The sequence below is a fragment of the Acomys russatus genome, chromosome 8, assembly GCF_903995435.1.
Source record: "Acomys russatus chromosome 8, mAcoRus1.1, whole genome shotgun sequence".
NCBI classification, from domain to species: domain Eukaryota; kingdom Metazoa; phylum Chordata; class Mammalia; order Rodentia; family Muridae; genus Acomys; species Acomys russatus.
In genome coordinates this window covers 2,947,471-3,017,642 of record NC_067144.1, presented here as the reverse complement: position 1 = coordinate 3,017,642, position 70,172 = coordinate 2,947,471, and the positions used below count along the sequence as shown (strand labels likewise).

Below are 70,172 nucleotides of genomic sequence, written 5' to 3'. Positions count from 1 at the left end.
ATGTTTGACATATGAATCTGGGCAGACAGCAGAGTGCAGACACGAGAAAGAAATTACCCCACCCGAACACTAGTGCACACTTGTTACCCCACCCAACCACTAGTGCACACTTGTTACCCCACCCAACCACTAGTGCACACTTGTTACCCCACCCGAACACTAGTGCACACTTGTTACCCCACCCGAACAGGACACTCCAACCACTAGTGCACACTTGTTACCCCACCCGAACACTAGTGCACACTTGTTACCCCACCCGAACACTAGTGCACACTTGTTTACCCACCCAACCACTAGTGCAGACTTGTTACCCCACCCAACCACTAGTGCACACTTGTTACCCCATCCTGAACACTAGTACAGACTTGTTACCCCGTCCGGAACACTAGTGCAGACTTGTTACCCCACCCAACCACTAGTGCACACTTGTTACCCCATCCTGAACACTAGTACAGACTTGTTACCCCGTCCGGAACACTAGTGCAGACTTGTTACCCCACCCAAACACTAGTGCAGACTTTTTACTCCATCCCGAACACTAGTACACACTTGTTACCACACCCGAACACTAGTGTAGACTTGTTACTCCATCCCGAACACTAGTGCACACTTGTGTTCTCATCTTTATCCCTTTCCTGGCACAGCATGGCACACCCATTTCTACGGTGTTACTGTTGTCTAGGTCAATGGTTCTCAACCTTCCTAATGCTGCAATCCTTTAATAGAGTTCCTTGTGTTGTGGTGGCCCCCAGCCATGACATGCTTTGTTTGTTTGTTTTAAGATTTATTTATTACCTACACATTGTTCTGCAGTGGTGTGCATGTGTACCTGCATGCCAGAAGAGGGTACCAGATTTCATTAAGATGGCCGTGAGCCACCATGTGGTTGCTGGGAATTGAACTCAGGACCTCTGGAAGAGCAGACAGTGCTCTTAACCTTTGAGCCATCTCTCTAGCCCCTCTATAAAGTTATTTTTATTGCTACCTAATAACTGTAATTTTGCTTCTATAATGTAAAGATCTGTGTTTTCCGATGGTCTCAGCTGACCCTTGTGAAAGGGGTAGCGACCCACAGGTTAAGAACTGTGATCTTCGAAAAACCAAAAAAAAAAAAAAAAGACTGTTGATATAAGCTATCAGCAGTCACCTAAGGACAGGTTGAGTTTATGGGTGCATGTTCCTAGAAATATCACACCATTTGCATAAGGGATCTAGACTTCCTTGAGTGTCCTGGAAGCAGGCCTGGGGTGCTGAGGGAGGGGCAGCTGTGTGCAGGCCTGGGGTGCTGAGGGAGGGGCAGCTGTGTGCAGGCCTGGGGTCCTAAGGGAGGGGCAGCTGTGTGCAGGCCTGGGGTCCTGAGGGAGGGGCAGCTGTGTGCAGGCCTGGGGTCCTAAGGGAGGGGCAGCTGTGTGCAGGCCTGGGGTGCTGAGGGAGGGGCAGCTGTGTGCAGGCCTGGGGTGCTGAGGGAGGGGCAGCTGTGTGCAGGCCTGGGGTGCTGAGGGAGGGGCAGCTGTGTGCAGGCCTGGGGTGCTGAGGGAGGAGCAGCTGTGTGCAGGCCTGGGGTGCTGAGGAAGGAGCAGCTGTGTACAGGCCTGGGGTGCTGAGGGAGGGGCAGCTGTGTGCAGGCCTGGGGTCCTGAGGGAGGGGCAGCTGTGTGCAGGCCTGGGGTCCTGAGGGAGGGGCAGCTGTGTGCAGGCCTGGGGTCCTGAGGGAGGGGCAGCTGTGTGCAGGCCTGGGGTGCTGAGGGAGGGGCAGCTGTGTGCAGGTAGTGGGTTTTTTTTTTTTTCGAGACAGGGTTTCTCTGTGTAGCCTTGGCCATCCTGGACTCACTTTGTAGACCGGACTGGCCTTGAAACTCACAGCGATCCGCCTGCCTCTGCCTTCCCACTGCTGGGATTAAAGGCGTGCGCCATCACGCCCGGCTTGGTAGTGGGTTTTTAACCATATGCTTTGGTGCTGACTGTGCACTTGGTGACCTCTGCCATTCTGTCAGCCCCCCACCCCCACCCCAGTGTTGCCACAACATCTTCCTGACCTGAACCCCTTTTCTTCTTGGCCAGTTGCAGTAACCATCTGTTTTTACCGTAATGGCGAGGACTGCCATCTTCCAAGCTGTGTCTTCACACACACACACACATACACACACACACACACATTGCTGCAAGCTTCCTCTTCTCACACATTGGCAGACCTTCCACCAGCCACCTGCCTCTCCCCATGTGCCAGGTCCCACCTTCTCTCCCCTTCTTCCTGCCACTGCTGGCGGCTGAGGCTTCCAGTCAGGGGCTGCTTTGGCCTAGCCAGCCAAGGCCTCCTTACCTGGTTCCTGCCGGCCAGCTCTGCAGCAGTCCCTGCGTGTACAGAGCCATCTTTAATGTTCACCTTTATAGTTATAGTGCTCTCTGTGTGTGGAAAGGCGGCCTTCCCTAGGCCCCTCCGTCTCTGGCGCCTCGTCACCAGCACTCACTGCCCTGCTTTTGCACCTCACATCCTCACTTCCTGTCTTGCCAGTGTGCCTCAGCATGGCCCCCACCTCCTGCTCACCTGCCTCCAGCTGCCTGCTGCTACCCTTCAGGAGCCAGTTCTGAACGTCCCCTCCTCTCTGCAGCTGAGAACCCTACACTGTCCTGGGAGCTGGTGGAAAAAAATAGGCAGAGAAATTAAGTTTCTCAACGGCACCGAGTCCACCCCACGGGCACAGGAGAAAACCCTTGGTGGAGGGCTTGTAGAGATAGGCAGATACAACTCATCAAATCCAACTGCCTGGCCTCCTCCAAGAGAATATGCAATTTTTGTTTGATTGGGTTTTGTTTGTTTGTTTGTTTGTTTGTTTTTTATTTTATTTTATTTTATTTTTCTTTCAGAAAAAGGTCTCTCTACATAGCCCTGACTGTCCTGGAGCTCACTAGTAGACCAGGCTGAACTCACAGAGACCTTCTTGCCTCTGCCTCCTGAGTAGTGGAGTCAAAGGCGCCACCATGCTAGGCCTGCTTCCTGGATCTTTTTGAGAAACATCATTACATCTGAAACTAAATTCCTACAGAGGAAGGAGAGAAAGGCCCAAGTCAGAGGAAACATAGTGGAATTGCCTCTGGGCAGTCAGATATAAATGTCAGTGGTGAGAGAGGAAAATGAGATTGGTGCAGCCCCCCACAGGGAAGCCCACAGACAGTGTCCCAGGAGGCTTGCTGAACTGCCCCCATGCCCGGCAGGGATCCCGGCTTTCGACTTGGGTTTACATGAGCACAGTCTGTGGGTGGGTGGCAAGTAGCTCCTAACCCCCAGACCTCCTACCTGTGCCCTGTCTCAACCCTCCAGACTGATTTGAACCCAGGTTGAGTCTTCCTTTGGGAGACTCCCTTTGGCCACTCTGCTTTTATGCCTTTGGGCTTCCAGGTGCCTTTGTTTTTTTCTACTTAATTTTCTGGTTCACCTGCGTCCTCAGGTCCGCAACCCAGTCTGAGTTCCAGGGCCATGCGTATGGCCACCCACGGAACCAGTTACAAAATTGGGCTGACCGGGACTTTGATTCTGAAGCATGGGAGCCAGCATGGGTAGTGCCCGGTTCTGGGAGCTGCAGCATAACGCTATGTTTGGGACCAAGGCTGTGCCGTGGAAACCAGTTCCTATTGCCAACAAGGAGAGCCATGGCAGACACAGTGGGTCTGAGGAGACCTTCCCCCTGGGGTACCCCTTCTCTGAGCAAGGCACTCTTGCAGAAGACCATACCTGTCAGACACAGCCAGTCCGTAGAGGGTCTGACTCAGACCCACCAAAGGGCGCACTTACCGTCAGGAGAGCTCAGACGATCTGCACTGGAGGAGCACAGACAGCCCGGGGTGGGCATGTCTGCGAGCAGCCAGTGTGGGAAGGCATTTCTGCCAAGCTTGACCCTGGCGCTGCACTTACTGGGGCACAGGCACGAAAAGGCCTTCAAATGCCACCACGAGTGAGGCAAAGCATTCCCCTGGAGCGCCAACCTCTGGGAGCATCAGCTCTGCCACAGCAGGAGAAGCCCTTTTTCTGCCGTGAGTGTGCCAAGGGGTTCAGCTGCCACTCATCGGGCAACGTGCACCACCGCACCCACACCCACGTGGGCGGTGTGGCCCTTACAAGTGCTGCGCCTGCCAGAAGGCCTTCAGCGGCAGCTCAGCTCGCTGCTCAGCATGCACCGCAGAGAGCACCCCAGGGAGAGAGGCCATACATGAGCCGTGAGTGTGGCAAGGCCTTCAACCAGGGCCCACGCCTCATCCGCCACCTCGGGATCCACACAAGTGCAGGTACGGCTAAGCCTTCGCCTGCCGCTCTTCGCTCACGGGGTACGAGGAGATCCACAGCGGTCACAAGCCATTCAAGTGCGAGTTATGCATCCATCAGCCGCGCCTCAGGCTTGCCCTCCACCAGAGGACGCACACCAGAGAGAAGCCATTCAAGTGCCCCGATGGCACCAAGGCCTTCAGCTGCCACTCGTACCTCGTGGTGCACCAGTGCGTCCACCCCGGCGAGAAGCCCTACAAATGCCACCAGTGCAGCAAACACCAACCACCAGAAGAGAGGGCTTTCAGGAGCAGCGAAGAGTGAGGAGGCTTTCAGCTGGAGCTCACACCTGGCGCATGAGAGGCTGCACTGCAAGGAGAAACCTTTCACCATCCAGTTCAATAGGCGCCTGCTGAGCGTGTACTACAGGCCTAGCAGCCTGCTGAGTGCAGGGGATTCCGAGGCGACAGACATGGGCTCCATAAACATCTTGGGTATAGCAAAGCTCCAGCCGCTAGAAACTGTACCCTGTGGAACAAGCCCATCAATCAACAAACAAGTCACTGGCTACTTCCTCAATTCCCCAAGCAAAGCGTCATCAACTCTCTAGGCTCTCAGAACCAGATAGGTGTCCCTCCATGTGAAAAAGCTTGGCCTGGCCTTAAAGTGGTCTCACATGCTTGAAGTCATCCCACCGTCATGCTCTCCTTTATGGGGGCCGGAGGTCACTAACAAGGGGGTTTCCTGCAGCCCAGGCTGGGCTGTGGAGCTGAGAAAGCTCCTGAAGTTCCTGTTCAGACCGCTTGTCCCAACTTTCACACACTGAGGTTGCAGGCACACGTGGACCACCACACCTGGGTTACTCAGTGTCGGGGATTGAATCTGGGACTTCATGTACACTAGGCAACACTGTATCAGCTGAGTCCCTCTCCCAGCCTACAAGAGAAGTTGGTTTGGTGGTTTGTTTTCTTTTGTTGGTTTTTTTTCCGAGACAGGGTTTCTCTGTGTAGTCCCTGGCTGCCCTGGATTCACTTTGTAGACCAGGCTGACCTCAAATTCACAGAAATCCGCCTACCTCTGCCTCCCAGGTGCTGGGATTAAAGGCGTGGGCTACCACGCCCTGCTTGGTTTTGTTTGTTTGTTTTTTGGGGGGGGTTGTTTTGTTTTGGGTTTTTTTGTTTTTGTTTTTCTTTTCTTTCTTTTTTGAGACAGAGACTCTAGGGAGCACTGGCTATGCTGGAATTCACTTTGTGGACCAGCCTGCCTCTGCACGCTGACAGCTGGGGTTAAAAGGAGGGCTGCTACCACACTCAGCTAATAAATGCTTTTCTGAAAAGGTGGGTGGAGAGGCAGTGTACTGGAGGTGTAGCTCAATGGTCGAGCAAGCCAGGGAAGGCAGCCAGGCTGCAAACTCTCGTGTAGTGAGGACAACTCCAGCTTCTGCCTCCCGACTCCTGGGTCACAGGTGTGCATGGGGCTCAGCTGGAGAATAAAAAAAAAAAAAACAAAGGAAAGCGAGGCTTACCTCAGCAGGAGAGGACTTGTCTGTCTAGCACTCACTGATTCAGGCCCCAACACTACAGACAAGTTTGAATAGCTCTAGTTTGATAAATTTGCCTCTTATACTTTGATATGCTCCTTTCTGCTGTACATCATTCGAAAGTTCCCTGTGAACTTTTAAATTACTTTAAATAAGTATATTTTAGCCTTGATTCATGTTACAGCAGTACATTTTCCTGAACTCTGTGTGTGCATGTGTACACACATGCCATCTGTGGAGGACGGAGGCTGACCTTGGGTGCCTTTTTCTAATGATGTCCACCACTTCTTTCTTTATTTTATTTTATTTTATTTTTTTTAAGGTTTATTTATTTATTTATTATGTAGACAATGTTCTGCCTGCATGTACACCTACCCGCCAGAAGAGGGCATCAGATCTCACAGATGGTTGTGAGCCACCATGTGGTTGCTGGGAATTGAACTCTGGGCCTTTGGAAGAGCAGCCAGTGCTCTTAACCACTGAGCCATCTCTCCAGCCCCCTGATTTCCACCATTTCTTAATTTTTTTCATTTTATTTTATTTTATTTTATTTTATTTTATTTTATTTATTTATTTTTACTTATCAGTTGGAGAGGCTGCTCTTCAGAGGACACAGCCCTCACCCCAGAAGCATATGTGCACACAAATAGCATTTAAATAAAAAATTCTAAAATGTTTGCACAGGGACAGGATGTGCTCTGTTGTGCACATGGAGGTCAGAGGACAGCTCTGTGTGTGTGTGTGTGTGTGTGTGTGTTGTTGTTGTTGTTGTTTTTTGAGATGGGTTGCTCTGTGTAGCCCTAGCTGCCCTGGAACTGGCTTTGAACTCAGAGATCCGCCTGCCTCTGCCTCCCAAGTGCTGGGACTAAAGGCATGTGCCACCACCTCCCGGATGGGCACTTTCTTTTAAAACAAAATAAGGGCTGTAGAGATGGGGTGGGGGGTGGGGGGTGGAAGAGGGAGGGTTAGTGTTTCTTGCCATGTGACTATGAAGGCCTGCGCCTGCATTTTCAGAACCCGTGTCAGAGCCACGTGCAGTGAACCGGTGCACCGCCAGCACTGAACAGGGCAGGGACAAGAAGACCCGTGAGCATGCTGGCCAGTCAATCTAGCTGAACTGCTGAGACCCTGATGGTTTTTTTCCCAATTCATTTTTGTCTTACATGTATATGTCTGCATGTATGTTGGTGCACCACCTGCTTGCCTGGTACTCATAAAGGCCAAAAAAGTAAATCAGATCCCCTAGCACTTGAGTTACAGGTGCTTGTAAGCTGCTATGTGGGTGCTGGGAATTAAACCCTGATCCTCCAGAAGAGCAACCGGCACTCTTCCTCCTGAGCCATCTCTCCAGCCCCAGAGACCTGACTTGAAACACAAAGTAGGAGCCGAGCAAGGTGGCACACACCTGTAATCCCAGCACTCGGGAGGCAGAAGGTGGTGGATTCTCTGTGACTGAAGCCAGCCTGGTCTACAAAACTAGTCCAAGACAGCCAAGGCTACCCTTGAGAAACTCTGTCTCAAAAAAACCAAACAACAACAACAAAAACCCAACCAAGCAAACAAAAAGCAAAACTAGAGACAGATGTGGTGGTACACACCTTTTGTATCAGCACTGGGGAGGCAGAGCCAGCTGGGTCTCTGTGAGTTCCAGCACTCCTTATCCCAGGGCTAGGGAAGAGACAGAAGGACCCCCCAGGGCTAATTTGGGAAGCTCAGGTGTCTTTCCTCAGGAGCCATTCATTTTTCACCAGGACCTGGGGCTGGATGATGAGACTGCGGGGGGGGGGGGGGGGTGGGGGGGTGGGCAGGGGGGGTTGGTAACTCCCAGGGCTCTCTGCCTGTCCCCTACCATGTCACTGCTCGAAGCTCAAGCATCCCTGTCACAAGCATGCTTCTTATGTGAGCACTGCGTGAAGCGCAGGCCCCTCACGCTTGTGCAGCGAGCACTTTACCTCAGCCTGTTTCCCTAGCTCCCAAAGCTGGGAGTGTGAGCAGAGGAACTCAGACAGAGCCAGAGAGCTTCTACTGCTTGGTTCCTACCCATTTCTAACTTCCTGCTTTAATGTGAGTCCTGGTCCCAGTTCACGAGAGTAGGAATTTGGAAACCCACTTGATGAAGCCAAAAATGATCCCAAGTCCAGTTTTGATGCTGAGAGGAGCTCTGGAAAAGTCCAGGTCACTGTCAGCAGCCCAGGTTCCCAGTTGAAAGTTTTCTCAATTTCAGAAACGAAAGCCTTGAAGAGCCAGGAGTTGTGTGCATGCAGGCAGATTTCTGTGGGTTTGAGGCCAAAAAAACAAATCAAACAAAACACAGAAAGAAAACCTTGAGGGATGGGGGAAGCCACAAGGTGGAGGTGTTCCCCTCACAAACCTGACCAGTTCACTCCACAATGGAAGGAAAGCGCTGGCTCCCCGAAGCTGTCCTCTGACCACAGCACATGACGGCATCTTGTGCTTGCACTGAGATGGGCATGCACACCACACTCACACAATAGTTATTTTTTCACAATAATTATTTTTAAGTTTAAAAATATAGGCCTAAGCCGGGCATGATGGTGCATGCCTTTAATCCCAGTACACGGGAGGCAGAGGCAGGTGGATCGCTGTGAGTTCGAGGCCAGTCTGGTCTATAAAGCAAGTCTAGGACAGCCAAGGCTACATAGATAAACCCTGTCTTGAAAAACAAAAACAAAAACAAAACAAAAATAATAATAAAAGAAATACAATTAGGTGTGTGTGTGTGTGTGTGTGTGTGTGTGTGTGTGTATGCACCTAGTGGAAGGTCTGCGAGTCTGGGAGGTGTCCTGGAAGGGGGCAGTGAGACCCTCACACAGGCTCACCCTCTCTTGCTCCTCTTCCCTGTGCCTTCCCATCCTTACCACTGGAATCCCACCAGACCAGCCTAGCCTCATGTTATAGCGTTCTTCTCCCAACTGGATATGCCGACTTCAGTGAAAAGCCTGAGCCTGGACACCCACCCCTCCCCCACCTCAGTGCCCTCTTCTGGCAGTACAAACAGCTGGCTATTTTTCTACTGGGACTGTCAAACACTCAATTCGGCTCCAGATGTTGCGGCAGTTGACCACTAGATGGCACCAGGAACCTATTTCTACCTTGCCAACAATAGACTTCAAAGTGTTTAAAGAGATCCCGTGTGTTCAGTCCTAAAATAACAAGGGAATCATGCCACACAAGTGACAGCAGTGTGACTGAAATGCCAAATGCTATGCCTCTAGAATGAATGCTTTAAACACTTATGTGGTTTGTTGTTGCTTTTAAAAAATTTTTATTTCATGTGCCACTGGTGTTTTGCCTACATGTATGGCTGTATGAAGGCATCAGATCCCCTAGCACTGGAGTTACAGACAGTTGTGAACTGCTTTGTGGGTGCTGGGGATTGAACCTGGGTCCTCTGGATGAATAGCCAGTGTTCTTAACCACAAGCCATCTCTAACCACTTTATTTGGGGTGTTGTTTCTTTGTTTTTGTTGTTTTGGGGGGTTGTTTGTTTGGTTTTGGTTTTTTGAGACAGGGTTTCTCTGTGTAGCCTTGGATGTCCTGAACTCTATTTGTAGACCAGGCTGGCCTATAAGTCACAGTGATCCACCTGCCTCTGCCTCCCAGAGAGCTGGGATTAAAGGTGTGCGCCACCACACCCCACCTGCTTCTTCTTCTTCTTCTTCTTCTTCTTCTTCTTCTTCTTCTTCTTCTTCTTCTTCTTCTTCTTCCTTCTAGGGTGTACATAAAATCAGTAATAAGAAGCCACTATAAACCAGACGTACTGGTGCACATCTTTAATCCCAGGAGGCAGAGGCATGTGTAGCTCTGTGAGTTCGAGGCCAGCCTGGAACTCTACACAGAGTTCCAGGACAACCAGGGCTACATAATAAGGCCCTGTCCCCCCGCAAAAAAAAAGTTGGGGGAGAGCCGGGTGTTGTGGCACACGCCTTTAATCCCAGCACTCGGGAGGCAGAGGCAGGCGGATTGCTGTGAGTTCGAGGCCAGCTGGTCTACAAGTGAGTCCAGGATGGCCAAGGCTACACTGAGAAACCCTGTCTCGAAAAACCAAAAAAAAAAAAAAAAAAAAGTTGGGGGAGGGGGACTACGGAGAGATGAGTCAACAATTAAGAGCTCTGGTTGCTCCTGCTGAGGATCTGAGGTTGGTGAACATGGTAGCTGCCATGTTCATCATCCTCTTCTAGGTTCCACAGGCACCAGGCACACACACTCACACACACAAAATGAGAACTGTAAAGCCACTGGAGATGTCAGGAGCATAGCTTAGTCGGTAGAGTGCTTGCCTGGCATGAACGAAGTCCTGGGTTCGATCCCTGGCACTGCATACATCAGGGTATCAGAGGTTCAAGTCATCCTCAGCTACAAAGCTAGTTCAAGGCCAGCCTGGGATATGTGCAACACTGTCTGAAAAAGAAGCCACTGTGGTATCCCCCATGTTGCTGTGTCTGGGATCACGGTGTCCGTTGGTCCTTCTGCACCCTTCCCAGTGACCACACAATTAGACTGAGGTTGACGTGACGACTGCGGAGAAGGTCCGTCATTCAGCCGAAGTCTTTGCAAACATAAGGAAACCTTATCCGCATCAGCTTTTTTTTCCTCCCCTCCATCTTGTTTTTGTTGCTGTTGATTGTTTTGACTGTTTTGGGTGGTGCTGGGGATTGAATCAAAACACTGTGCATGCTCCACCCCCGCTTTTCTGGATTACAGAACTCAGATAACTTCCAATACTGCCTCGTCACATCTGGGTGCGTTTCAGGGTATGCACTCCTCCAGGCTTTGTGGGGTGGCATGTGACCATGCTGCGGTGTCCGTCCTCCTGTGTGTCTGCATGATATCAGGCCATGCTGTGTGTGTGTGTGTGTGTGTGTGTGTGAGTGTGGGTGTGTGTGATTTGACTTCTTGGTGTCCAGTTGGCTTTGGTAGACTGTGTGCATGTTACAGGTTTTGTCCCTGTGTCTGGTGTGTGTGTGTGCCCTCGGTGAGGGCTCGAGATGGTGGCAGAAGTTTTTGTCAGATGCTAGTAGTGTGTATGTTGCAAGTTTGGATGTACTCTCCCGAGTGTCCTGGGTGTGGTGAGGTGCTGGGTATGTGTCGGCATGTGTCAAGGACAATGGTATGTGTTACAGAAAGTGTGTTTGCTGAGTGTAACGCATGTTTGTGTTGTGCTCTGTGTAAGGTAGTAATGGGTATGGGATCCATCCTTGCCTCTTTTTGTCATCATATCATGAACTGTGTGTATGCATGCTTCAAGGAATTCAGTTTCCATGTAGCTGGTAACCCATGTGATTTACATGATAATATTCAATTCTTTCACCATGCCTGAAGTGTGTGTTTTGCAGGATGTCTTGTGTTCCTATGTCTTCCGGATTTACTGTGTGTCTCCTGCCCTTTGTTTGTGTGTTTTGAGGGCTGACAGTCCTCTCTGCACTACTGTGGATTGGCTAGGCATGTGTGGCAGGGTATGTGTCCCTTGGTGTGCCTGTGCAGTGCTGCCTCATGCCTGTGCAGTGCTGCTGTGTGCCTGTGCAGTGCTTCTGTGTGCCTGTGCAGTGCTGCAGTGTGCCTGGGCAGTGCCGCAGCGTGCCTGTGCAGTGCTGCAGTGTGCCTGGGCAGTGCCGCAGCATGCCTGTGCAGCACTGCAGTGTGCCTGTGCAGTGCTGCTGTGTGCCTGTGCAGTGCTGCGGTGCCGTGCAGTGCTTGCAGTGTGTGGCAGTGCCGCAGCTGTGCCCTGTGCAGTGCCGCAGCGTGCCTGTGCAGTGCTGCAGTGTGCCTGGGCAGTGCCGCAGCATGCCTGTGCAGCACTGCAGCGTGCCTGTGCAGTGCCGCAGTGTGCCTGTGCAGTGCTGCAGTGTGCCTGTGCAGTGCTGCAGTGTGCCTGTGCAGCACTGCCGCAGCGTGCCTGTGCAGTGCTGCAGTGTGCCTGTGCAGTGCTGCAGTGTGCCTGTGCAGTGCTGCTGTGTGCCTGTATTGGACATGATGGTGCATTTCTATCTAGTGGGTGGTATTGTCTAGTTGCTGCTGTGTGTCCCAGGGAATTCTGGAGCCTTGATCAGCATGTGTCTCTACTTCTTTTTCGATGCAGTTACATGTAGAGTGCATGCTGCTGTGTGTTCTGTGTTTCTGGGCCACTCTATTTTGTCATACATATGTGTGTGTTGCATTGAGTGTGTTGGTATTTCTGTGCATCTAGTGGCAAAGTTATGTGTGCCACAAGACAAGCAACTGCTGGTGTGTGTGCATGTGTGTCCTGTCTGGCACAGCCTGGCCTCTCTGAGTGATATGTGCTACATCCTGCTGGCAACCAGACGGAGCCCAGGCCCCTCTCCAGCCCCCACATTCCTTTGTGCTCTGTGCTACAAAAAAATATTTGCGTTTTCCACGACTCATAATTTTTCCTCCTCAATCACTACCAGATGTGAGCTCTGTGGTCCCCGTCTCCATGGCAACAGAGGTTCCAGCAGTTGTGGTTCCCTTTTGTGGCGCCTGCCCTGGGAGCTGGCACTACTGCAAGCCCAGAGGGGGTGGGGAATTCTGGGTGGTGGAAGACATTTAAGGGGAAATCTCCTGGGGGGACAGGCGGCAGGACTGGCTGGTGGAAAGTGCTGGTCTGCGCTCTGGGAGGGACTTACCAAGAGGCTTCTGCAGGTCAGCCTTCTCGGACAGTGGGAGAAGAGGCCCCAGGCCAGCCAGCACTGAGACATTCTCAGGCTAAGCATACCAGGCCAGACTAGGGAAACAGAGAGCTAGAGTAAGGAATTGAGTGAGGGGCCATCGTGGCAGGTTGGCTTGGTTGGGGCACAGATTGGGCTAGAGTGGGGCCTAACAATGCTCCACACTATACTGACTTCCTGCTGGTGGCCTCTGCCCCTTTCTGGGTGACATTGAGCCTGACTTCAGCCCCAGTAGCTAGTATGAGTTGCTGCCTCAATGGACCAGAGGCCAATCAAAGCACAAGACCACAGCAGGAAGGTGCCTGCTGGCCAAAGGGAAGCATCTGGCAGAGACATCAGGATGCCAACCACATGTTGCCCAGCCAGGCCGACCTGAGGCACTGTGTCCATTAGTTGCTCTGGACACCGTCTCCACACCAGTGGCTGAATCCCTGTGCGGGGCCAAAGCTGACCTCAAAGTAGCACCTGGCCAGAGAACAAGGGCCCTGCCAAAGAGGGGCCTTGAGTTGCCAGTGTTGGAGATACAGGAAGCAAGGATGATGTTGGCAGAGCCAAATTTTGAGCTGGGCACCAAGAGATAGGAGAAAATGCTGGAGAGTCGACTCTGCAGCTAAGAACATTAAAAGCAAACGAACAAACTCTTGCAGAGGACCCACACTGGATTCCCAGCGTCCACATGACTTCATACTTGGAAAGCTGGGCCAGAAGTTCGATGTCACACTGGCTTGCAATATGAGGCCCTGTCTCACAACAACAACAACAACAACAACAAAGATGGTAGAGACAAGAAGAGAGTCTGCTAGAGGCAGGAGGGGGCAGGGGGAGGGAGGGTAGGAGGAACCAAAACAGATGGCTTTCAGAAACCAAGAAGGTCAGTAGGAACCATGGGGGAGCACAGGTCCAAGGCTCAGAAGGGCCAGGTGCTAGGGTGAGGTGGGATGGGGACAGACAAATGGCTCCAGAGAAGGCCAAGCCGGCTGTCTTCCCTCTATTTCCCCTCTCACAGCATGTGGAGATGAGGCCTTGTCACTGAGGACAAGGCACCCCTTGGGGCAGACAGCAGGCTCTGTGCAGTGACAGGCTGCTTGGTGAAAGCGTAGCTGGCTGGAGGCTGAGTCCAACTGCCCAATGTCCCTTGTCCTCACCTCTGTCTGACCAGAAACATTTCTGGCCTGTGGAGTCCCCTAGCCCAGATCCACCTTTCTTCCCAAGTGACCGCTCAAGACTGGTGGATTTAATACACTTCACAGTGTTCCGGGAGATCAACACCGAGACTCCAAGGTTCCGTTTAGCTGGAAGAGTCTAGAAGATGTTACATACAGGTTCCTTAAGAAGGGCATGCGTGCCCCCCACAACCTCAGGCAGGAAGTAATCAGAGCACAGGATGTGGGGAGAAGCATTTTATTAAGAAAGCTTTGGCCTGGCCCTGCTAGGAGGAGCCCATCCTGGAGGCCCCAGATGACACGGAAGCAGCCCTGCCTGGGGCCTATAAATACATCTAAGGCCACCAGAGTTGCCCCTGAGGTTCCCACAATTGTGGGGGTGATGGGAAGCCATCAATACCAGCTTGACAGCTGAAGGACGGGGGGTCTGGTGTCAGTGGGAAGGGACAAGCCAAGATGGGCTGAGACCCCTGAGGAGCAGAGACCAGCTCTCCTCCTCAGGCTCAGGTCAACCAGATACCCAGGCGCCCAGTCAATGGAAGCAACCTCTGACTATCTTCAAGAAGAAAACCATACAGCCATAGGCACCAGGCCTTGGCAAATGAGAGGCAGCCAAGAGGCAGAAGCGCTGCTGGCGTCAGCCAATGACGAGATAGCCCAGCCAAGCACGCTTTTGGCCAGTAAAAAGTCTATAGGTTCTCTAAGCCATGGCCTGAGACGCAGATTACTAGAAAAGCTCCACATCACTGCTAATGGGAGCAAGTAGGCAGCTAAAGTGTCATGTCAGGCCTGAGATCCGACCAAGCCGCGGCTGGGGCAGGGGCCAATGAAATGCCTTCGCTGCGGCCGCGCGGGGAAACGACGGCGAGCAACGCGGTGGCTCCCGGGGCCGCGAGCCTAGGAAGCTGCGGGCGCCGCGCCCGACCTGCTCGGCTCCCCCGCCGCCTCCCTGCTCTTCTTACGAGGAGGTTTCTGGATGGGGGTCTTCTTCCGAGGGGTGTCGGGCGCAGGCGCGCTGGCCGCCGCCTTCTCGAGCGCCGTGGCCTCGGATGCCTCGGATGCGCGGGCCGTCGAGGCCGGGAGCACGGAGCGCTTGGCCTTTTGCGGCGGCGGCGGCTTCTCGCGCGGCCCCTGCGGCCCGTCGGTGCGGCCCAGGCTGCGAGTCTTGTCGCGCAGCTCAGCTGCCAGCATAGAAGCGGCCTCCGGCGCGCTGCGCGGGGGACCACCCGCGTCCATGGGCTCCGAGAGACCCGGGCCGCGGCCGCGCGCTCGGGCCCGGGGCGGCGTGGGTGCGGCCGGGGCGGGGGCCTCCTCGGTCATGCCGGGGGTCTGCACCGATGTGTTGCTGGGGGTCCGTTTCCTCCCGCTAGGGCTCGGCGCAGCCTTGCGGCCCGCGGGCGGCGGTGACGGTGCAGCGGCCGCTGCGCCGTGCTTGCCATGGATCCAGGATACCTTAGGCTTCGTAGCAGGGTCTGGCGGCGGCGGTTTCCTGCGCTCGGGCGACGGAGACAGTGACAAGCCCCCAGCCTCACCCCGGGCCCGAGCGCGCCGGGCCACGCGCGCGTACAGCGCCCCGCCGGGCCCCTCCACGCTTGACGCCGAGCGCTCGCTGTCAGAGGACGCAGGGAGGGCCGCTGCCTCCTCCGCGGGCGCCCGGGTGCCCGTGGGCGCTGGGGACGCAGCGGGCACCTCTGCGAGGACAGCAGGAGCTTCCGGGTCTCGGCTCTCGGCAGCCGCCTCTAACAAGGGAAGGACAAGCGAGTCACAACATCCAAGAATAGCGCTTGTGGAGCCAACCTCCACGTGGGGCCCTCCCCTCTGCCGGAGGCCCAGCTGTCCCTGTGTGGCCACTCAGGCAGGCCTGGGACGCTCGGAGCATTACCACAAACTCAGTGGGAATCCCCAGGGTGTGGGCTGACTGTTGCGGAAGGAAGGAGGGATACTTTTGCGGGCTCAGGCTTCAGACCCTGTGCCCCTCCCTCACCACCCCCAGTCTCCAGCGTCACAGTCATGAACTTGAAGTGGATTCATGCCCTTTACGAAGTAAGGTTTCTGATGGTGAGGAGTCAGACCAAAGTCAACTAGCGGCACCAAAGTAGGTCAAAGGAGGCCAGTCCCTCCCCATTATCTGTGTTCTCCTCTGCCATTCCCTATGCTGACCCAGTCCGACTGACTGGGAACAAGCGAGCCCACCTACCTATCTCTGCACGACTAACCCCAGCAGAACAATCGCTCAGCTTTGTAGCTGCGGCTTTGTGGCCAACAACTCCTAGTTCTTAGTTTCTTGGGCCCTGATCCCCGTGCCTCCACCTCCAGCATAGATGGCCGGGGATGGGGGGTGAGGTAGGGGGGAGGTGGATGCTCATGCAGGGCCACACTCACCCTCGTGGGGCACACAGTACACGGGGCCTTCATCTGTCGTATCAAAGGATGAGAAGGAAGCCCTGGAGGACCACGATGGAGAGGGCTGCTCCAGCCCCGAGGGCGGTTCCAGGAAACTGCAGTTGAGCGTGTTGTCTAGGTCGTGATGGGCCACTGGGAAAAAAATTGAGTGAAACAGGGTGGCCGGGGACCCTGCCTTTTCCCAGCTCATACCCTTCATTAGCGAAGTGTGAACCACGTGGTCGTGAGCAGCCCCTACAGAAAACGACGGGTGGGCTGGAGAATAGGGGAGGGAAACATGGGGAGAGCTGGGTGTTGTTGGTAGTGCGTGCCTGCAGCCCCGGCACTTGAAAGTCTGAGAAAGGAGGACCACTGGGAGCCGGAGGCTAGCCTAGGCTACACAGCTGTGTTCCGGGACAACCTGGCCTACAGAAGACCCTGTCTCTAAACAAACAAACAAATGGGCTGGAGAAATGGTTAAGAGTACTGGCTGCTCTTTCAGAGGATCTGGGTTCCACTCCCAGGGCCCTCCTGGTAGCTCACAGCCATCTGTAACTGCAGTTCCAGAGGATCTGATATTCTCCTCTGGCCTCCATTGGCACCAGGCACACAAGTGTTGCACACAAAGGTGAAAGTAAAATGCCCATACACACAAAACAACTAAGAGTTTTAAAAGATAATTTAAAAATAAGAAGGAAAAGATGCAAGCCAAATGCAGCCAGCCAGAGAGCAGAAAGAGTAAACCAGGTCTTAGAAAAGACACGAAAGGCCACTACACTCCCCAGCCAGCTCCAGACTGCGCCTGGTGGGAGCTGGGGAACCCTGGGGCAAGAGTGCTGCTCCTCAGGCCCTCAGCAGCCTTCCGGTGAAGGTCCAGCCCTGGCACCTGCGCTCGGAGGAATCATGCTGCTAAAATGAACCAGAGCATTTTTGAGCTGTTTCCTTTACCTCCTAAGAGACCGAACGGTCCCCATCAATCTTCAGAAGGAAAGTTGCCTAAAGGGAGGGGCCACCTCCTTGCCTGTCATCACGTCAGAACGTCTACTAGAGAATCCGCAGGGGAAGGGGACCGGCCTGCCCTTTCCCGGGGAGGGCTCCAGGAACGTTGGGAACCAGCCAAACTGTTGGGTGTGCGTCACTTCGCGGTTCACCATTCACACAGACGCCCGTAGAGCTCTACATCTCAATGTAGAGACCTACAGGTCCGGTAGCCTACCAGGCAAGCACTCCTGGGTCCCCATGCCTCCCGCATCCTAACCTCTTCCCACACATCTACGACTCCTCCTTTCCTTCCTCTAGTCGCACCTTTCCACTCCCACACACATTTAAAACTCAAGCCCCCCCCCCCACTTCTACACTGAATCTTGTAGCCCGTTATACCATTTTCTAGAAGCCTCCTGTAGTGGGTTTTCCCTGAGTCCAGGAACCTACATTCTCACCTACGACTTTGGGCAGCTTCTGCCTGCGAAGCGGGATTCGGGGCAGCTTCATGCTGATGCGGCTGAAGCTCCCGCAAATGCGTTGAGGTGCCTTCTTCCTTCCAAGCGTGAGTTCCCTGTGGGGGCGGGGCCTGAGCGAAGGGGCGGGGCGGGACTGGGAGGGGCGGTTCAGTCTCGGTGGGAACAGAAAGGGGAGGGCCTGAAGAAAGAGAGGGCTGGGCCCTGCCCCAGGGGTGGGGTCTGGGTTCAAGAAGCACACCCAGTCACAGAAAGCGTGCGACCTAAACCAAGCAGTGGGTGGGGGCTGACTTGGGGCCTCACCGGCGGGCCGAGTCCTTGCCCCGGCAGGCGCAACAGCAGCCGAGCAGCGAGAGCAGCAGACCGAGGAGTAGCGTGAGCAGCGCGCCCGCGCCCATCACACCTTTGCGCTGATTGGTCTCTGTGGGGAGCAGCGGCTCAGCGCAGGATCAAGCACCCCACTTCATTCCCTGGCCCGACGTTCTTCACCCACTCACCCAGGTGGCAGGCACCGGTAACCGGGTCGCATGATTCCTCGTGACAACTGCAGGCCTGGGCGCAGTCCACGCCGTGGAGCCCAGCCGGGCACGTTATATTACAGCTGCAAAGTTTTGGGGATTAAGGAAGGCCACGGTGGCTCTCCAGAATGCCTGCTTTCCCCACAGCACCGGCCGCTATCGCTGGCTGGTCCCGGGTGCCTTAACCAAGCCTCCAAGAATCCATCCTCTAGAGACTGAGCCCCACCCCCACCTGCGGGCGGGCACTCACTTGATAACTAGTATAGTAATAAATGTGTGTGCTATCTGCAGGAGAGAGTCTGAAGGATGAAGTGTGGGGTACCGGGGTCTGGCTGTCGTTTAAGTGGAAAATGGAGATCCCAGTCCAGACCACTGACTCGATCTACATCATAGCTGTGTCACCTCAGGATGTCACTTGGCTAGATTGCAGTCTGAGGACAGGCTTCAAATCTGACACTGCCCCCAAGGGCTTGCTGACACTCCCTACTGGAGTAAGGGTTCCTGAGGTCTGGCTGGAGGCCCCCGTGTCAGGTACGTATTCCCTATCCCTCTCCAGATCCCCACTCACTGAGGTCCGTGAACACCAGGGCTGCAAAGGCAGCGCCCGGACTGGAAGTCACAGTGGCCGCTGCCGCAGTCAGAGCACACGAAGGCACAGTCCTCACCATAAGTCCCATTACTGCACTTGGTCTCGCACCTTGGTATCAAAAGAGGAGGAATGAGGTGAAATGTAAGCCAAAGGCCTACAGAGCCCACCGTGCAGCGACTGCGTGTTTGGGCCGAAGCAAACATGGGCTGCTCACCGGTCGCCGATCCAGCCCGCATTGCAGCGCGTACACTTGCCGGTGACATGGTTGCAGGCGTGCCCGTCGCGGCAGGGTGGGCAGCGGTGGCCACAACCCTCCCCGTAGAAACCAGTGGCACAGGGTTGGTCACATTTGGTTCCGTTCCAGCCAGGTTCGCACGTCAGACAGCGGCCTTCGGCTACCGTGCACGGCTGCTGGCCTTTGCATTGGCCACACCTAGGGAAGGGTCAGGAAGCTGGACCGGATGGAACTCCGCTTCACCCTTCCGCCTTCCCGCCACCGGGCCGGTTCGCTTACCGACGGCGACAGCCCAGGCCGTAGAAGCCAGCGGGGCATGGCTCGCGACAATACTTGCCGCGGTAGCCCGGATCGCAGGCGCACGTGCCGTCCACCGGATGGCAGCGACCGCGGAAGCACTGGCAATAGCGATCGCAGCGCGCACCGAACGTGCGTTCGCGACACTGGCAGCGGCCGCTCTGCTGCTCGCAGGGCGACGAGTTGCAGGCGCACTGGTTGTTGCAGCTGCGGCCCCACCAGCCTGCGTGGCACAGGCAGGCGCCAGTCTGTGGATCGCAGCGCGACGTAGCGCTGCAGTAGCACGCGCTAGCGCACTGCGCACCCCACCAGCCCGGCTCGCAGCGGCACGCGCCGCTCCGCGGGTGGCACGTGCCATGCTGGCACTGGCACGCATGCTCGCAGCGGGCACCCCAGCGGCGAGCGTGACACGTACACTGTCCGGTCACGTCCTCGCACTGTCCGTGAGGGTGGCAACTGCACCTCTCCTTGCAGTCGGGGCCCCAGAACTGGCGCGGGCACTCTGCAAGAACCAAGTAGGAAGTTGAGTTGTTAGTCTGATACATCCCACCCTCGGCTCTGCCAGATCCCCAAGGCCAACCCACTCCAATCTCGCCTCCCTATTTAATTTCTCTAGTTTCCCGCCAAACGTCCAATACCCAACCCCACCTCGCCCCACGCTCACTAGTGTCGCAGTTGGCGCCGAAGTAGCCATGTCGGCAGCGGCACTCGCCTGGGCGCACGCACACCTCGTTTTCTGAGCACGTGGAATTGCCTTCACACACAGCTGCAAAGAAGATGCGCTGAGCTGCTGCGGAACGTCTTTCCACCTCCGCCCTGGACCCGCCTGCACAGCACCCCCAAATGCCCCCACTCACCGATCCCACACTCATCCCCCAGCTGTCTCCAGCCAGCGCAGCACGTGAGCACCTGGGAACTGCAAGCAGAGGAAGGGCGTCTGAGCCTGACGCCTTCCTCCTAGCTCCTTCCCCAGCTTTCACGGGAGTCCTGCCTTAGGGAGGTAGTGGACACCCAGCCTGACGCCTGCCAGACAGTGGTAGGTGAAAGGCGCACATTTCTGAGGCCAGAGGTGCATACCAAAGGAAGAAAGAGCAAGCCCCTAAAGAGCTCACCTCCACTAACTGTCATCCCCAAGATTAAGAAACAGGGGCAGCAGCGAATTCTAAATAGGGAGCCATCTGACTCTTAGGACCTTCTGAAACAGGTCTAGCACATCTTTCAGGGCTAGGGGCCTAGTCAGATGGGTGTTGGGGACCCAAATGTAACACGACTGTGTTGGCACCACTGCCAGATGGTCCCAAGGGGCACCTGGATATCCACGTGGGGCTAAAACCCAGGGTGGAAGATCATCTGAGAGGGGGCCAAGTTTGGACCCTGCAGAGGCAGGCACCTGGGACCTTACTGTAGGCAAGAGAAACTACACACGGGAGACCTCCCCTCTACCGCCCCCTCCCCCAGTAAGGAAAGTAGACTGAGGCCCAGTGCCTTACAGAGGCACGGAGCCTGGAGTATCTACTTGTATTTAATGGCTTACTCATGTTTATTTGACCTTAAACAGCACATGGTATGTCAGTTTTTCAGGGGATTTTGTTGAGGATGGAATCACCCTAGAGGCCGAATTTCTCACTGCAACACTTCAGGGTGGTACAGCCTGGAAAATCCTCAGGTGTCAAAATGAAGCTAGGGAGGGTGCCTTGGGATTGAGCTGGGTGTGCCCACCATTAAGATAGAAGAGGCTGAATGGAAGCTGTAGCTTCTTAGAGCTCCGTAAGGCTCAGAATTTTGCCTCAGTCCTACAGGAATGTAGCACCCCATCTATATTTTTTTTGGGGGGGGTGGGTGTGCTTCCTCTGAGGCTTGTGGATTTAGAGCCCAAAAGGGGTTCGGGGTAGGCTGAAAGGAAAGAGTCTCTGCCCCAGACCAGTGTGGGGTAATGGTCACACTGTGAATAGGTTCCCTTCCCAGCCAAGAAGTTTGATTCTCCCTTGGATCAAAGTTGGGACCTGGGGGACAGGGCCCATAAAGACTTTAAACTAGGGGAACAGGCTGTGCATAGTTTGCACAGAGAGAACTGGAAACCACAGAAAAAATGAAACAGGCCTGTTTTGCTGCCCCCACTGGTCCACCCACCTTGCCCCAGGGATGCCAAAGACCCTCTCACTCCCACTTGGTCTGGACCAGACTCTTTCATAGTTGTTTCCCTTGCCAGGTGGCCTGCTATGAGCCCCCCACCCCCATGGTGGTGGTGGTGGCCTGCTGTGAGCCCGGGGTGGGGAGGGGAGGACAGTGGTTCCTGCCTTCCATGGCTGGCCAAGTACATGGTTCTGTGGCTGGGAGCCTGGTTCTAGGGCCCCACCCAGTGATGTTTGATGGGTGGGCCAGCACAGGTTGGAAAGCAAACTGCAGTAAACTGTGTGCATCTGAGCTCTTCCCTCCTGCCAAGTCCATGGGTCCCATTCTTAAAACAACAACCATTTATCTAACCCCCCCCTTTTGTGTGTCTGAAAAAAGAGGGAGCCGCACAAACCACTCTGTGCACCTCGAGACCGAGGACAACTTTGGAAGTCACTTCCCTCCTTCCACCACGAGGGCTCTGGCAATTGAACTCACGTCATCAGGCTCCTTCACCCATTGGGTGAGCTCAGCCCCCTCAGGTCCCACTCTTCAGCTAAGGGGCCTGCAGCTCAGAGAAGCTAGGTTCCTGGCCTGCACGAGGCGGCAATTTACAGTAATGGAAGGAGGCTACCGGATGCCTTGGAGAACAGCCGGCAGCCATGAGCAGACCCAAGTGCGGGTTCACGCGGGGGGGGGGGGGGGGGACCACCAATCTTCGATGGTGATCAGGGCGGTCTGCTGAGCTCATTCAAGATCTCACAAAGGCAGGCACTCGCTCTCTGAGTGAGGAGCATCAGACTCCAAGAGTATGTGTGTGTGTGTGTGTGTATGTGTGTGTGTGTGTGTGTGTTGTTAGGGTGATGCCTGGGGCCGACTCCCTAAGACTCCCATGTTAGAGCCCACGCATTAGATCGATGTCTGTCTCTGGTCACTCCCAGATCCAACCAAGGAGGCTTCTGTGCCCACCCCCTTCTCTGGGTCCCCCACCTGTCTAGCTCTCCTACTGCCTCCCGACATGGCTCTTCTGTATCCTATCCAGGCCAGTTTCTTCAAAGAGCTCCCCCAAGGCCCCACCATGTACCGACCAATGCCCTGCCCTGGGATCTGCTACGGTGTGGGCTGTTTCCTCAATGCTAAACATGCTAATGCAGTTGCCCACGGGATGACATCACAACCCAGAGAACTCTGGAGTGTCAAAAACAAAAACAAAAAAACCCAGCCTCCTCTGTACTCTGTCTCCTCTGTCTCAGGTTGCCCCTTCCATGCTAGGATCTACTGAGAAGTAGACCTGCTTTCTCTTCCAGGCTCTCTCAAAGTTGGGCTCCGGCCTCCTTTCACCTCCTAGCTAGCCCACGTTCTCCTCTGTGCCTGGTTAGGGGTCCCCTTTGTGAGCAGCAGACACACCTCACGTGGTCCCGGCATCTCTTCAGTACACTGCCCACCCACCCCCAGCATTTGCAGTGGTTCCAAGGTATGTTCTAGAAAGGGGAGGGAGTGTGGGTTGAGCTGTGCCCCAAATGCCCTCAGGACTGCCTCCTTGTCTCCTGTAGGCCTGTGTTCATCAGCGCTGATCATACTAAAGGAAATGACATTCTCAACTCCAAAAAGCACCTGAGAGAGAGACAGGGCACTGGTTTCTGCTGCAGCGTCCTTGCACTAACGGGCTGTAAGCACAGTAGGTGCATGGCATGCTGTACTGGCTGAGCTTGCACCTCCCTCTCCTGGGCTTTATGCACTGTAACCAAAAGGATGGGCCAGACCTCAGGTGTGCACAGTCTAGGGACCATTCTTCCCACAAAAGTTCCACACACAGTCACGACACCCACTCCCATCTCCAACACCAAGAGCAGAAGTCCACTGCAACCCTATTTTGCAGAGTTGGAGACAGACCCAGAAAATCCAAGTATTTGTTCAGATCCAGACAGCTGGGGCAGCCTGCCGCCAGGGTTTAAAGGCAATCATATCGTGGTTGTGGGTTACAGAGGCAGCCCCCCCCCCTCCTGCGAGGTCTGCAGGCGGGAATATTAGCGGCCAAAGGCACCCCCACTCCAGCTCAAAAAAAGCTTGACCCACCACCCGAGAGCCCTCTACCAGCTTGTAGGAAAAGAAGGCCTAGTGCGGGGTTGACTGCCCTCTCCAGGCATCGCCCCGCCTGCCTCAGCCGCTGCATTCCTGGGGCCGGGGAGGCCCGGGACGAGGCGGCAGCGGCGGCTGCGATGCGAAGCAGATGGCTAGCCAGGCAGGCCCCCGCCTCCGAGGCGGGGCTCACTGCCGGGAGTGGTTTGTGTCGTCTCGACCCGATTTCGGAAACCGCGCGGTCGGCTAACAGCCCCTTGCCTACTTTGACTCTCCCAAACCCTGGCTGATGTTTCGCACCCCAGGGGACCCCATCCTGGAGTCCCAAAACAGCCTCCCCAGCACCAGCAGAGGCGCCCCACTGCGGGTTCCTCGCCTCTTGCAGAGATGCCTTGACTGCTTCGTGGCTGGGACCAGTTGATGATAAGTAGGCTTCTGCGCCTATTTGGCTTCGCTCTTCGCCCTCAGCGCAAGCTCCGGTTCCACTGCCTTCTGCCTGGGCCTGACCCACACGGCTTCCCCAGCAAGGCCCTCTCAGAGACTCACCTCCGCGCACCCAGTGTCCCAAGGAACTGACAGGGGCTCCCACGTCCTCCCCATCCCCTGTCCATCATTGTCCTCAAGGACTCCGGTTTATGGTCCACCGTGAGCGGAGGCTTTTCGGTGCTCACGTCCACCCCGCGCTCGCTCTACCAAGACAAATCTGTCCTTCCATGTCTAAAGCTTTCCCGGTGCCCAACTTCGCCCTTCTAATCCCGACTCCAGGCTCAAGCCAGTGGCTCCTGGAGCCTGTGCACACGCTCTTCCCTCCCTCGGAATGCTCTTTCTCGGCTTGCGAGTAGCTCTTTCGTGGTCTTTCCTGACATTTTGGGCACCACGTAGTACCCTTCTGGGCGCCCACAGCACCCCGTTATCCCCTCAGGTGATTTCTGGTCCAGCCGCCCCTCGACGCACCCCGGGGGCCCAGGCTTGGCCTGGAACAGAGCCCAAGGCGCAAGGGAGGCCCGAGAGGCTCGCGTAGCCACTTTAGGGGGGTCCTCAATAGTTCGGACCGAAATGAGGCACCGCTCCCCCCAGCTCGCTTCGCACCCACGCCTCGGACAGGCCCAGCTCCTACCCGGGCGCGCGGCACACGTTGCGGCCTCGCGGGTTCAACTCCTGGGGCGCCGCGAGACCGGGCAGCAACCAGAGCAGCAGCAGCAGCGGCGGCGGCCCTCGGGCTCCCTGGCACCGCGCCGGCCCGGCCCCCCGGGACCCTGCGCCCTCCATGAGGCGCGGGGCAGGCGCGGGTGGGCGCGGGTGCGGCCGCGGCAAGGGCGGCCGGAAGCGGAGTGCGAGGCCGGGCGGGGGGCGGCAGGAGGGGCGCCGGGCCGGGCAGGAAATTCCACATCGGCTCCCTGATCCTGGGCCAGCGCAGCCGGCCAGGCGGCAGCGCCCGCCCCGCGCGCCAGACCCCACCCTCCGGCCGCGCCTCCGCCCCTTTGCTCGGCCCCCGCCCCCACCTGGCCACGCACGAACTCCGGAGCGAACTTGGTGGAGGCCGGCGGAGCGCTGCGGGAAGAAAGAGCTGCCCGGAGCCCGCGAAGGAGTCCTGGTCCCTGCCTTTCCTCCTCCTCCTCCTCAGACAGTCCTGGAGCCGCCAGGCCCGGGAAGAAAGGGGAACCCTGCAAAGGCCCTGGGTCACACACACTGGCCTTGAGCTCGGGTCAAGAAGCTCCAGCCGTGGTGTGCCATCAGCATCTCCTGCCGCATCTAAGATAAGAGACAACTAAGGAAGATGTTGACAGAGACCCTGTGGGAATGGACGGGAGACCTAGGGAAAGGAGCTGAGACAAAAGACTGGAGAGGTGGGAGCAGAAAGAACCAGCCAAGGTCTCAGATATAATGTGGAGGTAAAGACCCGGAAGGGTACATTGGAGTTGGAAACTGAAACCCAGAAGCCCAGCTAAAAGAAGACACTGGGTGCCCAGGGCATGAATTCTGCTTGAGAAGGGCTATTGGCTGCCAAGAGGGAAAAGTCCTGAGGGTGGAGTCAAGGCTGGAGAATGGAGGCCCCTGTAAGAGGACAATTAGGGCCACAGGGAAGCTACTAGGTAGGTTGATGTCTCTTAACAAATCTCTTCACCTTTGTTTCCTGTGCACCCCACTCCCTAAACAGCTGCTGAAGTGAGCTTCGTCAGGTATGGGGAACAAGAAAAGTCTTCTGAGACCTGTGAGTAAGCTTTCTTCACCAGGAACCTCTGACAACCTTAGTATGACGTCAGCAAGCCTGCAGCATCAGTGAGCATCCTAGCACCAACTAAAAATTTCCTTCCCCCAAGTCCTACTTCAGCTTAGCGGTAAGGACCCCCCCTAGGTGAGATGACGGCTTAGGGCAGGTCTGTCAGCCCATTACAGTTTCAGTAAAGCGCTTCTTTCATCATCACTACCTTGAATCATTGGTTTCACACAGGCATAGCAGGACACAGACTTATGGGTACCACAACCTAGGTCAGAGAGGAGAGCGCTGGAGCTGTATAGGATCTCCAGAGGTGGACTCTGCCAGGAAGGAAGTTCACATACTCCTGCTAGCACCCAGGTCCCACCCAGAAGGAGCCTGTCTTTTTGACTTGGGTAGCAAGCAGAAGGCAGCTTGAGTATCAGGGGCAGGCAGCGTAGAAAGAAAGGACTGAGTTGGAACCAGAAAAATGGACAGGCCCCAGCCATAGCAGGAGGGGAGGAGGGCCCTCAGGCCTCTTCTCAGCTCTCAGCCTGGCTAAGCTGGTGGTTCAGGGGAGGTGGGGTAAAAGGAAAGTCTTCCTATGTGGTCACAAATGCAAACACTTCTCTGAAACAAGTAAATTAGGCAACCACTTCTGGGAAGCGGATTGAAGCCCTGACCTCAGCAGTGCCCTCCCCAAGGAGGCTGCATGGTTTCCCCCAGAAGAGGTTCCTGTAGCTGCAGTGTTCATCCCAGGCTTTGTAGGTACCGACCTTACCGGACTCGAGGGGAAACTTCACCTAGGCCAAATTCCAACGGTTATCAACTTACTCTTTTCCCATAGAGCAACTCCCATGTTTGATGTCTGTGAAGGGCATGCCTGAATGCAACCCTGGCCTCATACTCCTTACAAGAGCTCCCCAGGGTCACCCGCATGCCCCATTTTCTGGTCTCCCTAAGCCAGGGTCAGCCTCTGCCTGGTACCTGGACACACAGCAGCCTTGCAGGTCCAACTGTGGATGGCGACTTTGAATGTTCTAGTTTTCCTGCTCCCGTGACAAAACTATGCTGACAAAAGCATTAGCTGGTGGAGACAGGATCTTTATGAGTTCGAGGACCACCTGGTCTACCTACAACAAAGTTCTAATACACGCAGGGCTACATAAAGATCCTGCCTCGATACAAACAAACAGATAAAAATATTTTTAGAAAAGAGAAAGGTTTACTTTGGTTCTGTTTGAGATTTGGGAGTGGTGACACTGGGCACTGGAGGAGACATCAGAGACTGTATATTCTTCTAGGTTGCAAGCAGAGGGCATGGGACTGTGATGAGGCCAGGGACAGTTCTTGTCCTGAGAGTGCAATGCAGACACGGACACAGCCAGGATACATGACCAGAAAAACCCATATGGTCTCTTAGGGCTCTCCCTACCCTTTGGCCAACCAGAGATCCCTTCTGTAAGCCATGGCCATGTTTGCCTTGAGTGACAATAGTGCTACCCAACTAGTGCATTATGTGAGAACTCCAAGACCTGCAGAATTATGTTCCTACTAGGAACTGGGGGGATAACAGTGGAGAATGTGGCCATCTGCTCTTGAAGGAAATGACTCAGCCAGGCGTGGTGGCTCATGCCTGTAATCCCAGCACTCGGGAGGCAGAGACAGGCGGATCTCTGAGTTTGAGGCCTGCTGAGTCTACAAATTGAGTCCAGGACAGCCAAGGATACACAGAGAAACCCTGTGGAGTTTTTGTTGTTGTTGTTGTGGTTTGTTTTTTAAAAGTGACTCACGTCAGGCAGACGTCAGCATTTGGGTGGGGTTTGTCACCCTGAGGCAACTGTGTGTGATGTCATGTCTCTCTCCAGGGGCCCCAGGCCCTAAGACAGTGAGGTTATACATGCTAGTGGACATCAGCTCCAAGTGTCTAGGCCACTGTCTTCAGGGATCCATTCCGCCAATGTATTCTCCCCCACCTTGAAAGGACACCAGTATGAAGACTGCTCACTCTGCCAGCTGCCCACACCTGCCAGGGGGCCTCTGGCTGGTGGTAGAGAATTCTCCAACTGAAGACCTTGTAGCATCAGGGAATGTGTTCTGGATGCTTGGACCCCAAGTCCACTCATGCTGGGCAGAGGCCATGCCAGACATCTTCCAAAGGGTGACTAGGGAAGGTCTCACTGGCTCTGCTAACATCACCCCCACGTCCCCCAAGATGATTAGTCAAGTCACCTGACAAACTTTTGGGGGGACCAGGAAGTAGAAAGAAGCCTGTTGCCTCGGTTTCCAGTGATATACTCCACAGCCACTCCTCCCTGGTGCCTCACAGCCATTTCCTGACACAGGCCAGCATTACTGTCCTGCCCCACACTGCCTTGCACCCCAGTCCCCAGAGCTTTCTGGCTTAAGACATCCAGCGAAGTGAACCATCCTGGGCTCTCCAACACCGCAGCCAGTGGCAGGCTGCCCAGGGGCAAGAGTGGATATGGGGCAGCAGGCGCTGGTGAGCCACAGAACACATTCTAGATGCCCTGACTGGGAAGGGAAGCTACTTGCTACCTCAGTAGGGCAGGCCCTGGTCTCTCTGTGACCACCGTCCTTTCAGCTTGCGGGGCTAGCTTACCATGTCTGAAGCAGGGTAGTGACCTCTGGTGCCATTTCGTATATAGAAGTGCTCAGTTCCTGCCGGGCGATGGTGGTGCACGCCTGTAATCCCAGCACTTGGGAGGCAGAGGCAGGTGGATTGCTGTGAGTTCGAGGCCAGCCTGGTCTACAAGTGAATCCAGGACAGCTAAGACCACACAGAGAAGTGCCTCAGTTCCCACACCAAGCCCATCTGCCAGGTGGCTCACTTGAAACCTGTTCCTCTCTGGATGCCACTCAGAGGCATTGACTGGAGAGGAAAGAAACTCAGACTGCGGCCGCATTTAGACACAACACCTTTTGCATAATGTTTTATTTTATTTTTCAACAATATTGGGTCAGAAACACACAGAAATGGGGGCATCTCCTCATCTCTAGGACCAGTTCCAGATATACTACTTCTTCTGTCTCTTGAGAGCTCCCCAGCTGCTCAAGGCCCTGGCTGCAGGCAGCTTGAGCTGGTCACCAGACCATGTGGCTCACAGAAAGAAGAGAGCCATGAGCTTGGACCATGGCTGGGATATGGGAGCCCCAGGACCTCTTGCAGGGGCCACAGTCAGGAGAAGAGAAGGCTAGATAGAGACACCAGCCCTTCAGAGTGTATGGAGGATGGGCCTGGTCAGTCCTTTGACGATAACAGCCTTTCCCCCAGCACGTCTCTTTGTAATGGAATTCACAGCCATAGAGTTCGCAAATGCCAGGAGCTGGCTGAAGAGACAGTGGAAAAGGGCAGCTGGTGAACCAGGATGGCTTGGGTAAGGGCCCCTACCCTGGAGCCTGGTGTTCTAATCCAGGCCCTGTGACCTTCACTGTCCCAGTTACCCCTCCTGAACACTAGGGAGAACCCTAGTCCTCGCTAGAGTTGTCAAACTCCTCCCAGTCTGACACACTCATCACCTCAGAGGCAAAGTCTGCATCTGCCTGGCTGCGGTTGGGGGTCCCTCGGGGTGCCTCTCGGAGCAGGGAGCGGGGCAGGGTGAGCACACAGGCTGCAAGGCCTGAGATGGAATTGTTCAGCTGGGGCCCTTCCTCCCAGCAGTCTTTCACCATGTCGTAGATGTGCACGTAGCCTGTGCGGCTGCCTCGGTTGTGAGAGCGGCCACCCAGCACATATATCCTGTTGTCTAATACAGCAATGCCAGGCTCACCGTGCCCAGCTGGCAGTGGACAGACCGATGACCACTGTCGAGATGTACAGCTGTAGCAAGCCACCTGCAAAACCAAGACCAGGGTTAACCCAGGCAGCTTCTGGGACAGGTCGCCAGGCCACTCCAGGTTACTTCTGTCCGTCCACGGCCAAGTCTACAGCAAGCCCACTGGAGGATGCTCACACGGGACGGCACTGTTTTGTCCAGCCTCCTTTGGCCATAGGCCTACTTCCTGCCTCCCTAGCCTTCAGCTCCCAAGAGTGAAGGTGCCTTCCTCTCCTCAGCTCCATACCCAGTCCTACCTCACTTTCCTTGCAGGCCTGAAGCTGAAGCTACGGGCCCCACCTAACATCTCTCTCTTCTTCATAGCACCCTGTCCTCATACTCATGAGGAGCGTGTGTGGAACAGTTACTTGCTGACTAATCAGGAGTACCAACCTTCTTTTCATAAGTTGCCAAGTCAGTAAACAAAGGCTTGGAAAAAGAATAATCTACTCCTAATCCAGGAAATGTAAAACCAAAATGGCATCTGGTAACCCCATCATGGAGGGAAGGAGACCATAAGTCAGTGTGCTGAAGGCAGCACTGGTTGTGTCTCACAAAAGCTGAGTACTGTGTAGTAAGACATTTAAATCTCTTCTTCAAGCCGGGCGTGGTGGCGCACACCTGTAATCCCAGCACTCGGGAGGCAGAGGCAGGCAGATCGCTGTGAGTTCGAGGCCAGCCTGGTCTACAGAATGAATCCAGGACAGCCAAGGCTACACAGAGAGACCCTGACTTTACAGATGGGATTTTTGAGGTGAAAGGCGTGTACAGTGAGGAGACTGTGCATGCATGGAACCAGAGGGCACAGAGGAACTCCCAGACCTTCTGCTCGGCTCTAAAGTGGGCAGCCTGGGCCCAGCTCACCTGGTGCACGTCCCTTCTGTAGCCAGCGTCATTGTTGCTGCCTCCAATCACAAACAGCTTGTCCAGGAGGGCAGCCATGCCATGCCAGGCTCGTCGCACAGGCCCGTCGGCCAGTGTATGCCACGTGTTGCTTTCCGGATCGTAGCAGTGTGTCTCTTTTAGGTAGTCCTCTCCTCTGCGGCCACAGGTGATGTACATCTTCCCCTGCAGCGTGGTGCCTGCATGGGCATATACCTGTCCAAGAGAGCCAGGGAAGGCAGGGACTGAGCAAGAAGGCAGTAGAGGCTGCCACCGGCACTCCGCACATGCCTGACAGCACAGCAATCACAGCTTCGCCACATCTGATGTGCCCTTAGGCCCTGGAGAACGTGCCCAGATTCTATCTGGGTATGCCGCCCTACTTGTTGACCCCAAACCTCTTTCTGACAGGGTATGTTCTCTGCAGACCCAGAGACTAAACGTAATCTTTGTGTTTCCCTAAAGGAAACACCTGAATGGGGAGCAACAGGATCAAGGACCACTTACTTCCCAAGTTGCCAGAGAAGCACACCCACAGGGAAGACCTGCCCTTGGTGGCTGCAGCTTTCCACTGTCTGCATAGCGCCCCTCCCTCGTCCCACAGGAAGTGGGGTAAAGGGAAGACTGAGACAAAGCATCAAGTATGGTTGGCCCTCTATACCCATGGGTGCAACCAAAACTGGGATAAAACAATACTCAAATCAATAGCCTGCATCTGTACTGAACATGTACAGAGGTTCAGTCTTTGATACAAAATAATTTATATTATCATTTATATAGCACCAGGTAGTATAAGAAATACAGAGGTGGGGCTGGAGAGATGGCTCAGTGGTTAAGAGCACTGCCTGCTCTTCCAAAGGACCCGGGTTCGATTCCCAGCACCCACATGGCAGCTCACAACTGTCCATAACTCCAAGATCTGACACCCCCACACCAACATACACAAATTAAAATTAAATAAACTATTAAAAAATAAATAAATAAACTTTAAAAAGAAGAAATATAGAGGTGATTTACTAAAGTTTAGACTTGTAGATATGTAGGGGACCAGACACATAGGCTTGCCAATGTCCTACTACCGAGCCATACAGTCTTTTTTTGGGGGTGGGGGCACGACAGAGTCTCTTGTATCCCAGGTTGGCCTAGGACATATTGTGTAGCCAAGGATGAGCCTGAATCTCTGAAGTCTCTGCCTCCACCTCCCAATGTTAGGCAGGATTAGAGGCGTGTGCGTGACACCAGGTTCACTTAATGCTGAGCGCTGAACCCAGGGCTTTCATGTGTTTCAGGCCAAGCCCTCCACCAACTGAACTATGTTCCTCCTCCCACTTGCCCCCCCATTTATTCTTCTCTCATATCTTACATCTGGATCATAGTTCTCCCTCCCCCCTCTCCTCCCAGAACCTCTCTCTTGGTGATTTCTAAGACAGGGTCTCACAGTGCAGTTCTAGCTGGCATCGGAACTCACTCTGTAGATCAGGCTGACCGCGAACTCACAGAGCTCAGCCTGGCTCTGATGCACAGGGATTAGGGGTGGGGCACCACACCAAGCAATCCCTACATTTTCTTTTTTTAACTTTCAGAAAAGGTCTGGCTTTACACTCTGTAGCCCAAGCTGGCCTTGAACTTTTGATCTTGCCTTCCAAGTAACTGGATTAGGCTGTGACAGTCAGCGTGGATGTGTAAGTTTTACACAAATACTGTTACGCCGCTTTACCCAAGAGACTTCAGCCTCATGGATTTCACTACCCTTGGGGGAGTCTGAAGCTAACCCATTTGGATCACAAAGGACGACGACATGAGGAACACTCCCACTTCAGCGATGGTGTGTATGGTAAGGGGACACACATCCAATGCTCTTGACTCTAGCCTGCACTGCTCAGGGGTGTTCCACCCCTCAGCTGACAGCTGTGTCACTGTGACCCACCCACCCACTCACATGTGCCAGCACTGGCCCCTCTAAGTCTTACTGACCCACACCCAGCAGCCAACAGAAGACCCTGATTGATGGGAAGAAAGAAGCTCCCCTGGAGAGCTGGAGACCCCAGGGCTGTATCACGGGGCTGGTTAGTAGGAAGTCACATGAGCAGCACACAAGAGGCCAGAGGGGCGCAGCAGCAGGCAGAGTGTGCGCAGGGTCTGGATTTTCTTCCTCACAGGTAGCAGTCTGGGCAGGTTATATTTTCCAGTTAAAATTTTTAATCCCAGCACTCGGAAGGCAGAGGCAGGTGGATCTCTGTAAGCTTGAGGCCAGCCTACACAGAGAGTTCCAGGACAGCCAGGACTACACAGAAACCCTGTCTCCAAAAACAAAACAAACAAACAAAAGCTCTCCTGCTTTCTTCCAAAAGTTTCTCTAAATAGTCAGAGTTTGCATAAGTATAGTACAACATCCTGATCAGGTTACTGGCACTGATGTCATTCCAGAACATTCCTGCTACCACTAGCATCTTCTAGGTGCTCTTTTAAAGTATAAACCAAAGTAGAAACACTATATCAGAACCAAACAACAATGGAGCTGGAGACCGTGAAGGGTCTTCAGGCCTAGATGCTGAAAATAAGATCTAAACCAGAAACTCCAGAGAGGTCATTCCTAAAAGGAGACTTCTCCAGCCACAGTCACAACTCCTACAGGAAGCCCCTGAAGCCAAAGGAGTTTACTCTCCAAGAGCTCACGTGTATCCTTATCATCTGTGTGGGTGGGGGAGGGCCGGCTGTGTACTCAGATGCTGAACACTGGCCTCTACAGTCTGGCTGCCAACCAGAGGAGCTAGTTCTCACACACACACACACACACACACACACACACACACACACACACACACACACACACAGAATGATGATGCATGACCTCTGCTCCTTCTTTATTGCTGACTGGCTAAGAAAGAAAAGGTCGGAGCCTGTAGCTGGGCAAAATAGAGTCAGGCGGAACTTCGGTTCCCAGGAAACCCTGAGATGAGAGAGAGAGAAGGAAGAGATGGAGAAAGAGTGGCCCTGACAGAACAGATCCCGTCCAGACAGGATGACTTATTGGTAAATAGCTTGGAAAATGCAGCTGGGAGGTAGCGAGACTAGCTTAGAAATTTAGTTTAAACCGTACTTGTGCTAGCCATTGTGTTAAAGCTGTTTATTATGATAGATCCATAAGTCTCTGCCTAAATTATCAGAGGGCTAGCTGGACCATAGAATAGCCCTTTAGAGTTTAATAGATATTCTACAATGTGCATGTGCCCACTCAAGTCAGTCAGTTCTCCCTTGTTCTGTGAAATCCAGGGATAAAACCCAAGTTACCGGACACAGCAGGCACCTTTATCCATTGAGCAAACTCACCAGCCTCGGACTTCTGTCTTTACAGACTTTCCCCGCTTTGGACATAGCTGTCTACCGTCCACCACAGCACATGTACCCTCGATTGCAATGTCTTGCTGTTCCTGAGTAAACAAACACTTGGCTTTCGAGAGTTGGTCTCTCTGTTATTCAGTTTAAGTTGACCTGAGTCACAACCACTTCTCTGCTGGCCCCAACCCCAGTCTTTCCTGCCCGGTTTCTCCAATACTGCCATTTCAAGAACATCAGACATGAGCCGGATGCCGTGGCACATGCCTTTAACCCCAGCATTTGGGAGGCAGAGGCAAGTGGATCTCTGTGAGCTCAGGGTCACCCTGATCTACAGAGTGAGTTCTTGGACAGCCAGGGCTATCCAGAAAAAGCCTGTCTAGAAAAAAACAAAAAACAAAAGAAAAAAAAAACTGTAACATAAAATAGAATAGGTTTGGTTTTGTTTTCAAATAGTCTTTCTATCCTGGAACTCTCTGTGTCTGCCTCTCAAATACCAGGATTAAAGCATGCACCATCTCACCCAGTCTGAAAATAGAACCTTTTACAACTGGCTTTCTGTCCCTGCCCAGCCTCTCCAATACCCTCGGTTGGATCCTTTTTATTGCTGTGACTCTACTGCAGTTTATTTAGCCATTCACCTGTTGGAGGACATCTCATTTGTTCACAGTTTCTGGCTATTATCCAAAAAAGTGGCTATTAATATCTGTGGCAAAGGCCTTCATCTCTCCAGGGTACATCCCCAGGATGGCAAGCACCGAGGTACACGGCAGCTAGAAGACGCTTCCACTCTTGTGGAAAGCACACTATTGCTGGGTGTGGGTGTGGTGGCGGAGCACGCCTGTAATCCCAGCACTCAGGAGGCAGAGGCAGGTGGAGCTCTGTGAGTTCAAGGCCAGCCTACTCAATAAAGGGAGTCCAGGACAGCCAGGATTACACAGAGAAACCGGTCTTGATAAAACAAACAAAAAAGAGTCCTGCTATGTTATGTAGCCATGGAATTCGCCATGTAGAGTAGGCTGATCTCAAACTGGCTGAGCTCTGCCAGCCTGTCCCCTAACGCTGAGATTACAGACACATGTCAGCACATCTGAGTCTGGTTTAGTTTCATTTGTCTAAAAGGTCTTGTTTTACATTTTGCATTAAAGCTATGAACTACTTTGAGTGACCTGCAAACCACTCTTCCCTTACCTCTGCAGGCCTGGTCCAGCTGTGGACTAACACAGGTCCAGCACTGCCCTCCTCATGCCTTTTCAGGCTATTTAGGCTCTCTGCTCTTCACAAGGGTCTTCAACCTTGTTCCTCTCAAAATCGGTTAGTAACCCTCTGACCTCGGAGGTTCTCTGTCCTCTGAAAATGGCTGATTTTTTTTTTCAGACCTTGCTCTGACACTCAGATAGATATTCCCCAAATAAAACATCTCTACTTGATCCTCCAAGAGTCCTGATTCCTACAGAAAGAACACTTCCATCTTCTTTATTTCCATCATGCACTTACTGTAATTGTAGCTGTTTTAGTGGTTTCTGGTCTCTTTTGCAGCCCACCTGGAGGGGGAGGGTTAGTCATCTGTCACCACTGAGTCTCTGAGGTCTAGTACACAGTAGCTGGCTAATAGTGGACAAGGTGACCACATGCCAGATAAGCTGAGTCAAGCTCAAGACTGCTCCCCTGTGGCCAAGATGAAGAATTGCAGCTCTCTCCCCTCCCCCCCAACAAACCCTTCTCAACTCCTGGAATACAAGCTATGAGATATCCAGAGATCCCAGACATTTTCCATGCAAAATCTGCTCCTTTCTCCAGAACTAGGGCAGGGCTGTCTTCCCTAACGAAGCAAGGATCTGGCCTGGCTGGGGGCTGTGAAAGAAAGGATGGTGGTGTGTGACCTGTGCAGAGGAGCCCCATCCCAATCCACTGAGGTCAGTCTTAACCCCCAGGGGTTTGAGGAAGGGTGAGAGAGAAAATGTCAGGTAGTGGAAAGAGCTCCAAGGCCAGAGCCTCTGCACAGAAGAAACTCTGGTTGGGGCTGAGTACGTATGCTGACCACTACACTGTCCTGATCTGGAGTGCCTGGGGATGCTAAGGTGTCAGCCGGGAGCCCGTGCACATCAAACAGCCCCACGCACAGTTTCTCAGAGACTGAGGCTTCAGAGCTGATGCAACATGACCTGTTTCTTGCCTTAGGATCCCACAGGTGGTTTGGGGCTAGGCCGAAGTTCCTCAGAACTATAGAAAGAGTAAGAAGCAGGCTGGAGAGATGGCTCAGTGGCTAAGAGCACTGTCTGTTCTTCCAAAGGTCCTGAGTTCAATCCCCAGCAACCACATGGTGGCTCACAACCACCTACAATGTGATCTGATGCCCTCTTCTGGCCTGCAGGGGTACAAGCAGGCAGAACACTATACATAATAAATAAATAAATTTCTTAAAAAAAAAAAAAAAAGGAAGAAGCACTTCCATAAAGCATTACCTTTGCAGGCAGGTGGTGGTGGCAGTGTACGCCTGTAACCCTAGCACTTGGGAGGCAGAAGCAGGAGATCTCTGTGAGTTCAAAGCCAGCCTGGTCTACAGTGAGTTCCAGGACAGCCAGGACTACACAGAGAAGCCCTGTCTCACAAAACAAAACAACAAGAAAAACCATTACCTTTGCGTAATGTACCTAATTTTAAATATGTCTAAACTGAACTAAACCAAGTACTATGCTTTATGGACATAATTATTATTGTGTTTAAAAATAAGTGCTCCAAAGCATTTTGTGACCTCTGGAAGGTCCTGTGGCTGTTTTCCTGCAGAAGAGTCTGAGTGGAGACCTGTGAATCAGGCCGCCCTACAGTCTCTCAGAGTCCGGGTGTTTTGACCTATTTGGAAATCTCCCAGCTTGTGTCAGCAATAGTTAAGGGGACAATTTGTATCTATACAGAAGTACAGGGGCAGGATGAGTAGCTCTCTCCCCACAGGAAACTTGCAAGGGGCGCTGGTCTGAAGAATGAGGTCTGAATGCTTACCAACGCCTTCCAACAGGCTTACCCACACACTCCATACAGTCCTGGCATAGACAAGGCTCTGCCTGCCAGGCCTGATTGCCTGACCCTGACCAGGACCAGCCTTGACACCTGGGCCTCTGAGTATGGCCCACAGAAAGCATCCAGAGGGAGTGCCTATTGTGAGGCTTCCTTACCTCCCTCTTGAGTGGGGCCACGTAGTCCCAGGTGTTGGTGGCAGGGTCATAGCGTTCCACAGCACTCAGGTCGTTGTGGTAGTCACGGCCAGCCACAGCATAGATGTACTTGCCTACGACACACACGCACAGGTCTGCATGTTCCTGCTGCAAGGACTGGATCTGGAACCAGCGGTTGTGCCTCGGGTCGTACCTTTGGAGGACATGAGGACCGTACGTCACTGACGAGGAGAGCAGCTTGCCTTTCAGGCCTACACTTCCTCCTCCCCACTTTTATGCTGCAGCCTGGTCTGAACACCATCCTGGCAGTTAGAACTCGCTGGCCTAGAGCCATGACAGCAGACAGTGGAAATAGAATATTTACAACATGGCCTGGAACCTCCCTCACAGGCACAGCCTCTAGGGTTTGTACCTACCCAGATGTCCATCACGGGCTGCTCACCGGGTATTTCTACGGCCGACTTCCTCTTACTTGTGAACAGGAAGGGCAAAATAATAGTTTCTCACCCAGATGGGTACACCAGCCTCCTCCATCTGTGCACCATATCACCCTTGCTCCTACTGATAGTCATAAGTTCCCCTCAGCCCCAGCTAGGGAAGCCTTCCCCACGCCCCACCCTCTCAGGTTATCCATCTTGCCAAAGTGGGCATGTCAACTCTCACCTTGAACTCTGGTCACTAGAGAGCGGGATCCTGTGAGATTCCGGGGGAACCCCAGTAAAGGAAATGGAACCCACTAAAGGAAAAATATGAGGCTGACTACATGAAGCCAGAGGATTCTGTGCAGGCCCAGGAAGACTGCTGGGTTGAGGCTACCCTGGAGGTAAATCTGCAATGGCGAACAGTCCTGGCAAGAGGTACATGGGAAAGCGAAGGGTATGAAGCAGGAGAGGAGCAGCATTCTCTCTCCTTTGTTAACCCATGGCTGAGACCCGAACTCTCAAGCACAGATTACTTTGCTGATATCAGGCACACTATGTCACTTTCAGAGAAAACAGTATCCCCAGCTTTGTTCCCCTGACATCTGTCTTAAACAACAAGAATCACCCAGTCTTACACAGCCATCCCATCACTGCTCCCCAACCTCAGTCAGCCCAGGACACCCTGCCCCCTATGTTTTGATACGTCTCTTACCCACTTTGGCCTAAACACGTCTTCCAATGCCTACCAGGGTACTCTCAACGGCCACCCACTGGTCTCTCCTGCACCTTAGATCTGCCTGGCTGTTCACTTAACTGTCTTCAATAGAGCCTTGCACTCCCCGTGTCCTGTTCCCATCAACCCCATGCCCCTATGCTGACACCCTAACATCTGGGCCCACACCTGAGGCCCTTCACAGGCTGAGCCCATCCTCATTTTCTTTCCTCTTTTGCCACATTAAGGATACTAGGCAAGCATTCTGTCACCAAGCCACATTCCTAGCCCTCTTTTTTATTATTTATTTATTTATTTATTTAAATATTTTTTATTTAATTTTAATTTATGGTCTTTTTTTTTTTTTTTTTTTTTAAAGATTTATTATGTATGCAGTATTTTGCCTGCACATGTGCCTGCAGGCCAGAAGAGGGCACCATATCTCATTATAGATGGTTGTGAGCAACCAAGTAGTTTCTGGGATTTGAACTCAGGACCTTTCCAAGAACAGCCAGTGCTCTTAACCTTTAGCCATCTCTCCAGCCCCCTCCCCACCCCCTCTTTTTACTTTAAGTTAAAAATAATTATCTATGTATGAGTACTCTATTTGCATGTGTGCCTGCATGACAGAGGAGGGCATCAGATCTTATTATAGATGGTTGTGAGCCAACATACGAGTGCTGGGAACCAAATCTGGGTCCTCTGCAAGAGCCATCTCACCAGTCCTACCTTTTCAAACTTTTAAGACAGGGTCTCATGAAATTACTGAGGCAGACTGACAAACCCGCCGTCTGGCTAGGTGGGGCTGTGTGCTGCCTTGCCTGTACACTGACCTTCTTTATGTATATGCACCCCACTTCTCCCAGAATCTGGACCCCACCACAGTGAAGCAAGACTCTCTGGAGTTTTCCACCTGATTCTGGTCTTCAGCCTCAGTTTCTTAGGCTGAATATCTTTGGACCTTGTTGCTTAACGAAGCACACACACATTCACTGAAACTATAGATTCCTCCCCACTCCTCACAAGGTCTTATTACATAGCTAAGGCTGGCCTTGAACTTGCTAATAGACCAAGCAGGCCTTTAACTCCCACGTCTGCTTAGTCTCTCAAGCACTAGGTAGGAGTGAGGGTGTCCATGGTCATGCTCAGCTGACCAAGGTCCTCTTTATCAAACCATTTTCTACCTTGTTTTTGTTTGTATTCGTATGTGTGTGTGTGTGTGTGTTCACGATTGGGGGAGGAGCTGACAACCCATGCCACAGCCTGTACTGGACGGTCAGAGGGCAATTTTGTGAGGTCTGTTGTTTCCACCTCTGTGTTCCAGGGATTGCATATAGATCACCAGCATTATGTGGCAAGCACCTTTACCTGCTGCACCGTATCACTGGCCTCTTGGGGTGTTTGTTCTTCATTTTTATGCAGGGTCTCATGAAACCCAGGCTGGACTTGCACTCCCTATGTAGTCTGACCCTCCTGCCTCCTCCTCTCAAATACTGGGATTATAGGTGTGCACCACCACACTTGGTCCACATTTTTTTCTCAGAATAGATTGGGTTTTTTTGTTGTTGTTGTTGTTTGTTTTTCAAGACAGGGTCTCTCTGTGTAGCCTTGCCTGTCCTGGACTCTCTTTGTAGACCAGGCTGGCCTGGAACCCACATCAATCTGCCTACCTCTGCCTCCCGACTGCTGGAGTTAAAGGCGTGAGCCACCAGGTCTAGCTACAATAGATTGCTAAGTAGTACTTTTTCTAATTAAAAATAAACTTCAAGCCTTTAATCCCAGCCTTTAATCCCTTAATCCCAGCATTCAGGAGGCAGAGGCAGGTGGATCTCTGTGATTCAAGCATCGGGAAAACTGGCTCCTTCAATAATGGTGCTTTCTGCCAAGCCTGATGATTTGAGTTTTGTCCCTGGAGCCATCATGGTGGAACAAGAGAACACACGCCTACAAGCTGTCCTCTGATCTCTGAGGGCAATGGCTTGTGCACATGCACACACCAAATGTTTTGCGTGTGCTGATATGCCTGTAAAGGACAAAAGTCAATGTCTAGTGTCTTCCTCTACCACTTCTGACGGTATATTTTCAGAGTCTCTCACCAAACCTGGATTTCGTTTTTTGGCTTCATTGGCTGGCCAGCAGGCCCTCAGGATCCTCCGGCTTCTAGCCCTGCCACATACTAGAGATGAACACTGTCACATCTGGATCTTATATGGGCACCAGGGAGCTGAATGAAGGTCTTCAGGTTGTGAAGCAAGCTATTTAAAGACTAAGCCATCTCACCAGTCACTACATGTAAAAGTAACGTGTAAGGGTGACTCATCTATCATGACTGTGGACTGAATGCCTGTGCTCCAAAAGCCATCCATGTGAAAGCCCTGCCATCCACTTTGACAGTACTCTAGGATGTAATCAGATATTGAAGATGCGGAGACCAGGATAGAGTTAGTGCCTGTTAAGAAGAGATGAAGCTGGGTGTGGCAGCACAGACCTGTAATCCCAGCACTTGGGAGGCAGAGGCAGCCGGACCTCTGTGAGTTCGAGGACAGCCTGGTCTACAAAACAAGTCCAGGATAACCAAGGCTACACAGAGAAACCCTGTCTGGAAAAAACTATTTTTAAAAAAGAGGAAGAGATGAGAACTCTTGGTCTCTCTACTATGTGAGGACACATAGTAGAGTCTTCACCAGACTCAATTAGCTGACATTCCAGAGCCAACATTATGAGACAGGTGTTTTATATTTAAGCCACCTACTCTATTGCATTTGTTACAGCAGCCAGATTTTTCTAAGATGATAATTTTAATTCACATATTTGAATTGCCAAACTATTATAAACTGAGGTAAAACATGTTCTAGGGGTCTTTGTCAAATTTCACAAATTGGTTTTTTCTTCTGTATTTCCAAACTGGTAGTGGTGTGGTGGGGTATACACTGAAGTACCAGGGATTATACCTAGAGTTCTGAGCATACATCAGAGTTCTATCACTGAGCTATAGCATACCCAGCCCACCATTTTTGTTTGAAATAAGGTCTCACTGTGTAAGCCTGACTCACCTGGGACTCACAGATACTATGATTAAAGGCATGCACTAGGCTGCCAGCCTTCTTTTCACTATGTTGTTCCAGTGTCTAAGTTGCGCAGGCTGGATCTGAACTCATTCAGTAACCCAGGCAGATCTTGAAATGCTACTCCTGCCTCAGCCCTTTTTTTTTTTTTTAAAGATTTATTTATTATGTATACAATGTATAGACTGCATGTACACCTGCAGGCTAGAAGAAGGCACCAGATCTCATCATAGATGGTTGTGAGCCACCATGTGGTTGCTAGGCATTGAACTCAGGACCTCTGAAAGAACAGACAGTGCTCTTAACCTCTGAGCCACCTCAGCAGCCCCCTGCCTTAGTCTTTTAAACAGTGGAAATTATAGGCCTTGTACTGCCTACTCGACACAGCTAGTCATCAGAGAGGAAGCCTCAACTGAGAAAATGCCTCCATAAGATCAGGTTTTAGGCAAGTCTGTAGGACACTTTCTTGATTGGTAATCAGTGTGGGAGGGCCCAGCCCATTGTGCACAGGACCACCCCTGCCTGGGCTGGTAGTCCTGGGTTCTATAAGAAACCAGGCTGAGCAAACCACAGGAAGGCAGGCAGTAAGCAGCACACCTCCATGGCCTCTGCATCAGTTCCTGCCTCCAGGTTCCTGTCCTGCTTGAGTTCCTGCCCTCACTGCTTTTGATGATGATCTGCTCTATGGAACTGTGAGTGAAATAAACTCTTCCCAAGGTGTTTTTGGTCACGAGGTTTCATCATAGCAACAGTAACCCTAACTAAGACAGGGCTGGTCCTCAGGGCGGTAGTTTTGGGAGGTACTGTGAACCTGCTTGGGTCCTGTTCTAGACGCACATAACTCCTGTCTTAGCACTAGGGAGACAGAGGCAGGAGGATCACTCCAAATTCAAAGCCAACTTGGTCTCCGTAGATTTCTGGCCCAGCAGGGACTACAGAATAAGACCCCACCCTCTTTTGGGGGGGGGCTTTTGTTTTTGTTTTATTAATTTATTCTTGTTACATCTAAATGTTTATTGTTTTTTTTTTTTAAACAGGTCTTCTCTGGGTAGTCCTGGCTATCCTGGAATACACTCTGTAGACCAGGCTAGCCTCAAACTCAAGAGATCTTCCTGCCTCTGCCTCCCCGAATGCTGAGATTACAGGCGTACACTGCCACACTTGGCTCTTTCTTTTCTCTCTCTCTCTCTCTTTTTTTTTCTTCTTTTTTTTGGGGTGGGGGGGAGTTTAAGATCCTTTCTTTAATAAACAAAAACTGTGTAACTATGGATCTCTGGTCTCCTCTTTCTGTGTCCTGGGCCAGGTTCAGTGCGTCCCGGCTGCCATCTATCTTCCTCACAAAGGACAAAGCTGTGGTCATACCCATATAGTGCATGGTCTTGGGCTTTAAGCTTCTCAAAGTATGCAGTAATCACATGTTTTCTCTTTATCAATTAGTTGCTTTAGATATTTCACAGTAGTGATATGAACCCAATACAGTCCTGTATATTAATTCAAAGAAAAAGAAAGGCGGAGGGGAAGAACCGGGAAAACAAAGACAAAATGAATTTGCTTCACAAGACAATTTCTTATGGTTTTTATAACCTCAGATTGCAAAACCTTATTTATTGTAAAATGCTGTTCTCTGATATTCTAAGAGCTTATAGATTTTAAATCTGGTAAACTGTGAAAAGGAAAAATAAACAAACACAATTTTAGGGATTCAGTCGCTGTGATATCCCAGCAATCGGGAGATGAAGGCAGAATGATCATGAAGTCGGGCCATCCTCACTGCTCAGCCAGTGCAAGTTTGACCAAATCCAAAACACAACACAAAGTGCTGGGGTGGAAGCATTCAAGGCTGAGCAGCACACACACACCCTCTAGTTTTCAGAAGGCTAGGAAATAAGCGACGCTTTCACTCTGTGGATGACAGACATCCTCCTCAGCTGCCAGGCAGGCCCTGGCCCCAGATGCCACTGCAACCTTATACATTTCTGTTCCTTTGATCCCACGTGCCATGGTCCAAGTTCAGCTCCCAGCTGTCAGTGCTCTGGAGAGATCTGCTCTGCAGCTCTGAATGGCTAAGGCAGGGCAGTCTGACCTTAGCCCCACAGCTAGGAGAAGAGCCCTCAGGCTTGAACTGAGGAAAGTCAAATTCAGCCACGCTTACTGGACACAGTATTCACTTAGAAAGGAAGTGAGTCATTTCCTTCTTTCAGACCTCTGCCACTCCAACCATCTAATCAGAATGCTCTAGGCAGGCTTAAGTCTCATCAGTTTACCAAAGGCAACTGCTTCCTAGGGCCAGGAGACCAGAAATGACCAAGAAAAGGCTGTTTCGTTCTTGGTCAGTATCCCCATGCTTGCCTGATTCCTGTGGCAGGGCCAGGGCAGAGTTCAGCCTCCCCCTTGTAGCCAAAGACAGAACTGCATCAGCACCCAGCCCAGATCTGCTCTCTAAGACAGCATCTCAGCTTGTGGTGGGGACCAGGAATGGCGGGGTTCCCACATGCACCAAGGTTATGATGAAGAGGCCCTTCAAAATCCACTGGTAGCTGAAGCCATTGGAGACTTGAACTAATGTCTCTTGTTCTGTCCAAAAAATAGATCTGCGGGATCACAGCTAGAAGCAACCTGCAGAGCCAAACAGTCCACAACCCCCTCAAGAAAAACTGATCCTCACAGAGTATCTATTGAGTACATACTCATCTGACTACAGGGCCAAGGGGGAATTTAGTGAAGGCTCGATGATGCTTACTGGTCCTTCCCAGGCAGCATCTGGAAGGTATCCTGGCTGGCAGTTTGGAGAAAAGGAGCAGAGACTAGCAAGCCAACTGAGAGGTAGGCTGAGGATGGCAGGGGCAGCTGCCTGAGCCCATACAGCATTCCCAGCTCCTTACTGAATGATAATGCATGCTCCCTGAGCACAGGCAGCTGAGCGACCTACAATAGCAATGATAGTTGGCTGGGCTTCAGGGTGACCGGGAAGCAGGGTCAGAGGGCAAGAAAGCAATTTTGATGCCCCTTTTCCTTATTTCACTGTGGTCCACTTTCTCCGAATTCATCTGGATTCATTACATTAGAACCAGGTATATGCCAGAGAAGCTATAACACTCATGTGAAAGGCAGATGCAGGAACCAGGTCTGTGGTGACGTGCCCTTGGTATCATGTCCCCTCAACAGCCCACACAGCCCACAACTCCTGCACCACGGAGCTGTCTAAGGACAAGGCAATGATGAGAAGTGCCCTTTTCGTACCTCCAGCATCGGGACTCAGCTCGGAATCCTTGGACATTATTGTCCCCTCCAATCAAGTACACGAAGTTGTTGAGCACTGCAATGCCCTGGTTGGACATTCGGGGAGCCAGAGAGGCAGTGAAGTGTTTCCATTCTCCCAGCAGGGGATTCAGGTATTTGGCCTGGTCACTGAGGATTGTAGATGGTGTGGAGTGAATGCCCCCAAAGCCCACAACGCACTGGAAGTCTGAGCGAAGCTCTGTCTGTGGACCCTGAAGGCTGGGCTGCAGGCTCTCGTTCCTGTGGTACATAAGGGCACTGGCCACAGTGTCTCTCAGTGGGCTAGGACCAAGCTTGTCGTGCAGCCGCTGGAGGACCTCAGCTTCCATCAGGGGAAACCGCACAGTCTCTAGGAGCTTGGGGGGCTCATGCAGTGAGATCTGGTCAGCCTGTACCTGCTCCAGGGAGTAATGGTACAGCAGGGCCCCTTCATACACCTCAGTCTCACAGGAGACCTCCAGGCTATTGCTGCTGAGAAGGGAGTAGACCTTCTCCATGGGCAGCTGGCGGTACTTGTCAGTTCTTGAGAAGGCCACAAAGTTTTTGAGGATGTAGGTATCTAGCTGTTGGGTTAGACGGTTCAGGTCAAAGAGCTCTGCCAGCCGGTAGACATCAAGGATGTTCTCCTCATCTACCCAGGACATGAGGAAGTCACAGCAGAAGTGGATAATCTCTGGGATCTGTAAAAAGAAGGACACACACTCAAGCCTGAGCTGGAATGGCATCTGGGTATGGGAGACAGGGTGTGAGCAGAAATAAGCCTTACACAGCTGGCTGGTCCCAGGAGCTGGCCTTCTGGAGTTAAGGAAAGTAAAGTGGGATCTCCCCTTTTTTTGACAGAAAATTGGGACTTCCTGCAGTCCTACTTAAAGCCTGCTGAGGTAACACAGGGCGTGGTCTTCACCTCTCAGACCCTCAACCCTCATCTACAAAAGAAGGATGAAGTAGGAACAGCCTGAGTGTGAACGCAAACACCACAGACAGTGCTCTTAGATCCAAAGTGCATGTGGTGAGGAGCAGGATACGCCACAGCCAAGCGGCACTGTTTGGAAGGAGCCTGTGGCCACACCCTGCCACTGGCTCTCCAGAAGAGCCAAGGTGCTACAGTAAAAGCACAGCTGGCTCGCTTCTCCTGCCAGAATTCTCTGAAACAGCACAATCAGCCGCAGTTGCAGGGCAGGCCCCACCAGACCTAGGCCATGCCACTTAGCACTGCACTCAGAACTGTCAGTAAGGCACCTCCAGACTTTCACCAGCACCAGTGCCAAGACCCAGATTCAGAATTCCTGAAGAGCTGTCACATTATTCTGGAGCCTCTGCCTCAGATGAGAGACTCACTCAGCTCCAGTGGGCACAGGGCTCCCAGGTGGCAGCATTACCTGTTCTAGCTGCACATAAGCACTGAGGGAGGGAAAGCAGGCCAAAGAGCCACTGAGGAAGGAGGAAGCTGAGAAGCAGGCAACACAACATTGAAGGCTGTTCAAGGACACCGTGGATTTGACTGGCAAAGCAGGACAAAGCAAAGACAAAAGGGAAACTTTCTGTATCACAAACTATGTACAGACAAAATCTTTTATTTTTAAATAAGATTTCACTAAGTAGCCCTGGCCTCAGACTCACAGGAGCTTGTGTCTGCCCCCCAGGCGCTGGGATTAAACACATGCACTGCCACATCTAACCTGTTCTTCAGCAGATTTTGGAGTCTCAGCAAAAACAAAAACACAGGTGGTGGCTCTCTTTACCTACAGGTTCTACTGCAGAGGGTAAAACTGCCTATAGATTATGTTACACATTTATGTTTGCAATAAAGTCTTGCTTTATGGAGTCCAAGCTGTCCTCAAACTCACTATGTAGCCCTAGACTAGCTATATAGTTGCCTTCTCCTGCCTCCAGCCCTCACTTGTAGCTAGCAGCTCTGAACTCACTCTGTAGACCAGCTGACCTTGAATTTACAGAGATCTGCCTCCTTCTGCTTCCTAAGCACTCAGATTAAAGGCAAGCACCACAGGACAACTATTTGTATAGTATTTAATTGACACAATGTTCCAGCACTCTAGAGATGACCTAAGGCACATATGGCACATATACGTAAGTGACATACCAACAATGCTCCATTTTATAGAGGGTACAGATCTATGAATTGTGGTATCCAGTGGAAATCCTGGAACCAGTTTTCTGATAGTACCACAAAACATCTATCCCTGACTCAACTAGTATTACCAACAAATTAACTACTGTATACAGAGAAATTTTACTAGTATTTTAAGTCTATTAATAAATGCCTAGGGGGCTGGAGAGATGGCTCAGTAGTTAAGAGCACTGACTGCTCTTCTAGATGGACCCTGGTTCAATTCCCAGCTCACAACTGTCTGTAACTCCAAGATCTGATAGCTTCACATAGACATATATGCAGGCAAAACACCAGTGCACATTAAAAATAAATAAATAAAAGCTTAGATTTTGTTTTATTTTAAAGAGACAGGGGCCAGGCATGGTGGCACACACCTTTAATCTCAGCACTCGGGAGGCAGAAGCAGATGGATCTATGTGAGTTCCAGGCCAGCCTGGTCTACAAAGGGAGTCTAAGATAGCCAAGGCTACACAGTGAAGCCCTATCTCAAAAAAACAAAAAAAAGAGACAGAGTTTCTCTGTGTAGTTCTGGCTTTCCTGGACTTGCTTTGTAGACCAGGCTGGTCTCGAACCCACAGAGATCTGCCTGCCTCAGCCTCCTCGAGTACTGGGATTACCAGTGTGCCACCATGTGCCTGACTCCATTTCCTACCCCCCCCCACCCCCCATTTAAAAGACAACTCATGCTGGGGCTGGAGAGATAGTTCAGAGATTAAGAGCACTGACTACTCTTCCAGAGGTCCTGAGTTCAATTCCCAACAACCACATGGTGGCTCCCAACCATCTATAATCTAATGCCTTCTTCTAGCATGCAGGCATATATACAGGCAGAATGCTGTATATGTAATAAATAAATATCTTTTAAAAAAAAAAAAAGACACCTCATGCCTATTTGCCAGATACTATGCTAAGCAGAGGCTGAGTGGGTACCTACAATCATATCCCAGGTTAGATTCCCCTGGGTTCTCTGTGGTTCCTGAACCATCCTCCCTTGCCATTGTTTCATTCCCTAGCCCATTCTTCTAGTCCTCCTCCTCCTCTTTTCCCTAAGATACTGCTTCTGCCATGGGCCTCAGCTCTGAAGACAAAGTATGAGAGCCAACGGCCCTGAGCAGGAGTGAGCAGTGGCGCCCTGGATTAGCCCACCCCCCCTTGCACAGTGTGCCCTCTGCTGGGTGGAATCCCAAACAGACACAACTGAGGCCCATCTAGTACAAGATCCCCCAACCAGACAGACTCAGCCTAGGGGCTGGTTTTGCTAGGGTTCAGAGCCATGACCTGGTATGGGACACTGTGAAAAGTCACCAGGTCTAGTTCAGGACATGACAAATGGGGACAAACTACCAGCTGTAATAGCCAAACTTGATTTGCATTTTCTACCAAGTTCTGTCAAGTAATAACTTGTTTGTTTTACAACCATGCTGCATGTGTTCAAACTGTAGCATAAGTGGGCTGGCTTGCTCTCCCTCACCTTCCCTCCTTCCTGATCTGCCTGTCATTGCAGTGGAGGTAGCTTGGCTTGGTATTAGTTTACCCAATGGGACCCTTGCCTCACCTTCCCACTCATGGACCTTCTGTGGGGCTGAGTACTGTGTCTTCCCCTGAAGAAGCCATTGGGGCCCTCTCTCTAGCCTCTAGCTGAGCCCAGGTGAGTAGATAAGGTTTCTTCAATAGCTGTTCTCTGCTCCTTCAGCTCTGAAGTAGCTGAGCCTATGCACTAGGCAGGTTCCTGGGGCACCTGCCCTGCCTGGATGCTCCCATGGACTTCCTGTGGCTCTTTAGTTGGAGGGAGCCACCAGTAATCTTCTTCCTCCTTTCTTTCCCACTCCTTCCAGCTGCATTACCTAAAAGTTAGTTTTGGACTTTTTATTTAAGGAAACAAAATAGAAAAAACCTACAATATATATTTTATATGTTAAGAGAAATGTTTAAAGATTTCATGTGGCTGGGTGTGGTGGCGTACTTGGGAGGCAGAGGCAGAACAGATCTCTGTGAGTTCGAGGCCAGCCTGATCTACAAAGAGAGTCCAGGGCAGCCAAGGCTACACAAAGAAAGCCTGCCTCAAGGGAAAAAAAAAAATTTATGTGTATGAGTTTTGCCTGAAGAGAATCTACGTCAAGTTCCAGAATCCACATGGTGTTTCACACAACCATCCCTAACTCCAGCGCTAGAGATTCTGATGCCCTTTCCTGACATCTTCAGGGACAAGGCACATATACTACATAGTCAAAACACTCATATACATAAAATAAATCTAAAACAATTTTTAAAAAAAGATCAGCTACTGTTCTTACAGAGGTTTGTTCCCACTACCCACATGGGCACCACCAACATTTGTAACTCCAGTTTCAGAATCATCATCTTCTGGCCTCTGCCAGAACCAGGCAAATGTGTGGTTCACACGCATGCACACATTCAAGCAAAGCAGAAAACATACAACAATAAAGAAAGAGGGGTGGGGGAGGACTATGCACTGTGCTACTCAGGTAGCTCTGGCCTGTACGTGGGTAACACAGTAAGATTGGGGGTGAGGGGAAGATGGGGGGAGGGCAAGCCCAGCCTGTGGCAGGAGAAGCCTGTGTGTGCTATAGGGCAGGGGATATCAGACTCGCTAGACATCACAGAACATGGGCCACCATAAACAACACAAGCCTTGCGGTTGGCCACCTTGTGGTGTTTTCCTAGCAGGGAACCAGGCCACAGAAAGTAAGCGGCCAAGAAGGAGAGGGCCAGGTGGGAGTGCTGGCTCATGCCTGCAGTGCTAACACTGGAGGCTGTGGCAAGGCTGCCACGAGATCAGCCATCCTAAGCTACATGTATTCTAGGCCAGGCTGTGCTAAATAGTGAGGTTGTCTCTAAAACTGGGGAAAAAAGACGGGGCTAGAGAGATGGCTCAGCAGTTGAAAAGCACTGGAGTTACAGAAGACCCAGGTATGATTCCCAATAACTGCATAGCTGATCACAACCACCTGTAACCCCAGTTTCAAGAGACCCAATAACGTCTGGCCTCCAAAGGCACTGTACACGTGTGACACGCAGACAGTCATACACATAAAGTAAAATAAAATAAATAAATAAATTTTTTAAAGATGAGAAGGGGCTGTGAGATGTCTCGGCAGTTGGGAGTATGTATTGCTCCCGCACCCACATGGCTGCTCACAGTCATCCACAGCTCCAGTTCACTGGATCTGATGCCCTGTCCTGACATCCACAGGCACCAGGCGTACACACGGCACACATACATGCATGCAGGCAAAATGCTCATGCACATAAAATAAATCTTTTCTAAGTAGAAAGAGTCAAGAGCAGAAGAGAAGGGTAGGCCAGGGCATTTGGAGCTACTGTGCTTCAGTTCCCAAGGCTTGGCAGCAAGGTGCCCTGTGTCCCTTATTACTTGGTATTCTGGCCGTCTTGACCTACCTCATGGCAGCCAGCAGTCATCACGGGAATGTGGGAAGCCCCCCTCAGGCATGAATCTTCTTGTTCAACAAGGCAACTCTCACCTGAAGTTGGCAGGCAGCAACCAGCGTCTCCTGCACATTGCTGAGGCTGAGCTCTAGCTCAGAGGTGTATATGAAGTGCAGGATTTGGCACATGGCATTGTAGGACACACCATGGATCAGGACCTCCTCTTGCTCCATCTCCTTCAGTCCCCCAGCAAACATTCCTCTGCAAGGCAAGGAGACAAGGCATTGAGAGCTAGTCAGGGCTTGAGTGTGAGCCACAAAAAGCATTCAGAAGAGACCAGGAGTTGGTGGTGGGGCTGACTGGATAACAGTCTGCCTGTGGGAACACTGATTTCTCTGTGCTCTGAGTAAATAGTCTGCAAAGGGGAGTCAGCCTATGGAAGGAGCCTGACCGAGCTGGACATCCATCCTGGCTTCACTGTGACTCCTCATTTCCCTTCTGTCGTAGTCAAGGATCCAGTTTTGCATAACTGGAAGCCAGCCCCTAAGGAGAAGGGCACTCTTCAAGCTGCTGATGGCAGTGCTAGGCTTCTCCCTTACTACCACTTTGACGTAAACTACTAAGATTCTGTCATATATGTCTTTAATTTTTTGAAATTATACTTATTTTTATGTACACGAATGTTAACATCTTTGCATTCAGTGGCCAAGTCTCCTCAGGGACCAGAAGAGGTAGTCAGGAGCAGGATGGGGTAGCTCACGCCTATAATCCTAGCACTCTGGAAGTAGAGGCAGGCAGATATCTGAGTTCGAGGCCAGCCTTATCTATAGAGCAAGTTCAGGACAGGGCTACCCAGAGACTGGAAAAACAAACAGGAAAAAAAAAAAAAAAAAAAAAAGAGGTAGTCAGATAACATGGGACTGAGTTACAGATGGTTGTAAGCTGCCATTTGGTTGCTGAGAATTGAACCCATGTCCTCTAGAAGAGCAGCCAGTACTCCTAACTGCTGAGCCATTTCCCTTGCTTCCTGACATACAAATTTAATGATGACAATGGAGGGAGGACAACAGGCAGGTATGGCTTAGTAGCATAGTGCATACCCAGAATGCACAAAGCCCTAAGTGCCATTTCCAGCACAGAGGCAGGAAGGACAGAGGTTGGGAGGTAGAGAAGGGGGAACAGGTGGTTGATAGTTGTTGGGTTGGGAAAATACTAAGAGAAAGCTCAAGGGCATCTGTCTCACTTGAAAGTAACTCAGTGGAGTACACGAGAGGAGTAGACAGGGCTCGCTCAGAAAGTGAGAAGAGCTAAGAGCAGTGTATATCTAAAGTGCAAGAGGGCTTCAAAGAGGAGTCAGCACACAGCGTCAGGGCTTGAAAGAAGAGCTTTCTGCTCAACACAGCCAAGAGAAAGCAAGCAACAAGTAAGGTGAGCAAGGCACACTGGCAGCCCAGCTCCATCTCTAGGACAGAGTAGTGTGTGTGCTGAAATCTCAGCATCCTGAGGGGTCCTTACATAAAGTGGCTTACGGGGAGAGTCTAGAGAATGGCCTGGGGAAGAGGCAGAAAGTCAGTTAGGTGGGAGGCTTTTGGCCCTGTAAGGACAATGCAGTTGGAGAACTGCAGCTGAAATGTCAAGAGACAGCTAAGAGACCGCTAACAGACTGACTCCAGGAGCATTTGAGGATTAAGGCACTTCACTGGGCAAAGCAGCTGGGCAGATAAACAAAACAACTGGGTCTTTCTGTCACATGAAGATACCCAAGCAGAAGTCAGCTGTGGTGGCACACACCTGTAACCCCAGCACTCGGAAGGCAGAGGCAGGCGGATCACTGTGTGTTCAAGGCCAGCCTGGTCTACCGACCAAGTCCGGGGACAGCCAAGGCTACACAGAGAAACCCTGTCTAGAAAAAAACAAAACAAACAAACAAACAAAAGATACCCAAGCAGAGACAATGACTAGATATTCTAAGGCAAATGACAAGGACCAAACACCTTTTAATTACTGTAGGGTAAGAGGTGTGAGCCCACTTCCAGGTTGAGAACTTACCAAAACCTACCAATCCCTCCTCCCGCAAGCAACCCTGTCTCCTGCTGTTCCCTGCTGCTTCTCACCCTAGCAGAGGCAGCCACTATTTTGTCTCTCCCCCATAAATCTCTCACATGAGGCTTGCTGTGCAGTGTGACTTTGTGGTATTCCCCGGCTCAGGACTGCCAGGACACTTTTCCTTCAGAGCTGTGGCACTCATGCTGGGGAAGCCTTGGAAGTCTTCCTCCCCAGAGCTGTACCACTTGCTCTCACCACCATCCTTACATTATTCTGCATTGTAGGTAGACCCCAAGCTCCCACACGTTTCCTACTGCTGAGCTACACCGCTAGCTTTAAGAAGAAAGACTAAGTATCACAATCAGCAACTCTGAGAACTTTTACTTTTCACCTATATTTTGACTAGGTAACAAATAGTTATAGATGTAAGATCTGATAATATCCTCTTGCTACAATGTATGTCCAACTAGAAATGGTCAAATTAGAAGTTAGGATGGCAATAATGTGTTTTCTGTACCTGCGTGGCGGTAAGTAGTGCACAAACTAAAGCCCGGCACTCAGGAGGCAGAGACAGGCAGGTCTCTGTGAGCTCCAGCACACCCTGGTCTACAGAGCTCCAGGATGGCCACACAGAGAAACCCTGTCTCGAAAGAAACAAAGGCACACAGTCTGAAACATTTACTCACATTGCTTTGTGGGCCCTTATGTTATTATGCTCATGTAACAATGTTGCTAGATTGTTTTCATTAAAAAAGGGAGGGGGGGAGATGGCTCAGAGGGTAAGAGCACTGGCTGCTCTTCCAACAGTCCTGACTTCAATTCCCAGCAACCACATAGTGGCTCACAACCATCTATAATGAGATCTGCTGCCCTCTTCTGGCATGTAGGCATATATACAGGCAGAATACTATATAAATAATAAACAAATCTTAAAAAATATAAAAAAATAAAAAAGATCTGAGCAAGGTGTGGCAATGCATGCCTTTGATCCCAGTACTTTGGAAGCAGCCTGGTCTTCATTCCAATTCTAAGCTGGCCAAGGATACACAGTGACACACTGAGACCCAGTCCCCCAAAACAACTGATTAAAAATCTTTTAAAAATTATGATGAAAACTCCTCAGCACTTGTCTCTTAGCCTAAGGTTGGCTGGTAGCCCCCCACCCCCAACCACCCTGGGTCACCCCAAGGAGAGAAGGACTCTGTATTTTACTTTGTTTCTATTTCAGACACATCTGGGAAATAAATTCTTACCTATCACTGTGGTTCCCACCTTCCTAATGCTACATGTGACCATTTGAGACAGTTCCCCATGCTGTGGTGACCCACACACACACACACCATAAACGTATTTCCTCTGCTACCTCGAAACTAATTTGCTACTGGTCTAGCCGACTAGCAATATCCCCTCCAGAGAGAAGAGGAAGCTCTTAGTCGCTAAGGCACCTCCCCAGCTTTAGAAGCAGTAAACAAGTGCTGCCCAAGGAGATTCTGATAGGCTGGACTTCGGAGAGGAGAATGCTGGGCCAATGGAGCAGCTTGAAAGCTGTGCAGAGCTGTGTAGCTCTTGGGAGTGATTGCCCTGCTGGGGAGGGGCTTTTCACGGCTACAGCTGCTTTGCACTATCCTCACTCTTTGTAAAGTCAACTCCAACTCAAGGACATTCAGGTTTATCTGATACAACAGCTCTAGCTCCACCCCCATGTCATACTGTATCTGACATGTTTTATTTCTACAAATGTAGATGCTGGGCCAGAAAGTTAACATACATTCACAACTGAACAGTCCCACCCACCGGAAGTCCTTACATCACTCCCCACTGGAGTGAGGAGCCCAGCCCCCACACCAACTACAAATGTGCTAAGAACCAGGAAATACTGGCTCTAACTCTGCTACCATGAGAATAAATATTACTATAAACGGAACAGAAAATTTTATCACACACACATTGTTAAAAGCCATCCCAGTCACGCGTTCAATCCCATCACTCGGGAGGCAGACACAGGTGAATCACTGTGAATTCGAGACCAGACTGGCCTACAAAATGAATCCAGGGCTACACAGAGAAACCCTATCTCAAAACAAAACGAAACAAAACAGCCATCCCAATAGTCTTTCTGAACATCCTAGAATGTTGCTAGTTTTCTGCTATAATCTCTTATCTATTGGAAGGGACTGGTTCTTTCAGGGGTGAGTTAAACTTTCTTCCATCCTTTTATGAAGACTTCTTTTTTGTTGTTGTTTTTGTTTTTTCTTTTTCTTTTTTTTTTGTTTGTTTGTTTGTTTGTTTGTTTGTTTTTTGAGACAGGGTTTCTCTGTGTAGCCTTGGCCATCCTGGACTCACTTTGTAGACCAGGCTGGCCTCGAACTCACAGCGATCCGCCTGCCTCTGCCTCCCAAGTGCTGGGATTAAAGGCGTGCGCCACCACGCCCGGCTCTGTTTTTGTTTTTTCAAGACAGTGTTCCTCCGTGTAGCCTTGGCTGTCTTGGCCTTGCTTTGTAGACAAGGTTGGGCTCAAACTGATGAAGATCCACCTGCCTCAGCCTCTCTGAGTACTGATATTACAAGCAGGACCCACCCCACCCAGCTTTTTTTTTTTTTTTTGTTTTTGTTTTTGCTTTTTGGTGACAGGGTTTTTTTGTGCAGCTTTGGCTGTCCTACACTCACTTTATAGACCAGGCTGGCCTTAAACTCACAGAAATCCACCTGCCTCTGCCTCCCAAGTACTGAGATTAAAGCCGTGAACCACCACTACATGCCTATTTTTTGTTTTGTTTTTCAAGACAGGGTTTCTCTGTGTAACAGCCCTGGCTGTCCGGACTCCCTTTGTCGACCAGGCTGGCCTCGATCTGCCTGCCTCTGCCTCCCGAGGGCTGGGATTAAAGGTATGTGCCACCATGCCCATCTCTGCCTATTGTTTTAAAAACAACTTCAACTAGTCCAGGTCAGCCCCAAATTTAAGACCCTCCTGTGTCAACCTTGTGGATGCTGGGACTGCAGGTACGCAGAACCAAGTCTAGTTGTCTATTTTAAATGCAATCAAATATATCAGTTTCAATTCGTGTCACTGTTTTTTGTGTCAAACTTAGAATGACTTTTTCCTTCTGAGATTATACTAGAAAATACTTCTCTGTATTCTCCTCTTGTTTGCTATTTAATGTTAAACATTTAAAATTCAGGCTTGGGGCTAGAGAGATAGCTCAGAAGTTAAGAACACTGGCAGCTCTTCCAAAGGTCCAGAGTTCAATTCCCAGCAACCATATGGTGGCTCACAACCATCTATACTGAGATCTGGTGCCTCTTCTGGCATGCAAGTGTACATGTAATGCAGGCAAAACACCGTATACCAAAATAAAAATTCTTAAAAAACAAACAAAAAATCACCTCAGGTTTGAGGGCTAGAGAGATGGTGTAAGGGGTAACGTGCTTAATATACAAGCATAAAAACCTGAGTCAGATATCCAACAGACACTAAAAGCTAGGCAATGTAACACACCCCTGTCATCCCAGTGATTCAAAACAGAGCCAGAAGGACCCCACAGGCTCACTGGTCAGGTAGTCTGACCAATCAGTGAGTCAGTGAATTTTAAGTTCAGTTAAGAGACTGTTTTAAAAACCAAAATAAGATGGAAACAATGGAAGAAGATGTAGGAGGTTGACTTTGGGCCTCTATATGGGTGGTGGATTCACACACACACACACACACACACACACACACACACACACAGTTCATGGGTGGTGGATACACACACACACACACACACACACACACACACACACACACACAGCCGACTGGTGGTATAGCCTCTAACAGAGCACCTATCTAGCATATGCCAAGACTGCTGGGTTTGACCCTTAACCCTACAAAACAAAAACTTGCCTTTAATGTTTGCATAAGGCATGCATACGTACTATGGGCCCAACTTTGTTCCTCTAGTGGCAATGTTGGTATCTGTCAACCCTCCCTTGACTTACAACGTCATTGTCAGGCAGAGTTCCTGCTGTATTTATGACGTTTCTGAATCTCCTGGCTTTTTCTGTATTTCCTTCTATTCACCAACAGAAATAGTTTCTAATCCTGCACATTCGTATTATAGCCAATATAGGATAGGGCCAATTCCTTTCATTAATTACTCTTGTTGTCAACAATTTCCTAACCAGTGATTGCTTTTCCTTTTCATGTTTACAACCAGGTTGTGTAATTTACCCCCAATAAATCTCTTGGGAACACAGTAAGCGTTCACATTAATACAGAGAGAACTCGCTCTTTGCAACACAATGGCTTTTCTCTGTCCAGCTATGCCTGGGTGCTCTTTAGAGGCCTGGCAAGCTTCCAATGTCCTATAGATTGTTAAACCTATTTCCAGACAGTCCACATTTAGCCAGCCTCTTGCCATCTCTCTTTGCATTTTAAAGTCTGGGCTTTCCAGGGCTGCTGTTGCACAGCTTCCCTTGTTGATTTTCTGCGCAGCTCTCCAGGGTGCTTCTAGTAAGGGCACTGCCTGTGAGCAGTGGGCATGGCTCACACACACCTTTAATCCTAGCTCTACAAACAGGAGCTGGAGAAATGCTGCCAGTCTTAGGCTAGCCTAGTCTACCTGAGGAGTTCTAATAAACTAATATCACCCTGTCCAAAAACAAACAAAAGTAAAATTTTAAAAACCAGGCCAGGGGCTAGACTCAGTGGTACACATCTTTAATCCCAGCACTCAGGAGGCAGAGGCAGGCAGATCTCTGAGTTCGAGGCCAGCCCAGTCTACAAAGCAAGTTTGGGACAGCCAAGGCTACACAGAGAAACCCTGTCTCCAAAAACCAAAACCAAAATAAACAAACAAACAAAAAACGGGCTCGGGCCATGAATGGTGGCACACACCTTTAATCCTAGAGACAGAGGCAAGAAGCCCAGGTTAGCCTGGGCTAAATAGTGAAACCCAGGTCTAAAAATAACACAGCGACAAAATGCATCGGGTGTGGTGCTTCACATCTGTCACCCCTACACACACTGGGAACAGCCTGAGCTACACAGTGAGGATGAAGCCAGCTTGAGCTGAAAGCCTAAGATATCCCCACCCTCATCCACATACACACTTAAAACCACACATGGTGACATATGCCTGAAATTCCCAAAACTGAAGTAATGGAGGCACAATTAAGGAGCTCAAGGCCAGGCTGGCTACATGAGATCCTGTCCCTCAGAGGATAAAAGAAAGTCTCAGGTAGCCCAGGATAGCCTAGAACCCAATATATAATTGAGGATGACTTAATCCTCCTGTCTCCACTACTTCCGACCCCCCACACCAGCATGCCTAGTTTACATGATACTGAGATCAAACACAGGGCTCCATGCATGCTAGGCAAACCCTCGACCGAGGTATATCCCAGCTCAGCCACATTTTCTTAGACTGAAAAGGGTGTTATGGATGTGTGAGAACATCCTCAGGCATATTGGAGTATTCTAGAGAGTTAAAAAAATCAAGCCAGGCATAGTAGTGTATGCCTTTGAACCCAGCACTCATGAGGCAGATCTGTGTGGCCTGAAGGCCAGCCTGGTCTATATACCAAGTTCCAGACCAGTCAGAGCTACATAGTGAGACCCTGTCTCAAAAAACAAAAACAAAACACAAAAGTCTTGATAGCTGGCAGTTCCTCTGAGATAAGTCTTTTAAAAGTTCATAAGTGCTTGTCTTTCAGCAGCTCCCTATACATAATTAATATATCTCACAAATAAAGCCCAGTAGGAGCTGGGCATAGTGGCGCACGCCTTTAATCCCAGCACAGGGAGGAGAAGCAAGCAGATCTCTGAGAGGCCAGTCCAGGCAGATAGGGCTACACAGAGAGACCCTGTCTCAAAAAACAAAAAACAAACAAACAAAAAAAATCAATAGGAAAAAAGTTCCCAAAGAAAAAGAACATACAAATCTTTTTTGTTTGTTTTCTTTTGCGTCTCCCTCTGCTCTGTAACCCAGGCTGGCCTCAAACTAATAATCTTACTGTCTTGAAAACAAAAGTCAAACAGAAAAAGGGGGGGGGGGATGATTTTCAAGTTGCTCATGTTTTCTGCCCTTTAGGATGGCCACCGTTAGAAAGGAAGGCATGCACGGTGCACATGTGTTTAATACCACACCCACATGGCAGCTCACAGCCTTCTCTCCAGGGGATCCAGTGCCCCCTCTGGCCTCATCAGCCACCCACCATGCCTGTGGTTCACAGACCTACATGCAGTCAAATTATTCATGCGTATAAAATAAAATTTTAACTTTTTTTTTAAAGGAGAAGAATTGGAACTGCACTGGAGTAAATCCCACAAACGAGCTGCAGGTCCACCCTCCTTCTGAGCCTCGTCCCACACTATGCAAAGGAGGTAGTACAGAGCTATGGAGACAACAGGGAAAGGAAAATACTTGAAGTCACGTGTGTTGCCAGCAAACATCTCAGCACTTAGGAAGCTGAGGCTCTAAATTCAAGGCCAGTCTGATTACAAAGTAAGTTCCAGACCAGAAGAAAGGTTACATACGGTGAGACCATGTTTCATAAAAATAACAAAAAGCTGGGAAACAGCATGAAGACCTCAGCTAGGAGATCATGTAAAAAGCCAGTCAGGACTCGGGAGGCAGGGGCAGGCGGATCGCTGTCAGTTTGAGGCCAGCCTGGTCTACAAAGCGAGTCCAGGACAGCCAAGGCTACACAGAGAGACCCTGTCTCGAAAAAACCAAAACCAAAACCAAAAAAAAAAAAAAAAACAGAACAAAAAACAAAAGAACCCATACAGGGGAAAGAAGATATAGCTATTAAATATCTGTGTAACAACTCACAGCGATCTGCCTGCCTCTGCCTCCTGAGTGTTCGGATTACAAGCATGTGCCACCACACCTGGCTCTGGGTAAGGACTATTATGGTGGCTAATTTTAGCTTTTGCTTGTTTTACTTATTTATTTATCTTTTGAGGCAGGGTCTCACTATGTAACTCTGGTTGTTCTGGAATTCACTCAGTTGACCAGGCTGGCCTTCAACTCACAGAGATCCATCTGCCTCTGTTTCCTTAGTGCTGAGATTGAAGACGGCATGTGCCACCATGCCCAGCCTATGATAGCTAATTTTAGGTGTCAATATGACTGGATTAAGGATACCTAGAGCCACACCTTTTTCCTGCAGAGACTGGCATGGATGTCAGTGGACTAAATGGAGAAGGTCAGTCTCATCTCCTGACTCTGGTCATGAGAACTCAGGAGCTCTGGCTTTGGGGCTCACACCAGACTCCCTGGGGTTCTCAAGCCTTGATCCTCACACTGACAATTACACAGTCAGCCTTCCTGGTCCAACCATTCAGATTTGCCCTGAGCCACACTGTTCAAATCCCAGGATCCTCAGCTATTAGACCGCCTGTCATGGGATTTCTCAGTCTCTACAATCATGAGTCAGTTTTCCTACTGTTCTCACATTAGCTACAGTGTGTTTGTTCTGTCTCTCTAGAGATTGCAGACTAATGACACAAATTAAGGACTATGATGAGAGTGACAAAGTCCAGCTCCAGTGTGTAAGACAGACAAATCAATCCCCAATTCTTCCCAGTGTGACAAGTACTGGCATGGGGCCATGCAAGAAGCCTGGAAAATACTGGAAGGATTGTAGAGCCTACTAACACACCTGATGATGGGACTGTTGTAATCCCAGCACTTGGGGAGTCAGAGGCAGGTGGATCTCTGTGAGTTCAAGGCCAGCCTGGTCTGCAAAGTGAGCCCAGGACAACCAGGGCTGTCAACAGAGAGAAAAACTGATAGACAGAATATTAAAACCTCTTCTGTGCTAAGCTAGTTGATGGAGTCTCCACAGCCAACTGATCTACAAACTGAGTTCCAGGACAGCCAAGGCTACGAGGAAACTCTGTCTCAAAAACAAAAAACAAAATCCAAAAAAACAAAAAAGGAAAGAAGGAGGACGGAAGGGAGGGAAGAAGGGAGGGAGGGAGGGAGGGAGGACTAACTACAGGCAGTTTACCTGAAGTAGTCACACGATGCAGCCAGCAGAATCCGATGAGCCTCAATGTGTTTTCCCTCCACCACCAGGACAACATCAAAGAGGATGCCACTGTCTCGCAAAGCAAGCAGGCCGCGAAGCAGTGCCTGGGAGTGCTGTGTGCTTCGGTAGGTGTTGCAGTGCGAGTGGGAGGGCTGTGTGGGCAGCTTGCACAGCTGGGCAATCTCCTGCTCCTCTGCCATCCTGATGCAGCCTCCGCACCCCTGCAGTCAGCTACAAGACAGAGGGAGCAAGGGTGAGCAGGTGAGGTGGGCGGCGCAGTGCAACACAGGCTGATAGTACTGCACCTTGTGGCACCTGCTGCGTGGCTTCCCTGTGATCCCTATTCCCTGTTTCCTCCCATCCTGGTCCCACTCGACCTCTGTCTCGTAACCCACCCTCTTCATCCACAAGGTCTTCATCCTACTGTGCCACCTTTAGCATTGCAGTAAAACTGAAGTATTCTGAAGCTGGCATAATGACTCACAAATGTTATCCCAGCTGCTTGGAAGGCTGAGACTGGATGAGCCCAGAAAACTTAGAGAGACCCTGTCTTAAAATAGACTTGAAAAGAGGATGGGGTGTGGTGCAGTAAAGCACATGCCTAGCACTGTGAGGGCTAACATTGGATCGCAGCACTGAACAAAGACAAGGGTTCTGGAAGAAGATTCAAGGCCGGATAAGAGAGACGGAAAATCAAGAGAACATGGGGATGCCAGGTGTGGTGACGCAAGCCTTTAATCCCAGCATTCTGTGGGATCTCTGAGTTCAAGGCCAGCTTCGTCTACAGAGCAAGTTCCAGGACAGCCAAGGCTACACAGTGGGGGAGGGGGATGCAGGGGGGGAGAAGGGAAGAACATGGGGGGACAAAACAGCCTTTCACCCCCCCATCAGGTTTATTTTCCATTGGCGGAGAGTTAAGGACTTCAATGTAACTAACAAAACACCAAAAATGGCCTACAACAATATTCCCCTTCCTGAGAGAGATCTCAAACAAGGGTATTATTAAAACGAGCAACCATGGTAACTCAGCACTCTTGAGTTTGAGGTCAGCCTGGTCTACATAGCAAGCAAGCTCCAGACCAGCCAAGGCTACACAGTGAGACCTTATTTCAAAACAAAACAACCACAACAACAAAACAACCAAAGTGCTAAAACAGCAAATAGACTTTGCTTAAAGCCAAACCTATGTTACCTTTGTTTAAGTTTAATTATTAGCGCTTATCTCTAAAGTTAAACAATGCATCTCATTAACACTTTACAATTTCACATACCAAAAAAAAAAAAAAAAAAATTCCTTAAGAAAAATAAGTAGGTGCTGGAGAGATGGCTCAGTGCTTAAGAACACGAGCTGCTGCTCTTCTCGAGGACGGGATTCAATTCCCAGCACACACATGGTTCCTCACACTGTCTGTACACACATGGTTCCTCACACTGTCTGTAACTCTAGCTCCAGGGGATCCAATGCCCCCCTTCTGGCCTTGGTGTACAGGCATGAATGTGGTGCACAGGCATGCACACAGACAAAACACCCACACTCATAAAATAAAAATAAATCTTTTGCCAGGCATGGTGGTACACATCTTTAGTAGGCAGAGGCAGACGGCTCCCTGTGAATTCAAGGCCACCCTGATCTACAAAGTAGTGCAGAACAGCCAATGCTACACAGAGAAACATTGTCTCAAACAAACAGCAACAATTAAATCTTTGTGTGGGAGGGAAAGGGGGGGACAACTGAAGAGGTTAAGAGCCTTCCATAGGTGCAGAGTTCAATTCCCAACACTCATGTCAAGGAGTTCACACATGTCTGTAACTCCAGCTCTAGAGGGATCTGCTGTCTCTAGTTTTTGTGAGCACCTACACTTACACGCACACAGACATAAACAGGCACACATATACAACTAATACACATCTTTTTTTTTAAAAATCAAGGCCATCCTTATCCACAAAAGGAATCTAAGGCTGTATGAGACCCAATGTCTAAAATAAATGACATGCTCAAAAGCTGCAAAATGATTTTAAAAGCCATTAAAATAAACCTACTACACTGGGTGTGGTGGCGCTCGCCTTTAATCCCAGCACTCGGGAGGCAGAGGCAGGTGGGCCGCTGTGAGTTCGAGGCCAGCCTGGTCTACAAAGTGAGTCCAGGGCAGCCAAGGCTACACAGAGAGACCCTATCTTGAAAAACAAAAACAAAAAACAAAACAAAACAGACTTACTACAAATATGCCATTGACAATACACACACACACTGCTGTGCAGGTTAGGAGGTAAGACATGGTCTGTGGCACAGGTCAAGCATTTAGAAGGCCAAGAACCTTCTCCACTTCATGCCATCTTATTTAGTTCCCAGAGTCAGTGCACTGGCTCAGTGGGTAAAGACGTTTGTCCTAGCTGTGCGCAGTGGCACACACCTGTAATCTTTGCACTTGGGGGAGGCAGAGGCAGGACAACCGAGGCTGCAGAGAGACACAAAGAAACCGTGGGAGGGGGGGGGGCTGGAGAGATGGCTCAGTGGTTAAGAGCACTGCCTGCTCTTCCAAAGGTCTTGAGTTCAACTCCCAGCAACCACATGGTAGCTCACAACCATCTGTAATGTGATCTGGCCTACAGGTGTACATGCAGGAAGAACACTCAATACATAACAGTAATAAATAAATATTTAAAAATAAACCCGTGTGTGTGTGTTGGAATAAACATATATTCTATAAGCCTGGCAACTTGAGTCCAATGCCCGGAACCCACATAAAGATGGAAGGAGAGACCGGACTCAACAAAATTGTCTTCTGCCCTCCACACATACACACACTTGCGTACAGTGACAATAGATAAGGTTAAAGATTTATTTTTACTTATGTGCAATGTGCGTGTGTAGCCCTGAGGCCAGGAAAGTGTGTGAGATCTTCTGGAATGCAATTGTGAGCGATTGGCTGAGGTCCTGGGAACAGAACACAGGTAGGCAGTAAGCACTGTTAAACCTCTGAGCCATTTCAACAGGCCCCCAAATACAGGTGTTTAAAGTGAAAAACAGATGTTAACAGAAAAGTAGGCAAAAAGCCTTCCTCTTTCAGACCTATGTGGTCTCAGGCCTCTACTGTCTTCCATCTGTCTGTGGGGATGTAGGACCTCTATTGGCTTACCCACACTCTCCTTTCATCCTGAATGGGTTGCTTTTTCACAAGGCCCTAGAGATGATGAGAGCTGTGTGTCCCACCATCTCTGGTTAGGAACTCTCCAGCCTGGAAACTCGGCTTATAGTAACTAACTCCTCCTCTCCTAAAAGCCATTCATCTCCCCAGGACATGCATTCCCAATGGCATCTCCAGCCAGAATCCCCCGCAACTGGTCTGTTTTTGTCAGTTCTATACTATATTTTAAAATCTGAAACCTCCTAGTCTCAATGATCTCTTTTCCCTTTTAAGGATGTTTTGTAAGGTTCGTTGGTATTGAGTCTTCTGTATCTTGCAATAATTAACTACTCCTTGTTTTTCCAACGGTCACAGCTTGAGAGTCAGGGCACAGGAATGCTGTTCCGGTGGAGCTCCTTAGCTCTCACCTCATTCCAGTTTCCTCTAAGATGGACAGGGGACCAACACTGCTCCTGAGTGTACTGTGTTTTCTTTCCATGTGCTGCCCACCTGCTTCCATGTGCTGCCCCCCTGCTTCCCACACGGGGCTCCCTGTCCTTCCTTCTCCTGTCCTACCACCAGTTCTCAGACCCAAGGGCACACCAGCCACCTTCTGAACAGGTTTGTTTCTCATAATCCCATTCTGGACACGGTCAAGCTGACCACATCTACTTGGCACCTTCATACAATCTCAACAAACATGCTCTGCTGGTGAATCTGTGTTCTCTGCTCTTGACAGTTTGTCTCACAAGCATCTCAGGGTCAGTTCCTATGGCCAAGTCTGCTCCCTAGACTCAGGGTACTTAGCTGCTATGTACAAATCTCAGCTTCCTGGAGGGCTTCCTCATCTGTGAATGACTGCCAAGGACGAACTGACCTCCCCACTCCCCATGGACATGAGGGGGTCCCCACAGTTGTCAGCTGAGCAGCCTGTCTGCCCTCTTGGAAAGGGATGGATAGCATCTACTTTCTGAACAGCCACCCCAAGAACAAGTACAGTAAAAAAGGACGACTGGGGGCTGGAGAGATGGCTCAGTGGTTAAGAGCACTGCCTACTCTTCCAAAGGACCGGGGTTCAATTCCCAGCACCCACATGGCAGCTCACAACTGTCTCTAACTCCAAGATCTGACACTTTCACACCAATGCACATAGATTAAAACTAAATAAAATAAAACGAGGACGACTGCCCCTTTGAGCAACAGAGCACATTTACTAAGCTCAAGAAAAGGAACCCAGCACAACCAGCGGTGCAACAACATCCAAGACCTCTGGTATCGCCAGACACTGCGGTACATGTCGGTAAGTCCAGCACTCAAGAGTGTTGATAAAAGAGCATCACACGTTTGAAGCGCAGACTTCATCATAAATAATTAGGAAGGGGTAGGGTTAGAGAGAAGACTCAGAGTAGTTAAGAGCACATACTATTCTCAAAGAAAATCGGAATTTGGTTCCCAGCATCCACATCGGGTGGCACAGTTTCAAGTGTCCTGACGCCCTCTGCTGGCCTCCAGGGCACCTCCACCCCATCACTCGGGCACATATACAGACACATGTTTGTTTTTTAAAGAGAAAACACTAAGGATACCGTGGTGACTGCAGATCTATACAATATTCCTCTCCACTTTCCATTGATTTCTGCTTACATAACTACATGCCCCTCCCACGGTGCACTGTATAAACACGTTTTATTTAAGGACTCCTAGTCAAGACATCTGGGTTTCCTGCCATTGTTTGCTACTGTCAACAGTTGTGCACCGAAAATTATTTCAGAGGAATCTTCGGAGAATCCTTTACTGAAATGGCACCCTCAGCCTTCTGTAGTGCTCCCATTCAGCGCATCCATATCTACAGCAGTACAAGATAAGATGTGCAACAAAAGAAAAACCAGCAGCTTGGAAAGAGCAGATGCGGGGAGTGGGTCCTTTTTTAAGTGTGTGCGAGTGCTGATGTGCTCTGTGGTTTGTTCCCCAAGGCACTAACTAGGAGCATCTGGAAGCTGGGGCCCGACCCTAGGAAGCAGCCGCGGGCAGAAGGTGGCCCCGTTGCGCTCGGCCAGGTCGTTTCGTTCGGCCTGTACAAGATCTAAAGCAATCAAAATAAACTAGTACAAGCCGGAGATTGTGCACTGGCCCCAAGAGCTCTCCAGCTTCTTTCAGCAACCGCAGCTGCGGCTTTAGAGTCTGAGGTCACGCCGGACGCGGCAGCCAGGCCCGCCCTGGCGCCTGTTGCAATCCCTGCTCGCGTAGCCTCGAGGGTCGGGGAAGGCCAGAGGCCACCCTGGGACCCGCGGCTGGCGACGGCGCCGGGCCGAACGGACTGCTTCCTCGGTGTGCAGGCCTCCGCCGGCCCCGCGCCCCAGCGCCAGGCAGGCCCGCGCCCCACGGACGCCCGGGGGTCGCCCCGCCGAACCCCCGCCACGTCAGGCGGCCACCGGCTCCAGCCCCAGGCGCCCGCCGCCGCCCCCGCTCCCTCTCCGGTCCCCGCGTGCAGCGCGAGCTCGGCGACGAAGGCCTGCCGGGCCCACTCGGTACACGCCTCGCAGCTGACCTGGTGCTACCGCAGGCTGAGGCCACTCTCGCAGCAGGCGGGAGGCTGGAGGCCGAAGGTGAGGGCGGAGCCTCGCCGTCACGTGGGGTGCCGCGCAGGCGCAAGTGGGCTGCATGGGGGGGCGCCGGCGGGGCGGGGCCGGAGGGCCGGGCTGGGGTCGCTGATGAGGAAGCTCCACCCCTGAGATGCCTTCGGGACATGCAAACCTATGTCCACCGTTCCCTTTCTCCTTGCCTCATTCCTACCCTCATTCATTCTCTCATTCATAACTGCTCGCTGGTCTCTTCACATCCATTCACGCATTGCCTCCTTGCATGCATTCATATGTAGTATTTCCTTCATTCCCTTTTTTTTTTTTTTTTTTTTCTTTTGGTTTTTCGAGACAGGGTTTCTTTGTGTAGCCTTGGCTGTCCTGGACTCTCTTTGTAGACCAGGCTGGCCTCGAACTCACAGCGATCCACCTGCCTCCGCCTCCCGAGTGCTGGGATTGCACCACGACACCCGGCTCACTCATTCACTTTCCCATCCTCCCCCCCCAATTCATTTGCTCATTTCTTTCTGCATTATTTCATTCCATTCTTCATCTCTTACTCATTGCTTCACTCATTTCATTACCTCACTTGTTCCCTCCTCCCTCTCTCCGTGGCTTCCACCCTCCCGTTAATTCCGTCTTTCTTTCTCTTATTCCTGTATTTATTGTCTGAGTTCCTCCCCTGTCTCTCCTTCCCCGCCACCACAGGGTTTCTCTGTGTAGCCTCACTGTCCTGGGCTCACTTTGTAGACCAGGCTGGCCTCGAACTCACATCCATCCACCTACCTCTGCCTCCCAAGTGCTGGAATTAAAGGCAGGGTGCCACCACACCAGGCCTCCCCTGACTCTTATTTCCTCACTTTCTTATTTGCTGGCCCAGGTGCTCTCTCCCTTATTTCTTCCCTCATTGTACTTAAGTAAACTAGCCATCAAAAGGTCCTTCACCGCTGTGCACGCTGTGGAGAGTGTAAAGGAGAGAAGGCTTTAGGAACAAATGCTAATTTTTCTCTTCTCTGAGACTAGAGTTAATTTAGGTCCTAATCCCAAAACTTACCAGTGCCTAGCTGCCCTAAGGAGTCTCTTGGTACTCACTTTTCTGTGCCTCACCTCCAGGAGGATGGCACTCCAAGGGGCACATGCCCATGGCAGCATCGAAGAATAGAGCTATAGGGTCGGCCGTCTTACAGATGGGAGCAAGCTGTAGTTTCAATGTGGAGAATGAAAGGAACCATAGAGGAAAGATGTTGCTGAGGATGGCTCCTCATAAAAGGGGGGGGGGGTAGGTAAGAAAGAAGAAGAAAATAAGTAAAAGAAAGGCAGTTTTAGGCTGCAGCACCCCGTGAGATGGACTTCCACCCATGAGGACTCCCTGGAGCAAGTGACTTCAGCTGTGTTACTGAGGACTTTTAGACAGGGAGAAAAGAATTCTAGCAAGGAATATCATCAACAAATATATGGGCATGAGCTCCAACCAAGAATTACAAAAAAAGGTACTCTCTCCTCATTTCTATCTCAAAATACACCCAAATCAGATCACCCACTAGAAAGTTCTCAAGGTAAGGAATTGCAGAATAGGAAGAGATCTCTTTCCTCCCCAAAAACCTAACTCCCCTTTTGGTCTCTGGATTGGAAGGAAAGATTCTCTCTCCTTCCCCTTGTACAATATTTTCCCCCAAGATCGAACCATCCCATCCTCCAGGGAAGCTCCTTAAGCAGCAAGATAAAGCCAACTCAGAACTGACCAGCCTCACTAGGCCCCTCCCCAACAGAGTAAACAACAAAAGCCCAGAGTCCCTCTCAGACTGGTGAGCTGAGCTGCACAGAAGACTCACAGAGGAGAAAAGCCGCACAGTCAGCAAAGCCTGGTCAGAGCAGACCAGGTGCCTGGACAAAGCAAAAACCAGCTGAGCAAGCCAAGTGTGGTGGCGCACGCCTGTAATCCCAGCACATGGGAGGCAGAGGCTGGCAGGTTGCTCTGAGTTTGAGGCCAGCCTGGTCTACAAAGTGAGTCCAGGACAGCCAAGGCTACACAGAGAAACCCTGTCTCAGAAAACAAAAACAAAACCAAAAACAGCTGAGCTGCCCAGAAGAGATTTAGAGCAACTGAGGCACCTAAGAAGGGCATTCTCCAACAAGCTCACCTGCCCGAGGGCTGAACAGTGTGCCCCAGGCCCCCAGCTTTGTTTGTTGCTGTTGCCCTTGCTGGTTGATGATGCAACTGTCTTTGAGTCATTTCTGTGCCTGTAAATAACCCCTCACCCATTTTCCTGTAAGTAACCCCAAGAAAACTCATTGGTCTACGAATCTGGACTTTGGTGGTATCTGTATTTTTTTTTTTTTTTTTACGATTTTGTACATGTTTTGCCTGCATGTACACCAGAAGAGGACACCAGATCTCATTATAGATGGTTGTGAGCCACCATGTGGTTGCTGGGAATTGAACTCAGGACCTCTGGAAGAGCAGAGAATGCTCTTAGCCTCTGAGCCATCCCTCCAGCCCTGGTATCTGTATTTTGATCTGTTTTGGGTTCCCTATCCGGGGTAAGTGGACACGGGAGGTTGCATCTCCCCAGGAAATGTGTTGTCACACCCTTCAAGACCCCCATTTTGGAGCCTGGTGATGGTGCCGCATGCCTGGAATCCCAGCACCAGGGAGGCAGATACAGGTGGATCTCTGTGAATTCGAGGCCAGCCTGGTCTACAAAGAGAGTTCAAGATGGCCAGAGCTACAGAGAAACCCTATCTCAAAAAACCAAAAAAAAAAAAATTTTTTTTAAAGGCCCATAATAGTCTACTGTTCCTAAGGAGCTCCTTTTTAGACCCAAAGGCCTGCTGTGCCCTGCAGGGCCCTTCATCTAATAAAGCTATTCGGAAGCACTCTGTGTGCCCATTCTGTCTCGTGACTCATCCAATGACAGACTAAAGTAAGGGTTCCACTAAAGCCCATGTTTATGAACCATGGCGTTTATTAGGCTTACTTAATAGGAGCATGGGTGACCACAAACAGCTGTATCACATCAGGATGACCTCATGGAAGCTGCATCATGAACTCTCAGTTTCAGTTACTCTTCTGTTTCTTAAACACTCTAGAATCTCCCAAGATCACATGCCCCTAGGGGGAGGGCCAGAAGGAGTAACTAGAAGCCAGCTGAGGGGCCTATGCTCCTCCCCTTTCGCTAATGCGTAAGTACCATTTCCATTGCAGGCCTAGACTTACTGTGGTGTTCTGCTCTGTTAGTTGCCATGGCCAGCAGGCAATCTCTACTCCAAAACAGCTCTGGGAATGTCATGCTATGTCTGGAGGAAAAAGCAATAACTACAGCAGTTATCTTGTCTGTCTTGTTGGAGAGCAACACCAGCCAGAGCTTCCACCGTTTACAGGCAGATCCACCTACTGCCACAAGCACCAAAGTGAAATGATACAAGACCAAGAGTTCCCTACCCATTTCCAAACTGTCACACTGGGAATGATGGAGACAAGCAGAAGATGTCATTGTAGAGGTGTTACAGGGGAATTTTTTTATTTTCACTGATATTTTTTTCCTCTTCTGGTTTATGTGTTTGGAGGCTTTGTTTTGTTTTGATTTTTCAGGTGGTCTCCCTATGTAGCCTTGGCTTGCCCAGAACTCACTCTATAGACCAGGCTGGCTTGGAACTCACAGAGATCCCCCTGCTTCTTTGCCTCCTGAGTCCTGGGATTACAGGAGTGCTCTGACGCTCCTGGCAGTAAGAGAATTTTGAAATGGACTCAGAAGGAAGCCTAAGGACCATCTTATTAGACTTTGGGAGGAAAAGCAAGCAGGCTAAAACCCAAGCAGCTGCCAGGAGGTGGAGAAGAGGAGAAAAAGTCAGAGGAGGATCTTCAGAGAAGCGTGGAGAAGCCGTGTGCCAAGGAAAGCATGTGTGCTGTTTTGCATTCAGGATGTCTCCCAAAGGCTAAGGCATTTCAATACTTGGTCCCAGGCGGTTGTGCTGGTAAGGGTTGTGGAGAGGTGCTGCCTTGCTGAGGGCAGGCCTAGAGTGTCTAAAGCCACCGCCCATTTCCAGGGCGCTCTGCCATGTCCTTGCCGTTAGAGATAAGATGCTTCTGCCTCCGGCTCCTGCTGGCCATGCCTCCTCTCCACTTCATAGACTTTTATCTCGCCGGAAACCCAGGCCAAAATAAAATTCTTTTCCTTAAGTTGACTTTGGTCATTTTGTCACAGCAACAAAAAAAAAAGTAGCCAGCATGCTTAGGATTTTGGTTGCTATTCAAAAATAAGACAGAAAAGGGAGCCAGGCAATAGTCGCACATGTCTTCAATCCCAGCACTCAGGAGGCAGAGGCAGGTGGATCTCTGAGTGTTTGAGGCTGGTCTAGTCTACAGAGAGAGTTCCAGGGCACCCAGGGGTTCACAGAGAAAGCCAATGCTTTAAAAAAATATTTTATTCATTTATTTTATGTATGACTGCTCTATCTATTATGTACATGTGCATGCCAGAAGGCAGCATCAGATTCCATGTAGTTGCTGGGAATTGAACTCAGGACCTCTGGAAGAGCAGCCAATGTTCCTAACCGCTGAGCCATCTCTCCAGCCCCGAGAAACAATAAAACAAACAAACAAAAAACCTAAACAACAACAACAACAACAAATCAATCAATCAAACA

At 50.9% G+C, this 70,172-nt stretch overlaps 3 protein-coding genes across 3 annotated transcripts; 1 reads left to right on the top strand and 2 right to left on the bottom strand.

Moving 5' to 3' along the window:
* Nucleotides 1-3,550: 3,550 nt before the first annotated feature.
* Nucleotides 3,551-4,581, top strand: Znf74 (zinc finger protein 74). Its single transcript, XM_051150520.1, is given in 7 exon segments — nt 3,551-3,864; nt 3,920-4,005; nt 4,008-4,093; nt 4,096-4,146; nt 4,149-4,184; nt 4,187-4,274; nt 4,277-4,581. Coding segments are annotated over 7 exon segments (966 nt in total).
* A 9,495-nt stretch (nt 4,582-14,076) lies between these two features.
* Nucleotides 14,077-24,587, bottom strand: Scarf2 (scavenger receptor class F member 2). Its single transcript, XM_051150644.1, has 11 exons — nt 24,436-24,587; nt 19,985-20,043; nt 19,792-19,893; nt 19,110-19,629; nt 18,810-19,028; nt 18,575-18,703; nt 17,986-18,089; nt 17,792-17,909; nt 17,471-17,586; nt 16,032-16,184; nt 14,077-15,388 (listed from the first exon to the last, which is right to left on the bottom strand). Exons 1-11 carry the CDS (start codon nt 24,585-24,587, stop codon nt 14,547-14,549), a joined length of 2,514 nt encoding a protein of 837 aa, XP_051006601.1. The 3' UTR covers nt 14,077-14,546.
* A 3,850-nt stretch (nt 24,588-28,437) lies between these two features.
* Nucleotides 28,438-65,579, bottom strand: Klhl22 (kelch like family member 22). The gene is made up of 7 exons (XM_051150643.1): nt 65,495-65,579; nt 59,801-60,052; nt 49,855-50,020; nt 44,182-44,900; nt 36,743-36,935; nt 30,216-30,449; nt 28,438-29,370 (listed from the first exon to the last, which is right to left on the bottom strand). The coding sequence occupies exons 2-7, from the start codon at nt 60,019-60,021 to the stop codon at nt 29,005-29,007; spliced, it is 1,899 nt and encodes a 632-aa protein (XP_051006600.1). The 5' UTR covers nt 60,022-60,052; nt 65,495-65,579; the 3' UTR covers nt 28,438-29,004.
* Between the last annotated feature and the right edge of the window lie 4,593 nt (nt 65,580-70,172).

Excerpts from the sequence above, each read along its gene's own strand:
- Scarf2 (XM_051150644.1), bottom strand. The coding sequence starts at position 24,587 with ATGGAGGGCGCAGGGTCCCGGGGGGCCGGGCCGGCGCGGTGCCAGGGA. Across the intron at positions 19,894-19,984 it reads GGGGGATGAGTGTGGGATCG|CTGTGTGTGAAGGCAATTCC; the intron begins GTGAGTGGGGGC and ends TCTTCTTTGCAG. Across the intron at positions 17,910-17,985 it reads TACCGGTGCCTGCCACCTGG|AGACCAATCAGCGCAAAGGT; the intron begins GTGAGTGGGTGA and ends TGCTCCCCACAG.
- Klhl22 (XM_051150643.1), bottom strand. The coding sequence starts at position 60,021 with ATGGCAGAGGAGCAGGAGATTGCCCAGCTGTGCAAGCTGCCCACACAG. Across the intron at positions 36,936-44,181 it reads GCTGAGTCCCGATGCTGGAG|GTACGACCCGAGGCACAACC; the intron begins GTACGAAAAGGG and ends TGTCCTCCAAAG. Across the intron at positions 29,371-30,215 it reads ACAGAAGGGACGTGCACCAG|GTGGCTTGCTACAGCTGTAC; the intron begins GTGAGCTGGGCC and ends TTGGTTTTGCAG.